General features: G+C 43.7%; 1 protein-coding gene across 2 annotated transcripts; it reads left to right on the forward strand.

The window, feature by feature from the left end:
- The first annotated feature begins 1,051 nt into the window (after positions 1–1,051).
- On the forward strand, positions 1,052–47,145 carry PUS7 (pseudouridine synthase 7). 2 transcript variants are annotated; one of them, XM_070505401.1, is made up of 17 exons: positions 1,052–1,294; positions 9,829–10,261; positions 11,391–11,475; positions 11,609–11,710; positions 14,453–14,597; positions 19,940–19,957; positions 21,390–21,501; positions 23,151–23,228; positions 32,874–33,002; positions 33,635–33,760; positions 38,580–38,641; positions 39,186–39,346; positions 40,363–40,489; positions 41,679–41,780; positions 44,288–44,417; positions 45,369–45,460; positions 46,074–47,145. In XM_070505401.1, exons 1-17 carry the CDS (start codon positions 1,165–1,167, stop codon positions 46,208–46,210), a joined length of 2,169 nt encoding a protein of 722 aa, XP_070361502.1. In that variant the 5' UTR covers positions 1,052–1,164; the 3' UTR covers positions 46,211–47,145. The 2 variants fall into 2 exon arrangements, with proteins under 2 accessions (XP_070361502.1, XP_044625659.2); XM_044769724.2 differs by lacking the exon at positions 19,940–19,957.
- The last annotated feature ends 24,536 nt before the right edge of the window (positions 47,146–71,681 follow it).

Here is a 71,681-nt window from a genome sequence, read left to right on the forward strand (position 1 = left end):
GAAAAGCAAGATCCGAATATTATACATGTTTGGCTGTAATTTTTTAAAGTCAAGTAGAACGTTAAACTGTTAAATGTTTATTAGAGGGAGTTGGTATGGGGGAGAGGCTCTGAACACATTTTAACTATACAAACCAATAAAGGGCTGCCATTTTGGAAAACTGAAAATGCATGTTTCACTCGGACCTTGTCTAAGGCGGTTTGGGCTGAAATGCAAAAAGGGTAAGTTTTAACCGTGGACCCAGCTAATGGCCAAAGACATGTGAACATTCCTTCCTCCATGCACGTTTATGAGAAGTTGGGCCACAATCTCAGAGAAGATACTCTTTAAAGTATACAAAAGTTAAAAGATTAGGATTGAATTTTTACTGAGTGGCTGCGGTAAAAATATTTGCAGTTGATGTCATTGGGACATTAACCAATGAATTAACCACAGCCCAAGGACGTGTGATTGTACATGCATTAGGGACAGAAAACTATCCAAGGTACTTAACTGAAGTGAATAATTTCAGAGTATAGAACACTGCAAGTCTATACTCAGTTAACCAGATCCCCACATGTAAACCCAGATTTTAAAATAAGTCTATAGCTGCTGTGGAAAATGGTATGGGGTTGCTCAAAAAATTAAAAATGGAATTACCATATGATACAGCAATTCCACTTCTGGGTATATACCCAAAAAAATTGAAAGCGAGGTATCAAAGAGATATTGGTACACCCATATTCATAGCAGCATTATTCACAGTAGCCAAAAGATGGAAGCAACCCAAGTGATAATGGATAAACAAAATGTGGATAAACAAAATGTGGACTCTTTGGGGCATGATAAAGTCACTTTTGCTCTAGCCAAAGCCCAGCTGCGACCGCCTGGGGACTCCCTGAGTGAACGGACCCCCGACAGCTCTCCACCCCACAGCAGGAAAAGCCAGTAAGGGCGAGCGCGTGGCGGCCCCCCACCGCACTGAGGCGGGTGGGCGGGGCCTCCCCTTCCGCGCGGGCGGCGGGGGCGGGGCCTACGACGGGGGCGGGGCCGGCGGCGCAGGGCGAGCTCCGCCCCGGGGGTGGGGCCGGCGGTGGCGGCGCGACGCTGCGCCGCACGTGTGCGAGCCCGGGCGCCCGCAGGGCCTCTGAGAGCTCCCGGCCTCGGGCGCGGGCGGCGCTGTCTATGCCCGGCCGCCCTCGCGGCTGGCTATTCCGAGCGGCCCTCGCCGCCGCCGCCGCCCTCCTGCGCCCGGAGTCGCGCGCCTGCCTCCTCGCCGCCCGGCCCGCGCCGCGCCCGCGCTCCCAGGCCCCGGGTAAGTGCGCGGCCTCTGCGGCCACCCTCAGCCCGGCCCCGCGGCCTCAAGGCCCCGCCCGGAGGGGCCAGGCGGGGCGGGAAGGCGTCCCGGCGGGGGTCTGAGGCCCCCACGGTGGCTCGCGCCCGCGGGAGCCCGCCCGGAGCCCGTCGGGTCCTGCGCTGGCGGGCCCGGCCCCGCCCCCTCCCGCGGATCGCGTCCCCGCGCCTCTCGTTCTTTGCCCCCGACTCTTCTCCCTCGCGGAAGAGACCCCAGCCTTTATCCCGAAGCCGGTGGCGGCTCCACACCTCGCGGGGCCCGTCTGCTCCAGGGTCCCGCCCACGTGCCGCGGCCCTCGTGGTCCCCCAGCGCTGCCTGCTGCGCTCGTTTTGTGCACGTTTCCCAGAGCAGGAGCGTCTCCTCCAGCGCTCTGCCCGGTGCGTGTTTGGTGATTGCGTGGAGGCGGTGCTGCTGTGCGTGTTGAAACTCATCCACGCGGAGTCCTTCCCGCCAGCTCTGCCCTGAGAGGTCCGTCCTCATTGCCGGGGCTTGGCGCCTGCCAAGAAGTAGCGTTTGGAGACAGTTTAGGTTTTAAAATATTTGGTCCCGTTGTCAGACCGCTTTTTTTTTTTTTCATTCCGAAAATAGAGGATTACTACGGGCTTTTGTTTCAAGTCAGTGGTCATCTGTGAAACAGGCATGCCCCATTGGCCTGGGAGGCCTTGACAATTGAGGGATCTGTCAAAAATCAGGCTGTACACTCATACTGAAAAGGGGATGGATGAGCAGTGATTTTGTTCCGTCTTTTGGCAAGTAGCCAACAGTCCGAATTTATTAATTTAACAACTCCTTTTGAACATATCTTTTGATAGAGACTGGGTGATACGAGTATTAATAAAACAAAGCTTTTGTCCCCAAGTAGGAGAGAGAAATTACAGTCCAGCTGGTCTGTTGACTAGGTTTGCTCCTGCCTCAGGCCCTTTACACGTGCTGTTCCCGCTGCCTGGAACTCTCCCCACACATCTTTTCGTATCTGGTTCTTCCTTCAAATCTGCTCAAAAAGCATCTCCCCAGGGAGGCTGCCCTGAACAGTACCCCTTGCTCTCATTCCCCTTACTCTGCTTTATCTGTGGCCCCTATGCTTGCATGTTCTGAGATTGTTTTTTATTTTATTCTCTGATGTATCCTTAAATAAATGTAAGTTCAATGAGGGCAGGAAATTTTCCCTTTTTCCCCATTGTGTAGAACAGTGCCATCAACATAAGAGGTGCTCAGTAAATATTTGTGGAATGAACAAATGTCAGGGACTTAACTTTGCATATGAGAGTATAGAGCGTGCTCTGCCCTGAAAAAAAAAGTGCTCTTTATCTTGAGGGCTCCTGGGATTCCTGACAGTTTGCAGAGGATGGAGCATAGGTGCATTTAAAGAGTGGAAGGTGTGGAGGGTTTTGAAATATAGACAGGATTAAGGCTAATACGGCTCTTGTTTAAGATGTTTGTTTTGCAGGAAATAATGTTCAGGGACTGTCGTCAATGTTATATTAAAATTTTGAAAATGCAGAACTTTATTGTGAGTGCAGAGGAAGCTTATTGGTGAGTCTAATATCTTAAGGAAACAGATTTTAAAATACTGTTACAGTTGTAATATTCCTAACCTTATTTGGCCCATTTGGAGCGTAGAGGAAACAAAAAAGCATTATTTTAGTATTCCCTCCAAAGAATTGTGTAGATTTTAAGTTCATGGGAAAATATCAGTGGGTTTCATTGTCTGCCCCATCGTCTGCCCGAAGCTTCTGATCTGTAGATTTTACTGGACATTTGAGGTGCTGTCATTGCTATCGTGGATGGTCTATTTGTGCTGCATAACATTTCTTTAAAAAGAACTTTGTTTTTAATACTGTTAAAAAAAAAAACAGCTCATAAAGCTGCTCCCTCCCTTTTTTTTTAAGCTGGTCACTTTTTAGAGCTTTGAGGTATGATGCTTAAGTATGTATATTTGGATTTTCCTGAATGCAAAACTCATTTCCTTAGGAAAATCACATGGGGGCACTCAGGGTCATTTTATCTTTGTGACTGAATTCCTCTTGGCTCTTCCGTGTTCACAGGGTCCTCTCTCTCATTTAAAAATTATATTGCATTTCAGTCTTTCCTTTTATATAGTTCCTGCTTAGGAAAATGACACTTATTTGAGTTCTGCCTCTCCTAGTCCAGAAGTTTGCACAGCTGGTCTAGGAAATGTGTTCTCAGCTTCTAGGCCCACAGACAGAACTGAACAAAATACATATGAAGAGATTTATAATCATTGGTGCTATATTTACTTTAATAATTGTCTGCGATAGGACCCTCAGCCTAAAACAAATGAAAATTATAATTTCATTTGAAATACAAAAGAGAGATTAGTTAATGAGTTTGTCTTTGCAAGTAAATACAACAAGAAAAAGAGATGAGGCAAGTGTTTACAAGTTTCAAGAAAAAGACTGCCAGAAAATCACTAAAGGCCTGTTTGTTTGGTGCTCTTGGCAGTGCTTTGACGGTCTCTTAAAATTAAATGGTGTTTGAAGGAGAAAACCATGTTTCATCATTAGCCCGGAGAACAAAAGAAGCATAAGATGCTGTTTTTTCTCCAGACTCAGCAATACAGTGCTGCCACGTAAACCATCCTTAATAAAAATTAATGGCAGCAGGTGAGTAGGAGCAGCTATTTCAAACCTTTAACCAAGTCATCCTTTTTCAGCTTTACAGAGAAAGAAACTGAGGCTGAGAGAGGTACATGACCCGCTTAGTAAATAGCAAAACCTAGATCAACTCCGAGTGGTACCCCACAGACCGCAGTTCGCTGAGTAAGGGCTGAGAGCGGCGCTCGATGCTCCACCCTTGTGCGGGGCCGGGCTGGTCTGGTCAGCGTTCCAGCCTCAGTGGCAGTGCTGCGGAAGCAAGTGTGAGTGGTTGAGACTTCAGATCTGTCATCTGCCAATGTCCTCATTCCAGGGATGTTAGGTGCCACACTGCTGGCCTAAACCTTCTAGAATTTCGTTCACCAAGTCTCTGATGTAGGCGCAGGGCAATGTGAGGGCTTGGGATGAGGCCACGTTCTGACTTAGGTGACCGGTAGGCGGTTTGTGATGACACTCCCTGAGGTAACAGGTGCAGTTTCAAAGCAGTGCGTTTGGGGTGGGAAATGGTGAGATCAGTTTCGGGCGTGTTGAATTTGAACCTCTGATGTCCCTCTGGCTGGCTGTGTCAACTCCGAGCGAGGCGCTTCGTCTCTGGGCCTCCGGGTTTCAGAGCTGAGAGGGGCTGAGTGGCCGAGTCGGGGCAAGGTTCGGGTGAGCTCACTGCACGCTCTATGGTTGTCCTGCTGTCCTTAGATCGCCTTGGTCCCCTTGGCCCCCGAGCAACCTGGGGAGCTGGGGATGGCGGAGTCCCTGCTGGAAGACTTGGGAGCGAGAAGGGAGCAGGGTTGGAGAAGGCACCCAGGGAAGCCCAGAGTTGCCTGGCAGACAGAGAAGGAGAGGAAAGGAGCTCCTCCTGGAGAGGCGGGGAGAGAGGAGAGTGGGACCTTGTGCTGCTGGGAGGAGATGTCAGGTAGGGCCAGGATTGCCTGCTGTGCGTTTGGCAAGGAGTCCCACGCTGGCGGGGCGATTATTCGGTTCACTGCGGTGTCGTGTCACGGTCCTGGGGTGGCGTCTGGCAGGGGGTGCCTGGTGAGTGCAGCAAGGGAGTGCACTCCGCAGTGCTGAGGAGCGAGTGAGGGTTAAAGTGAGTGTGGGGGTCCCTTAGGAGGGTTGCCCTGTTGTGGGGATGGTCATAATAAGCGATCTTGTGAATATGCTAAGGACGTGTGTCTGCCAGAGGTCCCTATCTTCTTTGTGAACAGCAGCTAAGACTTGGGGAAGACCGCATGACCAGCGATGGGCAGGGGGCGTGGAGGGCTGTCATGAGAGAGGAGCGCCCTGACCCGGTGAGGTTTTCTCCAGCAGCACCAGGAGCACAGACGTCATCGACAGCAGAGTTGGTCCTTGGTTGAGGTTTCGCAGGGATCCTGGAGGAGAAGGGCTAGTGAGCGAGAGTGTTGAGCGGCAGCTAGGAGTGGTTGAGGTCTGGGGTGCTAGACGAAGGGAAGATGGAAGAGGCCGTGTCTTGGGACTGGATGTCTCGATGTGTTTGCAGACAGGCGATGGCAGAGGGAGCAGAACTGAAAAGACGGGCGGTGTGCTCAGGGTAGCATAGTTTATGTATCTTTTTGTACTTTGAGCTTTTATTTTTATGATAAAAAATTTCAGACATGCAAAGTAGAGAGAGTGATGTGATGTGATCTCCCCTTATCCCCATCACCCAGTTTCAGCAGTGACCAACGGACGGCCAGCCTTGTCTTACATCTGCACCTAATCCACTTCCATTCACTGCTGGTAAGGTATTTTGAAGCAAATTCCAGACTATCTTTTCAACTGTAAATATTTTGGTTTGTGTCTCTAAAACATAAGGATTCTATTTCTAAATGTAACCACAATAGTATTATTGCATCTTAAAAAGTTGACAGTGTACCTTAATGTCATCAGATGTCCCCACAGTTTTAGTACGCCTGATTGCCTCATAAGCACTTTTTTTCTTTTTCTTTCTTTCTTTCTTTTTTTGGTGAGGAAGATTGGCCCTGAGCTAACATCCATGCCAGTCTTCCTCTGTTTTTTGTATGTGGGATGCCACCAGAGCATGGTGATAAAGAGGTGTGTAGATCCACACCCAGGATCTGAAATGACAAACCCCTGGGCTGCTGAAGTAGAGCACGCAAACTTAACCACTATGCCACCAGGCCAGCCCCCATAAGTGCCCTTTTTTTTAATTTTTTTTTTTTTGGAGAAAGATTAGCCCTGAGCTAGCATCTGCTGCTAATCCTCCTCTTTTTGCTGAGGAAGACTGGCGCTGAGCTAACATCCATGCCCATCTTCCTCTATTTTATATGTGGGGCACCTACCACAGCATGGCTTGACAAGCGGTGCCATGTCCACACCCGGGATCCAAACAGGTGAACCCTGGGCCGCAGAAGCAGAACGTGTGCACTTAACTGTTGTGCCAGTAAGTGCTTTTTTTAACCGTTGATTTCTTTGAATCAGGATCCACCCATTGCCTTTCTTTGTAGGTTTATGTGTAACTTCCCCCTTCCTTTGTGCCCTTGCTGTTTATTAGTTGGAGGAACGGTGTCCTTGTCCTTGCAGAGTTTCCCATGGTCAGGATTTTGCTGATTGCTTCCTTGCGGTGATGAACATCTTCTGTCCCTGGGTGCCACCTACGCTAGTAGTTAGGCACAGAGTTTCCGTCAGTAAGAGTACTTCGTAAATAACAGCGTGTACTTTCAGGAGCACGCAGTGTGTGGTGGTCTCTTTTTTGCATGTTAGTGACCGTTGGTGGTCCTTGTCCAGGTCCAGCGTTTCCTTAGGGCTTTGCTACTTACTGTGTGTTTGATCTCTGTAAACGGGGAACGACTTCAGCACCTTCTTCCAGAAGTCTACAGAATGTCTGTTGCCACCTGTTCCACCACCCTGGATTCTCTGGCGTGCACGTGATATCCTCGGGGTCTGCAGCCTTCTTGAGAGAGGAACGGGCACTGGCGTCTGCTTGGCTCCTGCTATGGGTCGCGGCTCTGTGTTCAGTGTCACGTTTCATCTTCACAGCATCCTGCGAAGCACGTATCATTCCTGGTTTACAACCGAAGAACGGGGGCTTGGGGACATTAGTGGTTTCCTGGGACCAGTTACACAGCTAGAAGGTGGTGGGGAGAAGCGCGGTACTCAGCTACCCACATGGGAGGCCAAGCGGGAAGAGCGGGAGTTAACAGAGGGAGGCACGGGAGTTGGGCTCGTGGCCTGCGGAGGAGTCTTGAAGGTGACCTGCGGTGCGTGTGCAGGGCCTGCCATCAGAGAGCGCGTGGGCAGGCAGTCTGGGAATGGGCCCCGGCCTGGGCTGGGCCTGAGTGGTTGGAGGCGTGTGGAAGATAATGGTACGTGGTGCTGGATGATGGACAGTGCCAGAGCAGGATGAAGCCGACATTTCTGCGAAGGAAACGATCGGTGTTTCCACGAAGGCCTGTGGCTGTGAGGTTGTTAGGAGGAGCCTGCTGAGTTCTCGGCACTCTGGGCAGGAGAGGGGCGTCCCGCCGACCAGGAAGCCCTGAGCCCAGGGCCGAAGCGGCTGTTCCTGGCCGTGCTTCCCTGACGCTGAGAGTCCAGGCTCTGAAGGGCAGCAGGGTCTCCTGGAGGCTCCTGTGGTGCCAGCTGGGAACGTCATATCGGCATTGGGGAGCCCTTGTGGGTTTTAGGTGACAGTGTGTGTGACACAGTGTAGTGACTGGATGCAGGATGTGCCCCGGGCACTTACAGCACCACAGGCCTATAAGTGGGCTTGTCTTCTCCCACCATCGTCTCCTCTTCCTGGGGTCCCCAAGGCAGAAAACCTGAGTCATCCTGGAGTGTTTCCCCTTTCCTCCCCCGTTTGTCACCCAGTCCTGTCCCCACCACTCCTAAATGTCCCTGACTCCTCCCCTCCTTTCTGCTGCCCTTGCCTCCGCCTGGATGAGATTGCACTGATTTCCTGCCTCAACGACAGCAGTCCCCCTGCCCCGTCTTCCAGCCTGACCTCCATTGCTCTTCAGAGGGCTGCCACAAAATCTGACTCACCAATCAAGCGGTGTTTGGTTTTGAGGATGTAATTCGCTCCATCTCGCCTGGTGTGGCCTCCGCCCACGCCCTAGCTTTAACTCCCGGCTCTCTCCTTGTGTGTTTTACCCTCCACAATACGTGCTGAGTCCTTGGGGTTCTTCCAGCACTCTGTGCGCTCCCATCCTCCGTGTCTTTGCACAGGTTGGTCCACCGCCCCCAAACAGCCACCTCCCCTTTTTCCACGACCTTATTCTTATTCATTCCTCAAAACTCGGCTCCGGTGTTCATTTCTAGTCTTCATAGGAAGGATGTCTTCTGACACCCTCGCCACCAACGCCCTGTGAGGTCTCCTTTTGTTCCTGTATCCCCAGGTGAGCCCGGGGTCCTTTCTGTCTGCCTCACTGGTGTGTAGGCTCCGAGAGGGCAGCTTTCTTGATGTCAAGAGAAAATGAAGTAGCATCGGCATTGCATAAAGCAGCATTCTTTTTTACTGTTCCTCGCTTAGAACAAATAAAGAATAAATGCTTTCCTATTTGAATTGGAGATAATTTTATGTAACTAGTTGTGTGTTTCTGTTTCAGTTTCTTGGTTTCTTCTATTCTCTTTATTTAATTTTTTGTCTTTCAAAGGAAATTGTTTTTACTGACATTTTTCTGTACCTTTTCCCTGTTTTTTTTGTAGCTATCATGATCCTTTTTTCTTTCGCTTTTTGCATGTATTTGTCTTTTTCTTTGCTTTCCATTCTTGATTTTTGACTATGAGGCAGGATCAAATATGGATTCTCAAAATTTAGTTCATCATTATTATTCTTCTGCGATAGATGCTTCTGTAGGTGGGTTTCTTGTTATCCAAGCTTTGGAGAACTAGAATATTAACTCTCTGCTCATTGATGTTCTTTATGAATATGTTTACTAAGTACATTAGTACGTTAATTTTAGCATCTCCCCATATAATTATTATGGAAAAATTTTTATCCTTATTTCACCAAGAGCCTCAAATAAGATGAAATTAGGCACTCTTGGTCTCAGATAAATGTATTGATCTTGATTGTCACCTGTTGCCCTCTGTCAGGCTGCTGTGTACTGGGAGGTATGTGTGCCTTCTGAGACTAGCTCAGTACCTTGTGTATGGGCCAGTTAAATTATAATCTGTGTTTGTTAAGTTGTGGCAAAATACACATAGTGTATAACATCTTAACCATTTATAAGTGTCCAGTCCAGGAGTGTCGAGTTCATTCACAGCTTCGTGGAGCCCATCTCCAGGGTTCTTTCACCTTGCAGAACTGAGACTCTTCCCCCGTTGAACAGCTCCCCCCTCCCCTTGCTGTTTTTTTCTTAGTATGGTATGATATGAGTATGCTTTCATGTCAGTAAATGTATTTATACACTATTTTTATTTAATCACTTTTTCAGAAGGATAATAATGTATGTGAAACAAAGTTCAGGTGATACAACTGTGGTGTTCGGTAAAAACAGCACATCTCCCAGCCACCTCCATCCTGCCTTAGAAGTAACCACCTTTCCCAGATTTAATTCACATTGTTTCTACATACTGTGTGGTTTATGGACCCAGGCGTCATTGTTCTTAATTTTTTCTAATCTAAAGCCCAGAGGTGTAAGTATCATTACAGCTAAAACGTTAAGCTCTTTCGTAATTGTTTTCTTAAGATCCTCCCTGAAGGTTGTGTTTCTGAGTCAGAGGAAATACATATTTTAAGGGTTTTGATGCACACTGTCGAGTTCCACACAGAAGTGTTGTGCTGTTGCTCTGTCCCACCAAGCTACACACCAACAGCAGGAAGAATTATTTTAATGAATGATTTTCAGGCCCCTAGGAACGAAGTTAGCTCTGTTTGCTGAAACAAGCCATTGTCACTTCCTACTCTCTCTTCCTTCCCAAAAGGTTCTCTTAAATGTTTTCTTGGAGCCTTAAAAATGGAGATGACAGAAATGACTGGTGTGTCACTGAAGCGTGGGTCCCTGGCTGTCGAAGACAATGACAGTGTGGCGCCAGCTGAGGAGGCAAAAAGACAGAAGGTGTCGGAATGCTGTCTGACCACAGGCCGAGCCGGGCTGGAGAATGCCTCTCCCCGCAGCGGTGAGAATGTGCTCGGGCCACCTGGTGCTGTAAGTGCGGGAGAGGGTACAGAGAATTCTGATGCTCGGTTGGAAGAGGAGGAGGAGGAGGAGGAAGATGGCCTTTCAGAGGAGGGGGATGAGGAGGAGGAAGCGGAGAGCTTTGCAGACATGATGAAGCATGGACTGACCGAACTTGATGTAGGCATCACCAAGTTTGTAAGTTCCCACCAAGGATTCTCGGGGATCTTAAAAGAAAGGTAGGTTTAGTTTATGTATAAATTTATTTTAGTTATATTAGTTCTTTTCTTTAGAAAGAAATCAGCAATGTATTCCATTTAGCTCCCTATCCCCAAGGATTGTTTGCACTGATGGTCAAAAATGAATAGGAGGAAAGAGAGCTGCTGAAATGGGTAAATGAGACCATTTAAAGATAAAAGGAGTAAATAAAAATAATTTTCCAGTGGTATGCATTGTTAATATGTGAATGGGTGCTGTTCATTCCTTTCAAATAAACCATTTTAAATGGTTTCAGATTTTTTATGAATTGGTCTTAAAATCTTAAACTCTTTCACCTGAATGTGCCACATCTACAGGAGGAAGGAGGTGGTCCTTGGAGCCTGATGGATCTGGGTGTGAATCCAGTTCAGCCACTTTATAGTTACTTGACTCCTCTGAGCCTCAGTATCCTCATCCCAAAAATGGGTCCTAATACCACCTTGGGGTTGTTGAGAGGATTTTAAATAATGCATATAGAGTATTTATCATAAAGGTAAGTTTCAGGGTGGTTCATAGTAGATTTACTGGGCTGTGACTTCATTAACCATTTACAGTATTTTATGATTCGCTGTACTATGGACTGTCTGTATAATCATCGGGTAACATCAGTAAGCTTTGATTTATGTGTTTCTCTGGAAGAGTAATTAGGAGGGTCTTTTCTTTACATTCTGATACAAAGCCCAGGGTGCGGCTCAGAATTCATTAAGAAACCAAAAACATAACTATATATTTTTTTTTGAGGAAGATTAGCCCTGAGCTAACTACTGCCAGTCCTCCTCTTTTCACTGAGGAAGACTGGCCTTGAGCTAACATCCCTGCCCATCTTCCTTTACTTTATACGTGGGACACCTACCATAGCATGGCCTGCCAAGCAGAGCCATGTCCGCACCTGGGATCCAAACCAGTGAACCCCGGGCCAACGAGAAGCGGAACGTGCGAACTTAACCGCTGTGCCACCAGGCCGGCCCCCATAACCACACTTCTGTATGAAAATTTTTTAAAAATCCATGTCTTGTACAACAGTAAATCTTACTGTTAATCAACTTTCTCCTAAAATTAATAGGAAACCAAATGCTGATGCTCTGAAGTTGTGTGTTTTCTTTTCATCAGGTACTCCGACTTCGTTGTTCATGAAATAGGGAAAGATGGGCGTGTCAGCCATTTGGATGACTTGTCTGTCCCAGTGGATGAAGAGGTAGGAGCAGCTTTCCAGCAGAAGTCACCTTCTGTATACAAATAGCATTTCCTAGAGGTCGTAGCAATATAGAGCTGTAAACAGCCTTGCATTCTGTGTGAGACTCACCAGGCTTCTCGTGGGTATTTTAAAGGCTCCTTCGGAAGATATGTTGACGGTTTTGACAGCCGAAGAAAAGCAGCGTTTAGAAGAGCTCCAGCTTTTTAAAAATAAGGAAACCAGTGTTGCCATCGAGGTAAATAGTAGTAAAAAAACATGTGAAAAGGTTTTCTAGAGTGTGACTGCTTCTTTTTGGGTGAATGTTAATACGTGTCTATTGGAAAAATTACAGCAGTTAACAAAAGGGTGACTTTTCTCTGTTTGATCTAAAAGAGCATTATACTAAAAATGTTTCTATCGGTGGCGGATAACCAGTATGCAGATAAACTGGCACAAAAAAATTATGTTTTGTTTTAAAAAATTTTTATATGACCACAGATCAGCAAAGAAATCTGTTGTTTGGAACCACAGAATGACAGTTATATCACATGGTATCTACTGCTAAGGGCTAGACCTCCTGGCAGTCGGCTGCGTGGCCCTGATAGGGAGGCCCCGGCTCTGTCTCCAGCAGCCTCTCCATCTCCAGTGGGGCTCTGGGAGGGGGAGGGACCGGGGGGAGGAGGTAAGGGAGCGTTTCCTTGCTCCACTTGAGTCCACTCGTGCTATTCAGAAAAAGGAGGACTCAGCTACTAAGTAGAAGAGTAAATGCCTTTTACAAATCTTTCTGGCATGAAAATTTTATTCTTCTCAATTAGTGCTGTCCAACAGAATTATAGTCTGAGCCAATTTTTTTCATTTTAAATCTTCTAAAAATTTAAAAATAAAGAGAAGCAGATGAAATTGATTTTTAACAATATGTTTTAGTTTCCCTAATACATTCAAAATATCATTTCACTGTGTAATCAGTATTTTAAAAATTACTAATGAAATCTTTTACATTCTTTTTTTTTTTCCTCCTGAGTTTTCAGAATCTGGTGTTACTTTACGCTAATAGCACATCTCAGTTCAGACTAGCCACATGCCCACTGTTAGTGGCTCCCGTATGCGACAGAGCGGCTCTAGGTGATGTCTACAGCAAAGCAAATGTGTTACAAGATTTTAAGAATCTTGTAGCACAGGATTTTTAGCATTTTAAGTTTGTGTTAAATTAATTTTGTACCATCTTTTAACAACCTACTGAATTTGGGGTTGTCTGAAATTCCCCCTTCCATTGCTCCCAGTTAATAGGAGTTTACTGTAACTTTTCAGAATTCGTTATCTGCCTCCAATCCTCATCTCCTCTTCCACCACCAAACTTCCCAGAAGTGGGTAATGTTACAATTCTAGGAATCCTCAATTACTGAATTTACCCATAGACAAAGTTTTCAGCTATGCCAAGGAGGAAATTCCTGAGAATTGGTTTTGAGAGCAGTCCAGGAGAGTGGTCCAGGTTTCCCTTGCTTGTGCAGTATGGCGGTATATCTTAGCCCCATAATTTATATTAAAACTACATAGATGGCAGGACTTGCTATCATCTTAAAGACTGTAGTTATGCCATCGATTGAAAGTTTTTACTTTTCAAAGCCTAAACCATGGGCAAGTTTCCTCGTCTGTAAAATAAGCACCACAGACTTTCTGAATTTGTGAGGTCCAAATCTGCATTCACTCATGCACAAACTGTGGTTCCAACTCAGTGGTCTCAGTAAATTCCAGATCTAGACTTACCCTTTGATATGAAAATGTCACTTATCTATAATGATAATGTACTTTGTTTTCATTTACATTTTTTATTTTGCTAAAATAGTGTTAGGTTTCGTTAGTGGTAGTTGTAGTATATCAGCGTTTTTCAGCTTGCAGGTTGCAGCCCATCAGTGGGTCATGAAATCAATTTAGTGGATCTTTTTTTTTTTTTTTGAGGAAGATTAGCCCTGAGCTAGCATCTGCTACCAATCCTCCTCTTTTTGCTGAGGAAGACTGGCCCTGAGGTAACATCCGTGCCCATCTTCCTCTACTTTATACGTGGGACGCCTGCCACAGTATGGCTTGCCAAGTGGTGCCATGTCCACACCTGGGATCCGAACCAGCATACCTCAGGCCATCAAAGTGGAACGTGCAAACTTAACCACTGAGCCACCAGGCTGGCCCCTAGTGGATCTTAACTAATATTTTTTTAGTGTAATAAAATAAAATAGAAAATAACAACGCATTGCACATAGAAAAGATAAGTACTGTTTGTAAATTTTTTTTAGACTTTTAATTAGGCATGTTCACATACATGTTTCTGGCTATTAAATCCAGATGTGAAATGTATTTCTTAGTGTAAGACCAATTCAGAATTGGAAAAACAGTCACGTAATAAGTTTACGTTTTCTTGATGTTGATTTTTCTATAATGTCACTGAAATAATTCCGTATAGACTAGGATTCGTTATGAGGCTGTTGTAGATTAGACTGCTGGGGGGAGCAGAGTCTCTGACATCCCAGAGGGCCCGGCTTGCCTGCATTTCCGTCTTTGAGTCCTGAGGTGTTTGTCCGGCAGAGTCCCTGAGAGGGAGCATGTGGGATGAGTGGCTCTGGAGCCCGACAGCCTGGGTTTCAGATCTGGCTCTGCCTCCATCCGGCTACCTTAGACCTTAGACCCGTTCCTTAGCTTCTCTCAGCCTCATTTTCCTCATTTCTAAGTAGGCACGCCAGTGGCGTGAGAGGGAGAGGATGGGGATTAAATAAGACGACGGCTGTGAGGTGCTCGGTATGGTGCCCGGCAGCTGGACGTGCTCCGTAAGCAGGCTCTTAGGAGTCACAGTATTGGGAAGCTCTCAAAGATTTCGGAAGTCGTACCCGTGTATTTATGTTACTTTGCATAGTTAAGAAGATGAGTAGTGTTTTTACTAACTTGTTGGTATTATCGCCCTATTTAATGTTTTTTAAATTAGTAGTATCATTATCTGTGTTTTTATTAGGTTATTGAGGACACCAAAGAGAAAAGAACCATCATCCATCAAGCAATTAAATCTCTGTTTCCAGGATTAGAGACAAAAACAGAGGACAGAGAGGGGAAGAAGTATATCGTAGCCTACCACGCAGCTGGAAGGAAGGCTCTGGCAAGTAAGTGTGGGAGGACTGGCCTCTCTGCTCAGGGGTCACACGGCACATCCCGCTCCCATCTCCTGCCCGGTCACGTTCAAGGGCTGTGTTGCTGTTGTTCAGACAAGGATATTGATCATGTCAGTCCTTCAAGGAGGGAAATCATATCATTTCAGATGTCACAGCAATCCTGTAGCCCGTCTGTCTGGCACGGGGGCGTTAGGCCTTTTATGTGAGTAAAGATTTGCTGAGATTATGGTGATGCCTGAAAGAGTCTTAGGAATTCGATACGTTCCCTGAAGAGCAGAGCCGGCTGAGTGGCAATTGAGGGAGGAAATGGAAGGATATTGCTCATTCTCGGTTCTTAATGGAGGACAGAAAGCTTTCAGATGAACAAGAAATGCTCGTCAGCCATCCCAGTGGCATATTTTCTGCAAAGTCTCTATACTGAAAGAGCTGCTGTTTCCAGCTGTGAGTATCTTCTTCACTCACGCCTGAAACACGGAATATAAAGCAGCGCCCCTTCGCCAAGTGCATCCTTCCTTCGTTGTGTATCATTCATTTGAAATGGGTGTGTTGTCAGTGAATCTCTCTGCTGTTTATGTTCTAATATGTTTTCTACAGCCATGAAAATTTGGATTTGCATATAACCTTAAGAAAAATTGGGTGATTTTTCTCCTTTTACCTGTCAAATCAGCAGATAAAATTTTAATGAAAATTGTAGTCAGAAAAAGTTATTTCCCCATCCTCCTCCCCTGCCAGTGATGGCCCCTGTTGGTGAGGAGTTATTTCTAGATCTATTTCTTAGAGCAAAACTCCAAGACTGAATAACAAAAGACCATTGAAATCATTGGTGCTTGGTCAGAATTCTCTTACGTCAGGGCTGTGAGCGGAAGAAGCCTTAGTTGTGTATAACTGTGCTTCTGGCGACATGAGAGGGTAGAAGAAAAATGGGAGTAGAAAGAAGATTGAGCTGTGCTGAGAAAATAATGTAGTCAAATAAAGAAGCCTGGATAGGGGCCGGCCCGGTGGTGCAGCAGTTAAGTTCACACATTCCGCTTCGGCAGCCCGGGGTTTGCCGGTTCGGATCCTGGGTGCGACATGGCACCGCTTGGCAAGCCATGCTGTGGCAGGCATCCCGCATATTAAAAAAAGGTAGAGGAAGATGGGCATGGATGTTAGCTCAGGGCCAGTCTTCCTCAGCAAAAAGAGGAGGATTGGCAGCAGGTGTTAGCTCAGGGCTAATCTTCCTCAAAAAAAAAAAAAAAATGAAATCTGGATAGTGACACGGAAATGAGAAACCTTGAGCAGAGGAGGAGAAGGTGGAGAGGAAGGCCACTTCTCGGTGGATGCCAGATGGAAAGGTGGGATAATGTACTTTGGAACTACTTGAGGGTGGTTCTCAATCCACAGACTAATGGCGTGGTTACTACGTGTTTCTTTGATGTCGGAGCCACAGTGTGAAATATTGCCTTCCCAGCCTGCCTTTGGCTGGGGTTGTTCCAGGAAGTTAAGCCCAGTGGAAAGTGATTCAGGTGCCTGTTTTCCCCGTTCTCCCTGGATTGGCACGCAGCTAGTAGCTGTCATAGATGTGGAGGAGAGCAGGTAACCCGCCACCTAGCACAGGTGCCTGTGCGCACTCAGTCCCAACTCTCGAGGAACCCAGGGTGAGATAGGCTGCCGGGGACATTCCTTGTAGAGGGGCAGTCCACGTGGGTCAGCTGCCCGCTTGCAAAGGCGAGAGGAGGAGGCAGGGTTGTGATCTGCTGAGTGTGGTCATGAGGTTGCAGGCTGGAAGAGGCAGAACCTCTCTTTCTTTGTCTGGTTGCTTCCGGTTAACGGTGCTGCTTTCTCAGAGGAGGCCAGATTCTGTGACCTCTGGGGAGGGGCCTTAGGGCATTGCCAGGCAGGGGGGCCATCGCGCGGCCTCCCACCCCTTCCCCTCAAGTGAGTGGCGCCAGGTCTCTCGTATTCTGCCTTTATCCACATTTTCTGTGCTTGTGCCACACCCACCTTTCTTTTTTTCCAAATAAAAAATTTCCTTAAGATTTTCCAAGTGGGATGCTGGCTCTGTGTGACGTGAACCACCCCTCTCCGTTTCCCTTTACACGTCTTCAGTAATTAGGAATTTCTCACTTTAAAAAGAAGCAGGCAGGCAGGTCAGATTGGATCAACACTTGCACAGAGGTCTGACCCTCAGGGGCTTGAGCTGTTGTGGCGATTACTCAGGTGGACTAGAGGTCTGCCATCTGAGCTGCTCCGTCCCCCTCACGGACCCAGAGCCTGCGTCCATCTGCAGATCTCGCTCCCCACCCGCCAGCTGAGAGTGGCTTAAAGCAAACAGCACTGGAAAAGTAGGGAAGGCTGGTACCCAGAGACGGTTGTTCGTGCCCCCGTGAGGAGAACCCAGTACCAATGACAGCTGGTCCTCCTCGGCCACCTTGCCTAGCACCTGAATGAATTCGCTTTTTTTTTTTTTTTAAAGATTTTATTTTTTTCCTTTTTCTCCCCAAAGCCCCCCGGTACATAGTTGTATATTCTTTGTTGTGGGTCCTTCTAGTTGAGGCATGTGGGACGCTGCCTCAGCGTGGTTTGATGAGCAGTGCCATGTCCGCGCCCAGGATTCGAACCAACGAAACACTGGGCCGCCTGCAGTGGAGTGCGCGAACTTAACCACTCGGCCATGGGGCCAGCCCCAGAATGAATTCGCTTTTAAAGCTTCATTGCAAAGCCAAGTCTGTGATGTTTTTAGAGCTCCTTTACTACCAAGCTCTGATAGAAATTGTTACTGGTGGCTCATGCATTATCCAGCAATTTTGCAATGTTCTTAAGCTAAACTTTTCTCCAGTAGAGCCATCCGTCCTAAAACGTAGGCACGGTGGATTCTAAATCATGGTGCCCACACACCACAAGGTACCGGCTGTCTCAGTGCGGATGTTGTGTTGTGTGTTGATCCGGTCTGATGGACAGGCCACGTTGATTTACCTCAAAGCATACATAGGGTATTTTTCTGAAAATGTCACGTGGTTATTATAAACTGTTTAATCAGGTAAATTAACTTACCATTTTGAAATAGATAGTGTACATTCCAAATGCCTCTAAGAACTTCTTTTTAGAGACTTAAGTACAAAATCATTCTGCCATGTGATATGTAGACGACGTCCATACTTTTTGGCATGAGCGGTTCCCAGGGGCATACCTGGATGTAGGAGTCCACAGAGACTCAGGAGGAGGAGCCAGGCGCGTCCAAAGGAAACTCCGGGAGAGCCCAGTGTTACGGAATCCACAGGGAGAGAGACTGCCAATAATCAGAGTGGTTAGCAGGGGAAGACATTACAGATGGGTCAGCAAGATAAGGACGCTGAAACACGTCGGTCGATTTTTAGCGACATGGGCGTCGCTGGTGTCTTTGCCAGAGCAGTTTTACTGGAGCAGAGGGAGAAACCGGTTTACACAGTAGGTTGAGACGGCAGGCAGTAAATACAGGCTGCTTTTTCAGCTAAGCTGTAAAGAGGGGAAGAAGGGAGAGGAACCAGGTTGAGGAGAGGGAGACACAGGTTTGACTTTAAAATGGAAGCGCCCTGAGCAGGTTGGTAGACCGAAGGGAAAGAGCCTGGGGCGAGGGAGGGTGGAAATTCCGGGAGAGCGATAATGGGTGGAGCAGGATCCTGAGGAAGCCGAAGGGCAGTGTGCAGGGGTGCAGCGCTGGAAATGGCCTTGAATAGGAAGGAAAGAATGTTCTGCATGCTACGCCATCCTGTCATCTTTCTCGAGTCACAAACATTTTTCCTTCCTTATTCATGAGGACCTCTGTGCTCCATACATGGGTCTCCTGAACGTGATTCCTCCTTTTGTCTGGTTTCTATTGCTCCTGGAGTGGAGCTGCCACATCAGACCATCGGAAGGTTGCTTCCTGTTACCTCAGCCTGAGAAGTCTTGGCGTTCGCACTTTAAATCAGTGTCTCAAAATGTCTGAAAGTTATTTTAAATTCATTTAAATTGTAAAGCTATGTGTATGCTACTTATTAGCATTCTAAGGATTTAGAGTTTTATAAAGTCAAACAAATTGCCCAAAATAAGTTGAGACCCGTTGATTTTCCGTTGTTCAGAGTATTCCCAGGTGATCCATGCGTATGCTCACTATTTTGTGTAGCAAGTGTACATAGGAAAGAACCCTCGTATCTGGCCTTTGCAAAGGAGAGAACTGTGTGCATGCTCAGTGCTTGGACTTGCTGATCAAAGATGCATGCTCGTGAGCCAAGACATTCTCGGTTGTCATGGTTTCTCTCAAAGTATACAGCATTTGGTTTCTCAGTCTTGTGGCTTCATTTATTTCTTGCCTTTATAGTTATTTGTGAGTTTAGTGAAGAGATAGTTAAGGAAAAATATAGCTACACTTCATCAACTTTATCACAGGTATTTTTTTTTTGACTTTTCCTTATGGACATGTTCAGACGTGGACACCAATGAGGAAAATCATACATTGAGTCCTGGGGCACCTGTCAATCATCTTCGAGATGTTTAACATTCTGTTGTTTTTGTTTGGTCTCTTCCTCCCACTTTTTTTTCTTGTTGGAGTATTTTAAAGAAAATTCTATGTAGCACTTCATTTTACTCGTAAATACTTGAGTATGTGTCTGACAGATAAAGACTAAAACCTGAAACTATTAGCACATCCAACAGAATCAGTCCTAATTTCTTTCTAATGCCCAGTGCATACTCACTTTCCCGGAGTGTCTTTTACGTACAGTGCCTTGTTCACATGATGGTACAGGCAAGGCCAGAAGATTGCGTTCAATGGATAAGTCTCTTAAATCTCTTTTAGTCTATCAGTTTGAGAACTGTTTTTCCTAATAATTTTTCACCTTTTTTCAAATAAAAAGTCTTTATAACTCAGTGCAGGAAACTCGTAAAACACAGAAAAGCACAAAGTAAAACAGTCATTACTTGCAATCTCACCACCAAAAGATAATCACAAATAGCATTTTGGTATGTGTCCTCCCATATTTAAGAAAACAAATATCTGGATAAGGGAGCATTTTGCATCCGGTCTGAACCTTTCGCTCCATGCCCTGGGGACACAGGGTGCAGCTTTGAGGGTGCACTGACGAGCTGCTGGGCAGGGATGGGACAGGGAGGCTGTGCCTGTAGGTGAGTCTTTTTCCTAGTCTCCGTTCGCCTCTGCGACATTCCACTGTCCGTGTCTCCATGGCTGTGCACCCACCACGAGTCTGCCAGGCGCTGTGGAAGCCCCCGGCAAAAACTCGCCATGCCACCATTTGCATGTTCCCCTCGAAAGCACTTTACTGTTACTGTAATTAAACGTTGCTCTCTTGTGCTCTTTATGCTGTGCATTTGGACAGAGGTCAGCACTGCAGCAGGTAAGAGCGGTTGGCGTCTCATGCAGATCGAATGAAATGCCAATGATTTTTGTCACGAGTGCTGAGTGCAGACGGTGTTGCTTAACTCTGGTGAGCTGGGAGGAAACCAGAGATAATATTCCTGTTCCGTTTCCTGAGGATGAGTTGTGAGGAATTCAGAAGGAGCCAGAGAAGTACTTGTAGTGCTTTTCTCTCCAAGACGGAAAAGACTCCCGTTCACGTTTATCAGGAAGGAAAGCGATTCGCTAAGCGTGCACGCTGTGGCCGTTTCCCGGGTGGTTTCTCGACTTGTCTGTTTTCCATTGTAGCTTAAATCAGTGCGTCAAGCTGTAGGGACACCTTGACCAAGCTGGGTGTCCAGGTAGCTTGAGGATGGGAAGTTTCTTCTATCTCCGATGATGAAGGATTCATGAGTTCATGCAGAGGGATTATTGTAGGGCCAAAGGAACATTTTGAGAAGAAGACTCTTTTCTAGGGTTCGTATGACATATTTTTTCACAGCCTTTCTTTCGTGGAGTTCCAGAAATCGAGTGGATGCGATAACAAGTAGCCGCTGCAGCTGTGTCCTACAAGAGTCACGGGTATCCCTGGGCAGCGTCTGTCAAGTGCAGTTGTGGCTTATTTTTTGTCAAAATGTTTGATTTTTTTTCAAAACACCTTTTCAGGCCACTTAAATCTAAATCTTAATATTTTTTAAATATATGTTTCTAGATTATAGCATAATTAAAATGTTCATTTAAAAGAACAATTTTAAAAACCAGCTTCTCCAAAGTCTTGAAATATTTGTCAGTTTGCCACAAGTTGAGCGATGGAAGTAACAGCTCGGAAGTTAACATTTAACCCGGCTTAACTTTTCCAGTTTCCTTTTCCCCAAGAATGACAGTCAGGTCTCGAATGCCAGCTGCTTTCTCTGTCGGGTAGATGTCTGTAAAGCATCTGGTACTGGCTGCACCTTTGTGATGAAAGTGGCCTTTGGAAATTCTCAAAGTGTCGCTGAGGCAGCTCATCACCAGCGTCGCCCCCTCCCGCGGAGGCATCCAGCTGGTGCGCACGGATGCCTGACGGGGACACGAGGCAGGGCCGGTGGATTCCCACGTGACTGCTGTTTCCCTCTAGCCATCAGCCCACCTGTTGGACGCGCCTAAAGTAACGCCACTGGGTTGTGGTGGACCCTCTGTGTTTCTCTGTGTGGGGATTGCTGGTTAGTCTTAGTCGTTTGTCAGATCACCTGCATTTCAGCTTTTGATTTGAAGTATGGACGGGCCTGTAGTCCACACAGCTCTAACCACTTAACCTGTATTTCTTATCAGACCAGATTCGATTCCTCACTCAGAGGTTCTCTAGCAAAAAGTGAGCTTGTAGGTTTTCATAAGAAAAAACTCAGATGACTTGTATTATGGTATATATAATGTTTAATTTTTTTGTTTTTAAGATCCAAGAAAACATTCTTGGCCAAAATCTAGGGGAAGTTACTGCCACTTTGTACTGTACAAGGAAAACAAAGACACGATGGATGCTATTAATGTTCTGTCCAAATATTTAAGGTTAGTACCTTGTTCTTGTGCCTATGCAAAATCAAAACGCGGAAACTTATTTTCCTCTTTCTCTGCTGGTGAAGAAGGAGTAGAAGAGGCAAGCAGATAGCACCTGTGCCTCCCAGTTAGAATTTTCTTAGACAAAAGGTGAATTCGATTTTTTTAACCCCCTTGCATATTGCCAGGATTCAAGATGAAAATTCTCTAAATAAGTAGTTTACATAGTTGAGAGTTACGAGTCCGTCTGGCTTCTTCCCTGAAAGCCTGCACTTTGATGTCGTCGCAGAGGTTTGCTGTAGTAAACTGTGAGCTCATAATTCCTGGAGATTGACTGGACCGAAAACCCAAACCCGGTCAGGTTTGTTCTAGGAACGCAGTTACAGCAGAGACGGGGGCTCTGAGGATGGGCCAGGTGCCAGAGAATTTCTCTTTCAGAAATGAGCACTGGCGCCACAGCAAATCTGCATGCAGTGGAAATTTGCTTTTTAACATATATTTGACCCAGTTTCAACACGGCACGCAGTGTGCTCGTTTGCTAGGGCTGCTGTAACAAGATACCACAGACTGGGCGGCTTAAGTAACAGAAGTTCGTTTTCTCACGGTTCTGGAGGCTGGAAGTGCGAGATCAGGTGGGCAAGTTTGGTTTCTTCAGAGGCCCTTTCTTGGCTTGCACATGGCCACCTTCTCTCCGTGTCCTCCCGCGGCCTGTCCTCTGTGCGTGTGTGCCCCTGGAGTCTCGCTGTGTCCGCATTCTCTCTTATTTAGGTCACCAGTCCGATTGGAAGGGGCCCACCCTAATGACCTCATTTTAACTCAGTCACCTCTTTAAAGGCCCCATCTCCAGCAGGCACATTCTGAGGTACTGGGGGTCGGGGCGTCCACAGAGGAATTTGGGGGGAACACAGTTCAGCCGATGGGGCACAGGATCCTATTAAGTAACGTTCTGTTTTACTCTACTTGCTGGCTCGCTGGGAGAGTCGGCACTGCCCTGCCTGCACCTGAGTTGGAGAATAAACCTTTCCTGACAGGAGCACAGACAGCTGGGGAGGGACTCCTCTGAGGTCTGGAGTTGGCCGTTGCTCAGAATGGAGGAAATCCGTCCTGCTTTTCTCCCATTCACGTGGAGCAACTTTTATGAAATACTTCTTAGTTAACCAGCTTCCGTCTGTCTTCATATCAAGGCTGTTCAGATCCCTGTTTAGCATTTGGCTTTTTATGCAAAGAAATAGCCTGTATCTGTGGAAAATTCACATTATTAGTAACTTTTAAAATTGAAGATAGGAAATTTTCAAAGGGGTACGTTATCTGTCTAAGATGAGTTTTCCTTCACCTTCGCAGTTACGCAGTGTGATGAAGTGCATGTGACCGATAGGAAGCGCATTATTTCCCTTTTGGTCACTGGCTGGCCAGGCCTTTGAGCAGGATGCTGTTCACTAGTAGCCACAGACGTGCTGAGTGAAGCCCTTCTGAGGAGGACGTTGTTCAGGCAGCATCTCCTTTCTTAGCTTGCATACTAATGTGTGTTTTCCTGGGTACATTTTTAAATAAAGTTTCTCTCATTCGGTTGTTTAAGTATCTTTATTTTTAATCTTAAATCATGAGAAATATGATTTCTGAATGGTATGTGACTTCAGTTGGTTCTGTTTTTGTCTTACCAGAGTCAAGCCAAACATTTTCTCCTACATGGGAACCAAAGATAAAAGGGCCATCACTGTCCAGGAGATCGCTGTTCTCAAGTAAGTGGGGGGCGCAGACGGGGTCTCGCGCTGCAGAATCCTCGCCGCCTCTCAGAGTTCGCGGTTTGCTTCGTGGGTTTACCTCTTCCATCTTTAGATGCCACTGGCAATTCAAAAAATTATGTTTCTATTTGTGTTTTTCTTCTTGCTTATCTGTATTTCCTAGTGTCTTCCCAGCAAACAGGCATTATTTGTGTAATTTTTAAAGGATTTTTGTGGTGGAGCCAAGAGAAGAATTGCTTTCTCTCTTGTCTCTCTTTTGTTTATTCATTATTAAATATAAGTTACTTAAAATTTAATGACAAAACAGTGAAGAGCTCTTTTGTTACGCACTGGAGATATTCAGATGAAAAAGATGGTCTCTGCTTTTGAAGCAGTTACAATCTAATGGAGAAGACAGACAAGTGAGTCGGAACTCACCATGCAGTGAGATAAATGCTAGGGTAGAGGCGTATTCGGAGTGTCGGGGTAGACCTGACAGCACAGCGTAGGCTCATCGTGGGGGCAGGCCAGGGAAGGCTTCACGGAAAACAGGGTGCTCGGGTTTCCGTCTGGGTGAGGGCTTCTCAGCCTCTTTGCTGTTGGCGTTTTGGGTGGGTAGTTCTGTGTTGTGGGGCCGTCCTGTGCACTGTAGGACATTCGGCTGAAGCCCTGGTCACTACTCACTAGATGTCAGTAGCACTTCCCCCCGCCCCCAAGTTGTGACAGACAAAAATGTCTCCAGACATTGCCACACGCCCCTTGAAGGGCAAAATCGCCCCTGGTTGAGAACCACTGATGTAGGTTCTGGAAGGTGACTTGGAGTTTCCTGGGCCTGGGGAGGGTCCGGGGTTGTTTGTTCCAAACCAAGAAAACAGCTCATGAAAAGACACTGGAGAGGAATCGGGGAGCATGGCTCACTTGATGCCTGGCAGGGCCCTTGGTTCTGTGGGAGTGTGGCAAGAAGTAAGGCTTGAGGGGTAGGCAGGATCCAGACCCTGCAGGACCCTGTGGGTCATGTCGAGGAGCCTGGGTGGCCGTCATCTACACAGGGCAGCATCAGGGAGTGTGGGTGGTGCACACTGGATGAAACCAGAGCTGGGGCTGTTGCCATATTCTGGGAAGGAGAACATGGGTCTGAACCCATCAGTTCCGTGAAGGTGAAAGGGAAGGGATGAATTCACAGCTAGGCGAAGTCAGACAAACTCAGGCCTTCGTCTTAGTGCGCCCACTGAGGTAGAGAGTGGTGGGAGGGAGAAACTTTTGGAGGAGGTGCCTGTGTTTATTATCTTTAGTGTGGTGGTGGTTTCACGGGCTAGTTCACGTGTTAAAACTTGTACATTTTGAATATGTACAGTTTACCGTATGTTAATTGTACTGTAATTAAAAATAAAGTCATCTGTGCTTGCTGTCCCCACTTAAAATAAATACAGATATTTAGTTGTAATTTCCCTATCTTTTCTTAAAGAATTTGAAGTGGCATCTCCTCTTTATCCCACAATTCCCTACAATCTGGCTTCTTGCCCATCACTTTTCTGATTCACTGGAAATAATGTTGGGATTGAGCCGCTGGTTGCACCCTGATGAATTTTCCAGTCCTTTTCTTCCTTGACCGTGGGACAGTGCGTGATGTAGCAGTAAAAGCAGACTGAGAACATCTTCTCTCCGTGACCTGACTAGTGAGTGCAGACGTTATGTGTTTGAAAGAGGGCGGGAGGAGACACCTGAAGGTGATGGTGTTCCTATGTGGCGCCCTCTTCTGTTTTTCTTCCTGGGACGCATGGAACGTGGAGTCATCTGCTGAGAGTGAAGGGCGCAGGAGGGGAAGGGACCCTGAAGAGCGTGAAGATTCGAAACAGCTTCTTTGGGTGGTGGGCCAGCAGGCTGGCCAGAATAGGGGTGTGACAGTGGCTGAGGGTGCAGACTTTCCCAACCTCTGTGGGTATGGGACACAGAAGGTTCTCGTCTTCTCTTTGGTGTCTAAGCTGTCAGTGTCGTCAAGTCCTGTGCTTTCTAGCTGGCTCTGTGAATGTTTCCAACGAAATTAAAAATAAGTTGGGGGGGCCGGCCCAATGGCACTGTGGTTAAGTGCGCACATTCCGCTTCGGTGGCCCGGGATTCACCATTTCAGATCCCGGGTGCGGACCTGTGTACCTCTTGTCAAGCCATGCTGTGGTAGGCATCCCACATATAAAGTTAGGGAAGATGGGCATGGATATTAGCTCAGGGCCAGTCTTCCTCAGCACAAGAGGAGGATTGGCAGCAGATGTTAGCTCAGGGCTAATCTGCAAAAAAAAAAAAGAAAAACAGAAGGAATGTGAAATTCTAGGTATTAGGTTTTTCATGGCAAAGCCCACTGACCCTGTAGAAAGGTGGTACCAATTTATCACCTTTATTCTCCATCCCTGGAATTCTCCCTAACGTGTGTTATGATTTTTTAAAAAAATCATTTGCTAATTTGAGGGTCAAAAAATGGCATATCATTATTTTCTTTCTTTCTTTCTTTTTTTTTTGAGGAAGATTAACCCTGAGCTAACTGCTGGCAGTCCTCCTCTTTTTGCTGAGGAAGACTGGCCCTGAGCTAACATCCGTGCTCATCTTCCTAGACTTTATATGTGGGACACCTACCACAGCATGGCTTGCCAAGTGGTGCCATGTCCGCACGCAGGATCTGAACCAGTGAACCCTGGGCCGCCGAAGCAGAATGTGGGAACTTAACCGCTGTGCCACCGGGCCAGCCCCTCATTATTTTCTATTGTATTATATGATGTGAAATCTGACTATTTGAAGAGTGAAGATATTTATTCCTCTTCTTGGTCAGCCACCAGATGTCCTACTTGATCACGGGGCTGCCCTGTCTTCGCAGACCTCTGCTGCCTCCATCCTTTTCCTGTTGGCTTAGTAAGAACGCCTAATGCTGGCCGTTGGAAGGCACATAGCATTTATCTCGCGGATGCAGGCGACACCCCTGGTTTGCTTAATGGATCTGAGGGGCCGGACAGATTGACCTTTCCCATGAGAACTGGTGAATAGGATAAACCCGCTCTGCCCCCCCCCCCCCCCAGGGTTTTAATTATTGCTGATGATCAATCCTAGGCATAAGCAGCGTTTCTTGTCAGCTTCAGGGAACGCTCCAAAGTCACCTGGGAATGCAGCAGGCTCTCAGGCAGGAACAGCCCCATTCAGAATGGTTTGTTTCTTTTCCTGCCTCTTCCCGCCAGTCTGCTTTCTGAGCCCAGGCCAGGATTTCCCTGGCTTTGTTAATAAAGGCTTTTTGTGCAGCGAGCTGGTTTGGTTGGCTCCTTAGGTTTAAAAGTGAGATTTTGGTACTCCCGAGTTATTCACAGAACGTGCTCTGAATTTACAATCAAAGAGCTTGATCCAGGATCGTCAGAATTAAAACTGTGAAGGATACTGTGAAGATATTGTCAACTCCATTCCGTCTGTTCTTGGGGAGTGCCCGCACCAACAGGAGCTGAGTATCGCTCTTGCTCTCCGCTGTGCCGGTGGCATTCAGGAACACGTGTCAGTTGTGTGTTCAGGAATCGGCAGTAGAACATGATTCAGCCATGAAAAGGAATGAAGTACTGGTGCTCCTGCAGCGTGGATGGCCTCAGAAAGGCCACGCTAAGGCTGGAAGTCAGTCACAGAGGGCCGTGTGTTCTCTTCACACGAAGTCTCCGAAACGGGGACATCTGTAGACACAGGTGGTGGGTCAGCGGTTGACAGGGGCTGTAGGGGGCGAGTGGGGCTGCTCGATACCGGGCTGCTTTGGGGATCCTGGGAATGTTCTGGAATTAGGTAGTGCCGACTGTTGCACAGCGTTGGGAATGCACTAAAACCACTGAAGTGTAGACTTTCTAGTGGTTAAAGTGATAAACTTCATGTTAATTTTATCTCAGTTAAAAGAAAAAGAGCTGCCACACACTTCCCTGGCCGTCAGGGAGCAGTCTCCAGAATTTCCCTCTGGAGCTGCCAAGTTGCCTGTCTGATTCCTTTTCCCCCCGTGACTCTTAAATATTCCGTCCATTTCTACAGCAGGAGTTGCCGACAAAGAGGAGTTCTGCTCTCGTTCCCCTTTCTGTCCCCCTGATCCTCTGCTTTCTGGATTCTTTGGAACATAATTCCTGCGTTAATTTATGCCCTGTGGTTGCACCATTGTGCCCAGGTGTCTGAGGTCGAGGACTTGGTGCCCTTTTTCTCCTGCACCTGCTGCCTCTGAGCCACCGGCCCGGGGCTGGACCAGACCTGCTTCACGCCTGTGTGGTCCTCGGGTTGGACAGGACTGGGGGCGGGAGGGAGGGTGATGGAGTATGAGCTTCGCCCATTTCCCACCTTCTCTGGCTAGCTTCCTACATTTTATATTGGGGAGTGACATTTTTTTACTCAAGAAATTTGGTCAGGCTCCTTCTGCACCTCCTGGACCAGGAAATAGGCAAGCTGACTGATAATGCATCAAGGGACTGATGGAGTGTCTTCAGGGAGCGTGGGGAGTTTTCAGCAAAGAAACAAGAATTCTGGGAGAGGAAATGGCAAGCTGGGGCTATATAGGTGAATTTTTTTTTTTTTTTTTTGAGGAAGATTAGCCCTGAGCTAACATATGCTGCCAATCCTCCTCTTTTTGCTGAGGAAGACTGGCCCTGAGCTGGCATACGTGCCCATCTTTCTCTACTTTATATTTGGGATGCCACTATGGCATGGCTTGACAAACAGTGCATAGGTCCGCACCAGGGATCCGAACCATCAAACCCTGGGCCCCCAAAGCAGAATGTGCAAACTTAACTGCTGCACCACCAGGCCAGCCACCTATATAGGTGACTTTTAAACAGTGTGTTTAACTCAATAACAATATTTGTAACCAAGGAGTAGGATCCACTTTCCTCAGTAACTCCGCACGTCATGTCGGGACGTCAGAGGCTGCAGAGCAGGGCACACCCATGGGGCTGCTGCCATGGTGGCTTCTTTGGGTCTACAGGCCAGGCACTCGGGGGCAGAAGGCGGCCTTTCACACAGGCCCAGTGCCCAGTCCATGTCCCGCGCCTGCCGACTCCTGTACTCGCAGGCAGAGCTGGAGCATGGCTTCTGAGAGCAGGGCCAGCGGGATGAGGGCAGGGACCAGCGCCGAAGCACCGAGAGTCTGGGGTTCTGAAGAGGGAGGTGTGTCCTCCAGCAAAGGGGAGCACAGACACCTTTGTTGTAGGAGTTCTCAGAGGAGATGGCTTTGCAGAGAAAATCCAAATTCAGAAAAAACTAAAACTGTTTCCTCATGCATGGTGCTGTACTATGTGGCATTATTTATAATTTTAAAAAATTGTAAGCAACCCCGTGACCCAAATTGGAGAATCTTAAATAAAATGAATGGTTAAATAAATAAGTAAATTCCAATTGGTGGATTATTTTTTTTTTAAGATACCTAATTTAATTATGTTGGTTATTTTTTTATTTTTGTTTTTTTAAAAGATTTTATTTTTCCTTTTTTTTTGTCCCAAAGCCCCCCGGTACATAGTTGTGTATTTTTAGTTGTGGGTCCTTCTAGTTGTGGCATGTGGGACGCCACCTCAGCATGACTCGATGAGCGGTGCCATGTCCGCGCCCAGGATCTGAACCAATGAAACACTGGGCCGCCTGCAGCAGAGCGCTCGAACTTAACCACTTGGCCACAGGGCCGGCCCCAATGGATTATTTTGACTGTATTAGATTATTTCCAATTTAAAGAAAAAAAACCTCTTTACTAAAGTAGAGAGAGATGAATATTCTCATAACAAAATATAAAAATATTTTAACATGACAAAATATGAAAATTTCAAATGAAAAGCCAGTGTCTTATTTAATGGGGAAATACTGGACACAGTTCATTTAGGCCAGGAACAAAATAAATAAAGATGACCACATATGACGGCTGTTTATCATTGTTTGGAATATGCTATAATGCAGACAGACAAAATTAAGAAATAAGTGGTGTAAAAACTAGAAGGGAGGTGGCGAAATTGCAATTTTTGTCAATGATGTGTTTGTTTCTACTGAACGAGTTGACTGAAAGTTAGATAAGAAAGATTGACGTACAAAAATGAATATGCAGACAATAGCCAGTTAGAAATCATCATGAAAGAAAGAAGTCTTTCACACAGGAAAAGGTAAAAAGAGAAGATACCTAAAAACAAAGAAGTTTTAAAAATATAAGATCTCTGTGAAGAAGACTTCTAAATGCTAGTAAGAGAGGTAGGAGACTTGAATAACTGAATAATGTAATGTGTTCTTGGGTACATAGAAATGCCTTTTCTAATTGAATAAATGTATACATTTATGCTGATACTAATGAAAATGCCAGTAGAGTCTTCTTTTTAATTAATCAAGCTGATCATCAAGTTAATGTGGGAAAGTTAAGATGCAAAACTAGCCATGAAAATTCTGGAAAAAGTAACAAATATATGGGGATTAGCCTCAGTATATATTAAAGCAGATTACGAAATAGAGCAGTTCAGGCAATTTGACTCAGTCGAGTCCCTGGAAAGACAGTGTCCAGGGTGCTGTATTTTTTGCCACAACCAGTGTAAACTAGTAACAGACTTGCAGTGAAGATGAGTGTATTAGTGCACAGGGCCCCACCCTGCTCCGCATGAGACACATGGAAAGCACAGCGCTGCTCTGAGCCTAAAGGAAACCACATTCCAAGTATTCTTTCCACTGGAGAAAAACCCAAGCTGTAAAAGCACTCTGCTTACTCTTGAGATACCTTTTAAAAAAATAATCTCTGACGAGGGACACCCTTTCTAAGGATGACTTAAGTCCCAGAGCCATTTAAAAAAGAAATCATGAGTTTAACTAAAATTTTACTGTATAGTCCTTATTTAGGAGAGGAATGCCAACTAATCCAGGAGGAGTGGTAGATAGAGAGAAGCACTCTTTCACAGGCAACACAGTAATATTTTCTTCCAGCAACAATTACCCTTGGTACCTCAACAGTTGGAGGAAAGACTGGGGGGGAACAGGATAGTCACACAGTTTTAAAAATACCACCCCACAGATTACAAATGAAAAACAAGGGGAGAGAAAGGTACCCTTACAGTGGAAAACCTGGAGGGAATGCCCTCTTAACCCAGTGATCACATTTATCACCATCAGTGATGGGGACGTTGACTCATTCGTTGCCTTTGGCTGGGATACACTGAGAAGGCCACACCTCAGTCACCTTCCTACGGAAAAGTACCTGAGTCTGATTACGAGGCACAGAGAGATCCAGGTGGAAGGGCATTGTGTAAAGCAGCCAGGCCGGCTTCTAAAAGTCAGGTGTCAACACAAAACAAAAGGCTGGACAGGTCCAGATGTCAGCTCAGTGGAGATTAAATAGACCTCAAACTTCAGTGCGTGGTCCTTCGTTAGATCTTGGATTTGGGGAGCTGAAGGAAAATCTAACCGCTGTTATTGGGGTGCTGGGGTGGGGTTGGCTGTGGACTGCGTATTGGTGTTGGACTCACGTGAGGCTGCCTGCATGTGACCACTGGTGAGGCAGGAGACTCTGCTTGTTGTTAGGAGGCGCACACAGTCTCTAGGGGAAAGGTCCCCATGTCCACAGCCAACTCTCAGAGGGTCCAGTAAACGTGTAGATTCTACGTGCGTGTGTGTGACGTGTGGGTGTTCATGTATCGAGAGAGAGAGTAAGTCTGGGAACATGTTAGCCGTTGGTAAAACTAGGTGAAAGATACAAGGTTGCTCATTATGGTGTTGCCAGTTTTCTCCAGTTCTGATTTTTTTTTAACATAAAGTTGGGAAATCTAAAGTGTAAAATATTATAAATTAAATTCACAGAATCGGAGAGAATATTTGCAAACTATATAGTAAAGGGTAGATTTCCATAATATATGAAGACAATATTAGCAATCAGTTAGCAATGAAACAGAAAAATAGGTAATAGGATGAACAGGCAATTCACAGTCGATGTATGAAGAAATGTTTAACCTCACCCACAATAAGAAGCATGCAAATAAAACCAAAATAAAATACCATTTAAAATGCCTATCAGAGATCTGTGTTATGCATGCAGTAACTTATCAGACTGGCAGAGCTCAAAAAGGTTTCTAGTCTGCCATGTGAGAGGCACAGGCGTGAGGCAGTGGGTGCTGACATATTAATGGTGTGAGCGTAAATCGGTATAACCTTTTTGGAGGGTAATAGGAGTTAAAAATTAAAATCCACGCCTTCCACTTCTAGAGCTTTATCCCAAACAAACACCTATTTTGATGCACAAAGAAGTAGGTATGAGGATGTTGGCTGTAGAATTGTTTGTAAAGGCAGAAGATAGGCCACCCTCTGAACGTCCATCAGAGGGGCTGGTCAGATCCAGGGCTGGATGTCCGTGCAGTGCAGCAGCGCCCTGCGAGGCTGCCCAGTGAGGCAGCCTGAAAGTTACTGCATGCATAACACAGATCTCTGATAGGCATTTTTAAGTGACGAAAGCAAGATGCTGAGCAATTTAAAATATAGCAGAATGGAGGAGGATCTGGGTGCCAATACATGGTTATAGTCACTTGGTGAACATTCATTAAGCAGATCGCTTAGGATTTTTGTGCTTTTCTGTATATATAACATAGATACTAAAAGCTCACCAAAAACATCCAAAAAGGGGAGGAGGCAGTACACATATGTGTACATATACAGAAGCGTTTCTGGATGGACATGCAAGAACTGTGAACGCTGGCCACCAGTGGGGAGAGGCACTGGGGGCTAGAGAGGGGACAGAGACTTTTCAGGGCTGTATTGGTTTTCTACATATATTATTATTAAAGAAGTTAAGGAATTTCTTTGAAGATTTTATGATACCATTTAAATGGTCACAGTAAGGTACAGATTTGTGGCAGGGTCTGACCATCTGCATATCTTTATCTAATGTGTTCAGGGAGAAAAGAATGGAAGGAAATTCAAGGTTAGATGTTAACAGTTTTTTTTCAGGTGATGAAACTAAATTGTTTTTCTTTTCTCTGTACTTTTCTGCATGTTTCCAAGTTTTCTGTAGTGAGATTACAATGTTTTTCTGATAGATGAAAATATGAGTCATACTTAATAACATCTTTTAAATGCTTAATAACAGTCTTGACTGTCGTGTGGGATTTCTCTCTGCCCTTCTCCCCTTTCTCACCCCTCGCCCCTCACAGACAGTAGAAAATTCCACAGATATTGTTGTTCTGTTACTCATCAGTATTTAAATAATATGAGGCTTTAAGAATATAAAAGTGGGGGCTGGCGCCTGGCCTGGTGGTTAAGTTCAGTGTGCTCCACTTCGGTGGCCCAGGTTTGTTCCTGGGCACAGACCTACACTGCTCTTCCCCAGCCATGTTGTGGTGGCGACCCACATACAAAATAGAGGAAGCTTGGCCTAGAAGTTAGCTCAGGGCCAATCTTCCTCAGCAAAGAAAAAAAAGAAAAAGAAAAAATATAAAGTGGCTCAGGTTACATTATTCTGAGAGGGACAGGTATTGTTACGCTGGAGGAAAGATCCGGAGAGAAAGGGAACGCATGCCCAGCCCATCTGCCCTGGTGCCTCTCTTCCCCGTTGTCCTAGCTGGGCGTAGTCTTGTTTCAGGCTGCCGTCTTCTGTAGTGAAGTGTCCTGGATGGTTGCAGTCAGGCAGTATTCATGATCTCGGCTGTCTTTTTATTTTATGTCTTTTAGAATAACTGCACAGAGACTCGCCCACTTGAACAAGTGCTTAATGAACTTCAAGCTGGGGAATTTCAGCTATCAGAAAAACCCTCTGAAGCTGGGGGAGCTTCAAGGCAATCAGTTCACCGTCGTTCTCAGGTAAAGCACTGCAGTCGGGAATGCAGACTGGAGGGCCTTGCCAGGTCACCTCGGGCCTGTTGGGAACAGGTGTTAATCCAGGTGAGCTGGCACCACCAGGCACGGTAGCAAGGGAGAGTGGGGCGGGCCCATGGGGCTGGGAGAACAAACTGTGCTGTGTGTCTCTACCCCCCGCCCTTGGCACCACCTTTGGAGGAAGCCGTCTCTGTCAAATACTGTGTTGAAAGACAAAGAGCCTGTGATTCCACTGACGCGTGGTACCTGGAACAGGCAAATGCAAGGACACAGAAAGCAGAACGGCGGTTCCCCGGGGGGCTGGGGCTTGGAGAGTTAGCATTTAGTGGGTGCAGAGTTTCAGTTTTGCAAGAGGAAGACGTTCTGGAAGTAGATAGTGATGAAGGTTGCACAACATTGTGAGCGTACTTAATGCCACTGTATTGTGTACTTAAAACTGGCCCACATGGTAAATTTAGTTATGTATATTTTACCACAATTTAAAAATCCTTAGGAGGTAAAGAGGAAGCTGCAGGGGACAGGGTGAGGCAGGGAAGCCAAGCCGTTCTCAGCAGATGATGCACATCCCCGAATGTTTGACTGAGGACTTTTTCTCTGGGTAATTTGGGCCCCTGCAGAAACATAACCGGAACTGACGCCCAAGTCCAGCAGGCCATGAACTCTCTGAAGGAGATCGGCTTCATTAACTACTATGGAATGCAAAGATTTGGGACGACGGCCGTGCCCACGTATCAAGTCGGAAGGTTTGTGTTTAGTCTCTTAACTTTGATCTGAGAGAGCACTCATAAAAAAGAAGCAGGGATTTTTGTTGGTGTTTCTAGTTATTTCTAAATTTTCTTGCGTCTGGGCCAGATGAACCAGTGCGTCTCATCTTTGGGTGACCAGCTGATCCACAGCCGCCTCCTGATTTCTGTTCTAAGATAACACATGCACAAGGTAAAAAAAAAATCAGTCCAAAAAGATATAACCTGAAGGTTTTTCCTCCCGCCCCTGGTAGCCCATCCAGGGGCTGTGTTTTTATTTTCTTTTAAAGTAATTATTCACGTGGGAGTTAGAATTGTGGAAGTTACGGATTGGAGGTGAACTGAGAGACTGTTGAGTTCATGTTCCTCCTTGTGTTTCAGACCCTTCGTGTTGGCAGTGGTGAACTCCAGGCTCTGGGAGCTCTGCCGAGCTCCCTTGGTCAGCTGTACTCCCGGGAATAGAGCAGTTTTCTAGACTTCCAGTCCCTGGTTTTAGCAGCTGACTCCGTGAAGTTGCATTTGTACGTGCGTTTTTAAAAGCACAAGATGATGAAAGTCTAGGATGTATTATTTCGTCTCCCTCTTTGAGGCGGTGTCCTAGAAGTTAGAAGCTCAGGCAGTGAAGTCAGGCTGCAGTTCTGAGCCTCAGATTGCTCACCTGGGAAAGGGAGATGATGATGCCAACCTCACAGGATGGGGAAAATGAAGCGGGACGATGGTTATGCAGCAGCTGTTCCTATGCCTAGAATATAGTCAGTGCTCAGTAAATGGAAAGTAATGTTTTAAAATTAAAGCATACCAACCAAAGAAAAAAATTCTGCCAAGAAGAAAACTACAGTAACTAATAATCACTGTGGTTAGATAATAAAACATAATATTTTCAGTCTTGCTAACGGTCAGAGGACATTGATAAAGACAGTGAAGATGCTAATTGTATCATGGACAGAATAATTAAGGGAAGGCTGTATCAGCCTTTGAATTTGTAATTAATTTGGCAGAAGAACATCCTGTAAATTTTCCACTCCAAAGATAATATAGAATAGCTAATGAAAATGAGATCAGTTTTATCCAGGAACAAAAATTGCATAGCGTCCCCTAAATCTACAGTCAGTTTACAGTCCATTCACAATTCCAGACCAACAATTCCACAACGTGAGAATATTTCCCAGCTTCAAAGCAGCCCGCTTTTACCACCATAGGACCTCCTAAGGAAAAAAACAAACGCTCAGTTTATAGTTTAAAGATGGAAGGATGGCTGGTATCCGGAATATTTAAAGAACTCTTACAAATCAAAAACAAAAGACAAATAGCCCAATCTCAAAATGGGCGAAGGATCTAAACAGACATTTCTCCAAAGAACGTAGACTGACGGCCAATAAGCACACAAAAAGATGCTCCACCTCATTAGGTAATCATTAATCATTAGAGAAAAGCAATTCAAAACCACAGTGACATGCCACTTCATACCCACTATGATGGCTAAAATCAAAAAGACAGTAACAAGTGTTGTTGAGGATTTGAAGAAATTGGAACCTTCATGCACTTTTGGGGAAATGTAAAATGGTACAGCCATTTTGAAAATAGTCTGACTGTTCCCCAAAAAGTTAGTTATAGAGTTACCATATGACCCAGCTATTACATTCCTAAGTATATATTCAGAAGAATGGAAACCTTATGTCCACACAAAAATTTACACCAATGTTCATAGCAGACAAAAAAATGGAAACAGCCCAGATGTCCATCAACTGATAAATGGTGAAACAAAATGTGGTATATCCATACAATGGAATGTTATATTAAAGGGAATGAAGTACTGGCACATGTGACATGGATAAACCTTGAAAACATTGTGCTAAGTGAAATAAGCCTGTCACAAAGGCAACATACGGTATGATTCATTTATATGAAATGTCCAGAATAGGCAAATCCATAGAGACAGAAAGTTGATTAGTTGTTGCCTAGGGCTGTGGCAGAGGTAGTAGAGAATGACTGCTGGTGGCTATAATGTTTCTTGTTTGGGGTGATAAAAATGACCTACAATTGATAGTGTGATGCTGCGCACTCCTGTGAGTATACTAAAAGCCATTGAATTGTGCACTTAAATGAGTGAATTATATCGTGTACAAATTATACCTTAATAAAGCTGTTTAAAGAAAGAAGGTGGAATAAATCGTCACACATATGGTCAAATGATTTTCAACAAGAGTGAGAAGACCATTCATTGGGGAAAGGACAGTCTTTTCAACAAATAGTATTGGGAAAACTGGATATAGACATGCAAAAAAATGAAGATGGACCCTTACCTTACACCAATCCACAAAAATTAACTCAAAATGGATCAAAGACCCAAATTAAGAGCTTAGCCATAAAATTGGAAGAAAAAATGGCTGGGGGGAGTTCATAACGTTTGATTTGCCAGTGGTTTGTTAAATATAACACCAAAAGCACAGGCGACAAGTTGAAAAAGCAGGTAAGTTGGACTTCATGAAAATTAAAAATATTTGTGCACAAAGGACACTATCAACAGAATGAAAAAACAACCCACAGAATGAGAAAATATTTGTAAATGATATATCTGATAAGGGATTAATATCTAAAACATAAAGAACTCCTACAGCTCCACAACAACAAAAAACAATTAAAAAATGGGCAAAGAACTTGAATACACCTTTCTCAGAAGAAGATACGCAAATGACTGTTAAGCACGTGAAAAGATGCTCGACATTACTAACCGTTAGGGAAATACAAATCTAAAACCACAATGAGATCCTACTTTATACCCATTAGCATAGCCGTTATCAAAAGAACTAAGTGTTGGTGAGGATTTGGAGAAATTGGAACCACTGTGCATTGCTGGTAGAAATATAAAATGGCACAGCTACTGTGTAAAATAGGACGATTCCTCAAAAAATTACACATGGAATTACCATATGATCTAGCAATTCCATTTCTTGGTATATTCAAAAGAAGTGAAAGCAAGCGCCGGGCAGATATTTATACACTCATATTTGTAAGAGCATTATTCACGATAGCCAGAAGGTGGAAGCAACCAAGTGTCTGTGAACTGATGACTGGGTCAACAAAATGTGGCACATAGATACAACAGAGTATCATTCAGCCCTAAAAAGGAAGGAAATTTTGACAATGTTACAACATGAATAAATCTTGAAGACTTTTATGCTAAGTGGAAAAAGCCAGTTGCAAATGGACAAATTCCTCTTATTTGTGGTTGCTAGAGTAGTCAAATTCATAGACGAAGTAGCATGGTGGCTACCAGGAGCTGGGGGAGGGGAAACGGGAGTCACTGTTGAGTGTGTACAGAGTTTCAGTTGCAGAAGATTGAAAAGTTCTGGAGGCGGATGGTCCTGATGGTTACACAACAATGTGAACGTACTTCATGCCACAAAACTATACACTTGAAAATGGGTAAAATGATAAATATTGTTAGGGATAGTTTACATAATTTAAAAAAAGGTGGAAGAAGAAAAGATAAGGTAGAAAAGTAGAAAACGTCTTACATGTAGTGGGCCTGCTGTAAACCAAATACATCCATATTTAATGTGGCCGAGTACACTGAAACTTGCGTAGGTGGTGGCATCTTCAAGGTGTTGAGAAGTCCTGTAGTTGAGAAACTTTTACTGTATTTCACCAGGTGGTGGCAGACTTTCTGATAGTAAATGTTGTAGGGTTTGGGGGCCGCAGTGTCTGCAGCTCCTCAGCTCTGCCGTGACAGTGGGAAGGCTGCCCAGCCAGTATGGGAATGAATGAGCTCAGCTGAGTCCAGTAAAACTATTCCACAATCGAGTGGCCGGCGAGTAACAAAGGTTTCTGAGCGCAGAAGTCTTTTTCCATGATAGCTGGCAGACTGGTGCCTAGTCCTGAGCTAGGACTGTGCTCTCTGTGGAGTGTTGCTGAAGGCCTAGCCAGCTGAATGATGGGTCACCAGGAGTACATTTAAAGACTGCTGTAGTGTGGCTTGCTTCAGGACCGCGAAGGTGGCCCGCCCTAGGAAACCTGTGTGTGGAATTCATTGCGTGAGTAGATTAAACACCCGTATGATCTCATCAATTGATACCAAACCACATTGTATACAATTTAATACACAAAGATATCCCATATAGGTTGACTTAGATGTGGAAAATAAAAACCCTAACTAGAAAAACACTAAAATTAGTAGAAGGAATATGTGTATTCATGTGGTAGGGAAAGCCTTTCTGAACATGACTCCAAACCAGAAATCTGACTAGACAGAAATTTTAGGTACGACACACAAAAGAGAACTTCTGTATGGCAAAAGAAAATATAATAAAAGTTAAAGGAAAAATTCCGTACACTTATAGATGCATCAAAAAAGTCCTGAAAAACACACTCTAAAGTGGTAACACTGTGTTTAATTTCTTAGAGGTTAGATAACAGGTAACCTTTCTTCTGCACTGTTTAAGAAGTCTATATAACTAATAATCAGCAAAAATAGAGATACTTCTCTTTTGGCAAGAATAAGAGAGAACGATAAATTGTATTCTATTTGCCTAGGTAAGAAGGTATTCAACATGGGGGAGAAATTTTTTGAGAAGTTTCAGTAAGTTTTGGTGCATAAAGACTTAACTTTGATTTACATGTTATGATCTTAATTTTCTTCTTTCTCGTCGGTTTTTTTGGCATTTACATTTGAAATCTATGTCGTTATATTAGTTTTTCAGCTTACTGTTAAGTATAATAAAATATATAAAGTTAATATGATTTGTTGACTCCACAGATTTAGGCATGTAAAATTCACTGTAATGCAAAATTAAGTAAAATAAATGCTGTTTAATCTTAGAGCCATACTGCAGAATTCCTGGGCTGAAGTCATGGATTTGATATTGAAACCCCGTTCTGGAGGTGAGAATAAAATTCGTGTTAAAAAAAATAGGGGGCTGGCCCCGTGGCCCAGTGGTTAAGTTCGTGCGCTCTGCTTTGGCGGCCCAGGGTTTCACTGGTTTGGATCCTGGGCACGGACATGGCGCTGCTCATCAGGCCATGCTGAGGCAGCATCCCACATGCCACAACTAGAAGGACCCACAACTCAAGGTGTACAACTGTGCACCGGGTGGCTGTGGGGAGAAAAAGGAAAAATAAAATCTTTAAAAGAGAAGGAAGAAGGACGGCCAGGTTTTGTCTTATGTTGAATCAGCTGTGATAATGAACCATAGGTGGCTTTGAATCCTGGGAGGGTAGCATGTTGACAAAACCATCTCGTTCCGTGAACTTTCTGAATTTGCCATCTTTTCACTTTCTGATGGTTCTCCTCAGGTAGTAGAAGCTTTTCAGAGTACCTATATTGCAAAGAGCGTTTTCTAGTTCTGTGTTTTCAATGAAGCATTTTAAGTTAGGGAAATCTGTCACTTGGATAAATGTTTGATCACTGCTTTTTTCTGCCCCGCAGCCGAGAAGGGCTACTTGGTTAAATGCAGGGAGGAGTGGGCGAGGACCAGAGACCCGGCTGCTGCCCTCCGAAAGCTGCCTGTCAGAAGGTGTGTAGAAGGGCAGCTGCTTCGAGGACTCTCCAAGTATGGAATGAAGAATATGGTCTCTGCGTTCGGCATAGTGAGTGCAATTTGGGAAGTCAGGCAATGACCCAAGGTGGTTCAGTGCTTTTTAAATTTTGTCTTTAAATGTTTGAGTAAACTTTGAAAGAGAGAAGGTGAATAAAGGTGCTTTGGTGATCTCTGAGAGGTTCTGTTCAGACCCTGAATGTTGATGGGGTGGCCAGTGGGTACGGGCAGTGTTGGCAGGAATTACCAACATTGAGGGCTGGAGAAAAGCGTTAATGGGGAAAACATTATCGACAATGAAAATGTGATTTAAATTCAGTATCTTGCTATCTGAGAAATTCAGAGTCCATCAAAGAGGTCATCTCTTGATCATCCTCCAGCATCAGCACCGTGACCTGCCTCACTGAGAGGGCTGCACAGTTGGCCATCTAAGCGATTGCGTTCTGATTTGGTTTCTTCCTGGTGGTTCAGGAGTGGGTACCATCTTGGCCAGTGGAGCCTAAACTAGTATTTGTATAATGCGCAATAGACTAAAGTTTAACTCTTAAATTACGTGTATCTTATTTACTCTTCCCCCGATAGACAAAAAAAGCAGAATTCTTGCTGCAAGAAATTAGTTGTCAGTTCAGTCATTTAGGTTTTCTCCTTCCGTCGAATTATGGGAGAGAAAGCACTGTCGGCTGCACAATTGATGTGTAAATTCCTTGAGTTTGAGTGAAGTCTATGTCGTTGACTTAGGGAATAAAATTTATAGCATTTGCTTTATTTGTGTGAATGTCCACGCTGTGGATACAGAACGGGGAGCGCCACAGCTCTGCTCATGGGGGCGGCCCTTCGTCTGAGGGGCGGCCCTTCATCTGAGGGGCGGCCCTTCGTCTGAGGGCGCCCGCCTCTGAAATTGGTTTCTGCAGATCAGTCACTCTTTCTCTAGACTGTTAGGAAAATGAGAGGTTTAAGGTATGAGTGATTTGCTAGGGTCACCACTAAGCAAGCAAGATGTCTTGGAAAGTTCGGCACTTCTAATATTCAGAATGTTTTTTTTCCTTGTCTATTTTTTCCTCCCCTCAGATACCGAGAAATAATCGCTTAATGTATATTCATAGCTATCAGAGCTATGTGTGGAATAACATGGTCAGCAAGCGGATAGAAGAGTATGGACTGAAACCTGTGCCAGGGGACCTGGTTCTCAGAGGAGGTAAACAGGCAGATACCGTCGTCGTCCACCAAACTAGGGTTCAGTTGTTTGACACGAGTGCTTACTGTGCAGCGTGGCTGCTGATTAAGAGAGAGCGATGTCTGGGATGTTTGGAGTGGAAGGACCTTGTAAGTTGGGACAGACTGGTCTAGCTTAAAGCTCACGGGATGACCGGGAAGTTTTCTCTCTGTTCTTCAGATGAGGTTCAGTCACCCACCCGGCTGGCTGAAAAGCGGAAAGGCTGGGATTCAGAGTCCTGCCTGTCTGTTTCCAGAGTCCGTGTTCTCCTGGCACACCCGCTGCCCCCACTAGCTGCAGACCAGCTGCAGGGTGCCCAATAGACACACTGAGATTTGTCGTTTGTTCAGAAATTTCAGTTACTTATTTTCCTGATTTAGTATTTTTTCTCATCCAGTATTGATCATATCCAGTGTATTTTAATGTCCCATGTGCCACCACATCTCATCCTCTAAATAAAGACTGGTTTTTTTGGTTTATTCTCTTAGCTAAATGCATTCATTTGTGATAGCTTTCCAAATGGTATTTTTTAATACTATATATTTTACAAATATATTTGTTATATTTATGTATATGTGTGTTCCTACTATCTATTTTTTTAGTGTTTTTTAGTAAGGAAAAAGGATCTGATTTTTATAGAACATTTTTTTTTAAGATTTTATTTATTTATTTATTTATTTATTCCCCCAAAGCACCCCGGTACATAGTTGTATATTCTTCGTTGTGGGTCCTTCTAGTTGTGGCATGTGGGACGCTGCCTCACTCAGCGTGGTTTGATGAGCAGTGCCATGTCTGCGCCCAGGATTCGAACCAACGAAACACTGGGCCGCCTGCAGCGGGGCGTGCGAACTTAACCACTCGGCCATGGGGCTAACCCCAAAAAGGATCTGATTTTTTAAAGCAAACATTCCCAAAAATGAGGGTGCAGCCGAGAAGTAAATGTTTTTTAACTTTCTACTCCTAAATCCATGATTTTTATTCCTTGTTAGAACAGAAAAGACAGAAAGGTGTATGTATATTCCCTCTTAGTTTTTCAAGCTTAGTAGGCCACCAAACCTGCCCCCACTTGCACTTCTGACTACTTAGATGTGTGTAAGTTTAGAAGGTGGAGCTCATGAAAAGAGTGCCTGTTTTCTTCATTTTTCTTAATTTATTCATTTGTGATTTGCAGCCACAGCGACATATATTGAGGAAGAAGATGTTGATAATTACTCCATCCATGATGTGGTAATGCCCTTGCCTGGTTTTGATGTCATCTACCCAAAGCATAAAAGTAAGTTCCCTGTGTGGGGAAAATAGTTAAAACAAAGACTGACACAAATAAGCCACTGGCAGCCAAGAATAGAGAGGGGGGGAAAAGTTAGTACTTTAAATATGATTTTAGAACTTTGATTTCCATTAGATTTGAAAAAATGTTTAGATTTCAAGCATATATAAACCATGTTTACTTATAGAAGTCTTCCAGAAAGGGAGGCATTCAGATGGATAATTTAAAGTAAGAAACAAGATGGTGGAGATGGTGGTGGCAGTGGTGGTATTGGTCGTCTTATTATTTAAATTTGTGAAATTCACTAATTCTTATTAAGGATGGGAAGGGTTTGGAAAGTGAATGATAATTCTACTTTAACATTGCTTTTTTTAATCTTTTTTTTAAACCATATAAGTACTATCTGCTCATTGTGTTTTAAGTCAACAAGCACAAGGGCCAGCCTGGTGGCACAGCGGTTAAGTGTGCACGTTCTGCTTCGGTGGCCCAGGGTTCGCTGGTTTGGATCCTGGGTGTGGACATGGCACCCTTGTCAAGCCATTCTGTGGTAGGCATCCCACGTATAAAGTAGAAGAAGATGGCATGGATGTTAGCTTAGGGCCAGTCTTCCTCAACGAAAAGAGGATTGGCAGCAGATGTTAGCTCAGGGCTCATCTTCCTCAAAAAAAAAAGTCAGCAAGCACAGAAGTTTATAAAGTGAAAAATCAGAATTATATCCCATACCCCAGAGGCTGTTAAGAATTACTGCTGATACCTTCATGGATGCCATTTTTGGGGGAGGAAATTGGAACTTCTAATATTCACGGATTCGGAAATTGAAGAAAGAAAGCAGCTCTGAGCCTGGCACCCACCTTGTGGATTACTCCTGGCCAGGGCTGGTCTGTGGGAGGTGTTTTCCTGTTAAAACATCTTTCCTCTCAAGAGGCTGGAATTATTTTACTTATCAATGTCATGTTCCTTGAAATTTTACAAATCAAAGAATGATTAGGGTTAACACCCTTCTTTGATAATGCAGATACTTATAAAAGAGTTAAATAGTAATCTGCCACTTCCAGTTGATTCATTTAGTCCAATTGCTGCGCTCTCATACTTCAGCGAGGTTGACTTCACTGGGAGAAAAGGAGTAGAGAAGAGGAGAATGAGTAAGAGAAGCAGATAGGGAGGGGTGTGGTCGGCCTGTCCTGGGCAGATGGCGCAGTGAGGAACCAAGGAGACGAGTAGCAGGAACTAGTGAGAATGAAGGTACCAAGATGCTCAGAGCCACACTTGCCCTCTTTCCAGGAAAGAAAAGGAAAACATTCTTTTTTTCTTTCTTATGCCTCTGAGGATCAGAAACTTGGGCCAGTACCAATTAAAACATAAATTCAGCACAGCCTTAGACAAAGCCTTATGGCCAGACAGGGCCTCACTGGCTGATAGGTGGTAGTTTAGGCATGTGGATTCGAAACATACACACACTTGTGTCCACTGATGCTCAATTTAGGGATCCCTGTTGTCCTTATAACTGTGTCATGAGGGAGTCTTTCCTTGATCCTGGTATACCTGGCATTTTTATGAATAACTTGAATAAAGAAATCTGTTTATCGTATTTGCAAATAGTGTGACCCAAAATAGTTAATATTAATTACATGAAAAATGAGTATTTAAAAAAACTACAGAGGCTTAATTTAATAGGGCTGAGTGTGAATTCTCACAGTTAATGCTCAAAGATCAAATGTATGGATGGAAAAGGCCCAGTTTGATAGTAGTCTACATAGAAAGTGTCTGGAGTTATTGCTGAACATAAGCCTGTCACCCGGAGGCAGATAAGCAGTTTGGTGGGGAATACAGAAATGTCAAAGGAGTGGCAGTTAAGGGAACAATTTTTTGGCCTAGAGAAGATATGGCTGAAAGGTCCACGACTTACAGGTACATGTGGAAGACAGTTAACCTGCTGTGCTCCAAAGCAGCCAACAGCAGTTACAAGAAGACAGATTTCAGCTTGGAATAGAAAGAACTTTCTAATAGTCACAGGCCTCACAAAGAAGTCGTTCCCTGTAAATGACAGCAGTGTGTAAGCAAAGGCCGATGGCTGTCTCTCGGGTGTTACGGAAAGATTCCACATCAGCTGCGAGAGTGAGCCGGATGGCTTTCCCAGGTCTCTTATTTTCATGTTTGTTTATAACTACCTTCTTCCAGAAAGAGTTTGAGGCCTCTGTATATGGTCTCTTCCGACTCTGAGCGCATAGACATTTTAGTTTAGGGCCTTCTGAGGAAATGGCCTCTTGAAGCTAGCTTTGGAACCTTACAGCCCAGGTACTGTGGCTGGTTACAGAGACAGCTTTCACGTTGGCCAGACGTAAGCTGGAGACACCTAGTCCCAGTTTAGGTCAGTAGGTGTTGACTCCAGAGAACAGGCTGGCTCGTCAGCCAGGGTGACTGATTTCCCTGAACTTCCACGGCGCTCTGTGTAGTCGGGTTCGAGGCAGCTCGCTGACGTGCGCACTCTGACTCGCTCCTGTGTTTTATATCAGTTAGCGAAGCCTACAGGGAAATGCTCACCGCGGACAATCTTGACATTGACAACATGAGACACAAAATTCGGGACTACTCCTTGTCAGGGGCCTACCGAAAGGTCGTCATTCGTCCTCAGAATGTCAGCTGGTGAGTGACGGTCCGGGATGAAGTAGAGCTGAATGCCTGTGTGAGAGCTTGACCTGTTGCATCACTTACATATTTTTCTGTGCTCACAGCCTGGCGTCTAAGTGAGTTATTCTTGTTATTACTGTTATCATTACTGCTACTACTTGGTGTTTTTCAAATCATCAGGAGATAGATAAATGCAAATGTGTAGTGAAAGTGGCTTCGTTTACATTTGACTGACATTACTAAACTCTGGAGGAAATCTGTAGAGAGTGAACTTTGTCCCTATGACTGAAACACGGGTATTTGCTTACAGAGCTACTCCCGAGCAGGGCACTTCACTCACAATTAGCTGTGGGTTCCAGACACTGATCTGGTTGTTTTAATGTCATGTTTCTAGAGAGGAAAAGATACTTATATTAACCCATTTTAAAATACTTTAACACCTAGTATTATCTAAAGCTTTGTTTGATAACTTTTAAAATTAAATCCTGAACTAGTTGCCCATTGCCGGGAAATCCTCTCTCTTTCTCTCTGCCCTCCTCTTCTCTGGAACGTGGGAAGAGGGTGGCCGAGGTGGCCTGGGTCTCCCCACTTCAGAGAGCCGTTCCTCCTGGGTAGCGTGGTGTTCGTATTGGTAACCACTCTGGAGAAAATATAAGCGCTGTGATTAATTCACTCGCTTCTGTGCAAAGTGAAGTTTACTGCTTATCAACTACATATGAAAGGAATTTCCATCCTAGGGAAGTATTTTGTATCTTGTACATAGGCTGGCATCATCTGTCGTCTTGCGAATAATAATACAAAGGTCATACTTATGTATAAAATCTGGCTGTATTCCGTTATTGAATAGTTCCACCCAGAATTATTTACAACAGACCTGTGTGTTTTCGGTGCTAAACAAATGGTGATGAGTGTGGCACCTTTTATGGAAGTTCACATTCACACTCTCTTTGTTTCTGTGTTTTGAAGGGAAGTCGTTGCATATGACGATCCTAAAATTCCCCTCTTCAACACAGACGTGGACAACCTCGAAGGGAAACCACCCCCAGTTTTCGCTTCTGGTGAGTTTACTTGGCCGTCGGTTCTGTGTCGACTGTGAAACGTTTTCTCGTACAAAAACATGGATTTAAAAAAACTCTCAGAATCACCATCCCCTCCCACCCTCTCTGATTTCTGTTTTGCGTTTCGTTGTGATTTCATGATTGTGGCTGGAGGTCAGTGATTGAAACAGGAAATCCCACTGAAAACGAACGAGCGTTACAGAAGGTTGTGAGCATCAGCTGACTGAATCTTTCCTCCCCACCCCCAGAGATTTTCCACCGGGAAGAGAGTCCAAAACACTAAATTTGTGTTCTCGTTGGCAAATTTTCATTGCCATTCCCTTGTCTGTTTTCACTCTGAGCTCTAAAATTTTTTTTTTTTAATTTTTCATGCATTTCTCTCCTGTGCTCTTCTGTCACCTGCCCTTTTCATGAAGGTTGCAGGCAGAGTTACCGTAGACCGGCTGGGTCGCACACTTGCAGGTCTCTTCCTTCCCGTCCCTTCTCTGAGGCCCGTGGACATGGGCGCCTGGGGAGAGGAGCACAGTTCCTGTCCTTGTACAGAGGTGGCTTGGCCCGGTCTGTCTGCAGCCGGCTGACCTTCCTCACTCTTCTCTTCTCTCTCGCCCCGCAGAGGGCAAATACAGAGCTCTGAAGATGGATTTCGCTCTCCCTCCTTCCACCTACGCAACCATGGCCATTCGCGAAGTGCTGAAAATGGACACCAGCATCAAGAACCAGACCCAGCTGAACACCGCCTGGCTCCGCTGAGCCCTCGTGCCCAGATCGGAAGATGCTGGCTTCCTGCTCCTTCTGCTCTTCGTTCCAGCCCCTCTGGGGCTTTGGGATCTTTGTAGTAAAAGATTATTTGTATTTTTTCAAGTTTTTCTTAGCTTAATTTGCAATATTTGTACACATACACAAATCCTGAGGATCCTGACTCCAGCCCAGAGAGTGTAAATTAGTCAGAGGATGTTTCAGGTGCTTAAATCATGGTGAAAGTCGGCTTTACTGGCTTTATGATAATTGGGAAGGACTTTGGTTTAAAGTAGCAGTTTTAGGTTTTGCTGCCTTCTTGGAGGACCACAGGAATTTTTAACACCTCCATGACTGCAGTATACAACAGTACATTTGAAGAGAATCTGACTATGGATAAATAATTAGACCCCTCCCCACTTCTGAACATAAGTCAGTGTTCATGCTTATTTACATGATGATAAAACATCTACAGGTTTATAAACTCGAAATGATTGTCATTCTCTAGCTCAGGCACCATGTTCAAGCAGATGTTTCTAGATGTGTTAGTTGCGAGGGCTTTTGCGTTTGTATTACCGTTGCCTTGCGGGACGGTTGCACTGAAGGGGCCTGTTTCCTTGATGCAAACGTGTGCAGCTATTCTTATTAGTTCAGGTCTCATTTTCATTCTGGGTGCCTTTTATGTTCAGAACTCTTTCCACTGGACTGCTGTTTGTCCAGAAATAAAGAGAGAGCAGAGAAGACAACTTGAAACACTGACAAGGGCTCCTCGTATCAGCAGCGTTACCCTTTGTCACCGACGGCTTAGGTGTTTGCGTCTCTGGCATTGCGTAAAACTTCTCTGGTGGGAAAGGAGAAATATGCCTTTCCAAGGGTGTGTGGCCTAATTGTACCCAGTTTTATTTTCTATCATTTCTAGAACCAAATATAATAAATATTTTTAAAAACTCCTTTCTGCTGGTTGTGTTAAATCAATATCTAAAACTGGGTGCAAATGAGAATCTTGGCTCAGACTGAAGGCAAGGAGCTAAGTGAATGAGACCTTCAGAAAGGGTGTTGACACAAAGGTGTGTCGTGATGGGGTGTGAGACAGCATGAGGATAACACGGAGTTGCAGATTGTATGCCTGATGAATCAGGCTAGTGTGGATTCAGGTTGTTCTTGCAGTATCACCGCTCACTTGCCTTCCAGTGTACTTTCTGGAACGGAAAGGAAAGGGATGGAGGGGAGCTACCCTCCCGGGAACCTGACACCATGGGAGCGTGAGTGACGTTCATCTCGCATCTGGCAGTGGAGACAAGATGGAGGACTGTTTGTCAGCCCTCGTGTTTTAATGATGTCCGTAGCACTGAGGAGGTTAGAAAAGGATTAGAAATATCGTGGTGAAGTACTCTTTTAGCTGGCTGGTTTCTAAAGAATCTTTGGTCTTACAAAGGCCAGACTTACTAAATGTGTCTTGGTCAGTTTGTAGTTTCCATTACTAGAAGTTACTCTCCTTCATCAGGCGGATGAGTGAAAAAGTATTTATTAAGGGAACCTAACTGCCTGTTGGCAAGTGCATTCAGTAATTCTGCATTTATAAATTTACATTCCAAAAAAAAGGCCGAATTTACACACAGTTTCTTCATTGGGGAAATGCTGATGGTTCTCTGCGACGAGTTGGTCTTCCGGGCTGCGTTGGCTGACCACCAGTTCTTGCCTGTCTCTGCTTAAACATCAGTGGGGAAATAATGATTCAAGGCAGAGTCTTAGAGCCGTTTTGAGACCCAGGGACATAGCGTGCAACTCCAGGGACTTGGTCGACGTGGAATAAATCATTGCCTCAGTGCAGATGCTCAGACATGTTGTTGTTAACAAAGCGGAGAAATTCTTTTGAGGCAAACTTACAAAGCCTGAAAGCGCCGCATCCTCCACATGAAAGTATCTTGTGTCCCAGATTTTTGCCTGAAAGAAACAATGAAAGATCATTATTTTTTGTTATAATGTAAAACCAGCACTATTTACTAATGGAAGAGTTAGCTAAAAGAATAAAAAGTTTGTACTATTAACTGTTCTTATTCAAGATTCAATGTTGTAGATAATAACTAGACATTATACTAATAAACAAAATTGCCCTGGTCGATTCCTGCATCCACCGACAAATTGGTAGCAGCTGTGACGGTATGTCAGCACTTCCAGCTCCCCACTTGTTCCAGGCAGTACAAATTAGCAAACACTCGTGTCTGTGCCGCAATGCATCTTGCGGCCAATTTTGCACTAAAAAATAAAGGATGTGTATGTGCGTGATACCAAATAGAATACATGTATGAATGTTATATTAACTTCTAGTCTGTACTGATGTGTGTACATGTGGTATTTGAAACATAAGGACAGGCCAGGCCAGTGTCCCATGTCGTCACCACACAGGAAGGAAGGGAAGGACAGTGGAAGAAACACAGGGCTGCGGGTGGCGGGGCTCTGCCCTCGCAAATTGCAAGGAGTGGGCCTGCATAGCAGAGGAGAAGTTTAAGGTTTTTCTTGGTTCGATGAAATCTGCTTGCCCACTTTGTGGGGATTGGTTCCCGTAGGATATAACATCTCAGTTTGCGATCATGATCTCCTTGGAAAATCTGAGGGAAAAGTATGGACACTCCCCAGGAGAAGGAAAGGGTAAAAGTGTGCACACACGCATACACATACATACATACGCTAACTTTTCGTACAGTTTTCCGGGCTCCAGTGTATTCGGATAAGACCGCCTACTTTCAATAAGTGCTTTCCAAACTGTAATGTGCATAGAGTCACCTGGCAATCTTGTTACACCGCAGAACGTGTCTCAGGAAGTCCAGGTGGAATGAGAAACACTTCGCGTTTCTAAGAAGCCCCAGAGGATGGCTCTGCCTGGGTCTGCACACCACGCCTGGGAGCGAGGCTCTAGACCTGTGCTGGCCAGTGCAGCAGCCGCTAGCCACGTGTGGTTAATTTAAATTAAAGTTAAGTAAAGTCAAATTTAAACCTTAGCTCCTCAGTCGTGCTGGCCACAGTTGAGTTTGCTCCCCAGCCATATGTGTGGCTAGTGGCTGCTGTATTGGACAGCACTGCTCTAGATAACAGATCAGTCACCTGAGACGCGGCGGGGTCTGCATTTATCAGGTGTGACACCTAGTGATGCTGATGTTAAAGGCAGACAGTTCCCCTTGTGCAAGTGGGATTGCATTGCAGTTGGAGCTCGGGCTCACGTGGACAGTTTAAGAGTTCCCACTCGGAACAGATCACTCCAGGAGTCTTCCTTACACTCGCTTCCACACTTCTCGTTTTCTGGCCTCCTCCAGGATCACTTGTGATCCTTTTTGCTCTTTTCTGCCCTTGCTTTCATCTAGGTACTTTGTCCAGAGGTTCAGTCAAAATGGTCTGAAAGCTCTGTGGCCTTGTTGCTCCAAGTGGGAAAATTATCCAAAAAACCAGTCTTGACTGCAGTAATTAAAAACTGTCCTTCTTGGCTGGCCCACGCTGTAGCTTCTCAAGAAAGCGGCAGCTGCAAAAAGCAAGAATGGTTAGAGTCTGTGATTTTGTTTTCTTATAGGAGAATGGTGATGACTTCTCATGGCAGCTTTTCACCTGCGATAAAGACTCCTGGAAGGGGCCAGTACGTAAGAGAGACGGCAACAGGAACTCAGGGGAGAAGTTCCTCAAAGCCCTTGTCTTCTGATGCTTGCTTACTGTGCCCTCAGAAACTCTAGATGTTTCTCTAGAGCAGCTCTATCCAACAGAAATATAATGTGAGCCACGTAGTAATTTAAAATTTTCTAGTAGCCACAGTAAGTAGAAAGAAACAGGTGAGGTTAATTTTATTATGTATTGTATTTAAACCGGTATATCCAAAATATCGTTTCAACATGTGGTTAGTATAAAAAGCTAAGTATTTTTACACTGTCCTTTTGGTACTAAGCCTTTTAAAATCCAGTGTGTGTTTTACAGTTAACAGCACATCTCAATTTGGACTAGCCACATTTCCAGTGCTCAGTAGTCACATGGGGCTAATGGCTACCATATTGGACAGTGAAGTTCTGGAAAGATCACTTCTTTACTGCATGTCACTGGTTTAATGCTAAATTTGTCCTGAGTATTAAGATTTAATTTGTAAAATTGGCAATATTTAGTTTGGGAGTAAGGCTAGTTAAATGTGATTTTGAAATGCTTAATAGATTATTGTTTTATGGTGATTGGGAGTAAATATTTTTGCCATGGGGGCACATAGCAAATGGGATTGTTAATAGATTCTGAAAGATTTCAGGATGCTTGAAATTTTCCCTCAGCAGTTCCGATGACACCCTGCAATTTTCTCTCTTCTCTAAATAATGCAGAGTTAATCCTTCCTGCAGCCTCTGTGTAGATTTTAAATTCCAAATTCACGGATATGAGTTGAGGTTCCCGGGAAGAGAATGAGGACTGTGTGACTGGAGCGCGTAAAGCTGGGACAGCAGGCTGTGCCGGGTGGCGGGCGATGGAGGCAGAGCTCAGGTTGGTGTCTTGTTTGTTTTTGTTTTTATTCGCAGCCTTGTTGAGATATAATTCACACACTGTACAATTCACTCATTTCAGTGTACAGTTCAAAGGTTTTTAGTATGTTCAGAGTTGTGCAGCCATCACCATGATTAATTTTGCAACATCTTTATCACCCCAAAAGCAAAACCCCACCAGCAGTCCCTTCCCATCCCCAGCCCAGCCCAGCGCCTGGCAGCCATTACTTTCCTGGCAAGAACTACTTTCAGCCTCTATAGGTTTATCTGTTCTGCTCATTCATATAAATGAGAGTTTACAGTCTGTGGTCTCCTGTGTCTGGCTTCTTTCACTTAGCCTCCTGTTTTCCGGTTTCATCCGTGCTGTAGCATGTAGGAGCCCTTTGTCCATTCTTATTGCCACATAATATTCCATGTGCAAATATCCCACATTTTGTTCATCCATTCATCAGTTGATGGACATTTGGGTTGTTTTCACCTTTTGGCTAATGCTGCCAGCAACATTTATGTTCAAGTTTTTGTGTGGATATATGTTTCCATTTCTCTTCGGTGTAGAGCTAGGAGTGGAGTTGGTGAGTATGTGGTGACTCTGGGTTGAATGTTTTGGGGAACCACCAGACTTTTCCACAGCAGCTGCACCATTTTACGTTCCCCTCAGGAGTGGGAGGGTTCCAGTTTCTCCACCTCGTCACCAACGCTTACGTCTCCGGCTATGGCCATCCTGGTGCTTGTGAAGTCACATCTCATTGTGGTTTTGATTTGTTTTTCTCTCATGACTCTTTTTGTTGAACATTGTTTTGTGTGCTTAGTGGCCCTTTTTCTGTGTTTTCTGGAGAAATGTCTGTTCAGATCCTTGGCCCATTTTTAAACTGGGTTGTGTTTTTGTTGAGTTGTAAGAGTTCTCTGTATTTTCTACATACATTATCAGATATATGATTGGGGGATATTTTCTCCCATTCTGAGGGTTTTTTCACTTTCTTGGGAGCTGAATTTTAAAGGCTGCAGGAGATATCCTTTATTGAGATTTTATTTGTGAACTAAGAGTCCACAATAACCCCAAAATGGGTTTTCATGACCGTGAGAGCTCGAGGTTAAGTGCAAGAATTCCTCAACCTTAACTTTCCAGGATGAAAGGCGCTCAGGCGCACTGGGGATGGTCTCAACTCTGCCTGCAACTGATCAACTGAGAACTGTGTTCACACAAATAGCGCGTGAGTGACAACGCCCCGCTGCGCTCCTTAGACCTCCACCCAGCGCTGCTCTTTACTGGCCACGTTCATTCTGTTTCTGCATTTCTCTCTTGCTGTTCACAGTAATGATTTTCAACATATAAGATCTTATTAGCTGTTTTGACCAAGACAAAAATGTTTCGCTACCAAACACCTTGGTCTAGAGGACGCAGAGTCACCTCAGCTCACAAGGAAGCCACTTTCCATTAACTCAACCCTTTGGCAAGATGACAGTGTCTTTGCTGATCCCTTCAATCCTTAGTTGATTCTAATAATGTCTGTCAAAGTGGAGCTCAAGTCTATCTGTTCCTTGCCTGGGCCATCCTGGCGTCTCAGGGCTGGGCCCCTGTGCATTCACTAGAAGGGGATCATGATGTGGATAACTCCAAAAAGTGAAAATCCAAATTAGATGCAGTTTACTTTAAATACCACACAGCTTATTGATTTCTCTAATTAGCTCTTCTGTGGAAAAAACATGCGTCGTTCATTCCACAAGTGTTTGTTGCATTCCTGGAATATGGGACGTGCTGTGTTGGTCCCTGTAAGTAGACCTTGCCTTCAAGGAGCTCCTGAAGTAAGCTTGCCTGGTACTGCCTTACTGTGTGCACACCACCGGATGGCAGGAGGAGAGCAGTCCCAAAGCATGCTGGGAAACGGAAGCCCGGCAGCATAGTAACGCTGGAAAATAAATCAGAAAATGGAAAATTTGCTAAGTGGATAGTCAGAAGACTGGAGAGAGTTGTTTTTCACAAAACTTGAATGAAAAGATTCTAACACCTAAGACCTTAAGGATATAATTCTCCTTAGATGTGCAGTTTCCTAATTTTAGGCTCAGCAAAGGCAGATAATTATAAAGACCTAACTACGCTGACCAGCTGTACTTATAAAACCAGAGAATATCATTTACAGTCCAGTAAAATAGTAATGGCAAATTTAAATGTTAAAGCAAAAAACTGCAAATGATTTTCCCTTCCAGCTCATCTTACATTACTTTCTAAAGGATTTTCTGATATGTATTTCTAGCAAAAATCACCAAAGCTAATGTTTAAGAATTCACAATGTGGGGGCCATCCTGGTGGCGCAGCGGTTAAGTGCGCATGTTCCGCTTCTCGGTGGCCTGGAGTTCGCCAGTTCGGATCCCGGGTGTGGACATGGCACCGCTTGGCAAGCCATGCTGTGGTAGGCGTCCCACATATAAAGTAGAGGAAGATGGGCATGGATGTTAGCTCAGGGCCAGTCTTCCTCAGCAAAAAAGAGGAGGATTGGCAGCAGATGCTAGCTCAGGGCTAGTCTTCCTCAAAAAAAAAAGAAGTATTCACAACGTGTTTTATCATTTCAAAGAACCAGCTTTTGATTTCATTGCTTTTCTCACTTGTTTTCTTGTTTTTGATCTCACTGGTTTCCGCTCTAATTTTATTATTTCTTTTCTTTGCTTGCCTTAGGCATAAATTGCTCTTCTTTTTCTAGTTTCCTAAGGTGGAAACTTAAATTATTGATTTTAGATGTTTCTTCTTTTCTAAAATATCATTTGTTATAAATTTCCTGCTAAGCACCGATTTTGCTGCATCCCACAAATTTTGATAAGTTGTATTTTCACTTTCATTTAGTTCAAAGTATTTTGAAATATTTTTCTTGCAACTTCTTCTTCGACCAGTATGTTAGAGAGTCTTGTTTAATCTCCAGATATTTCGGGGTTTTCCAGCTATATTTCTGTTATTGATTTCTAGTTTAAATTCATTGTGGTTGGAGAACATACTTTTTTTTTTTTAAGATTGGCCCCTGAGCTGACATCTATTGCCAGTCTTTTTTTTTCCCATTGCTTTTTCTCCCCAAAGCCCCCCAGTACATAGTAGTAGATTCTAGTTGTAGGTCCTTCTTGTTGTGCTACGTGGGACACTGCCTCAGCATGGCCTGACGAGCAGTGCCATGTCCACGCCCAGGATCCGAACCGACAAAACCCCAGGCCACCAGAGCAGAGTGCACAAACTTTACCACTCAGCCAAGGGGCCAGCCCAGGACAACATACTTTTATATGACCTCTTTTTTTTAATTCCTTCAAGTGCATTTTATGCCCCGGAATATGGCTTATCTTGGTGAATGTTCCATGTGAGCTTGAGAAGAATGTGTATTCTGCTCTCATTGGATGAAGTATTGTGTAAGTGTCAATCAGGCTGAGTTGATGGATGGTGCTGTCCAGGTCTGCTGTATCCTTACTGGTTTCCTGCCTTCTGGATCTAGTGATTTCTGAAAGAGGAGTGTTGAAGTCTCCAGCAATGGCAGTGAATTTGTCTGCTTCTCCTTGCATTTCTGTCAGGTTTTGCCTCACATGTTTTGACGCACTGTTGTTAGGTGCATAGATGTTTAAGACTGTTACGTCTTCTTGAAGAATTGGTGCCTTTATCATTGCATAACGCCCCTCTTTATCTCTGGTCATTTTCCTTCCTCTGAAGTCTGCTGGTCTGACATTAATGTAGCTCCTCCAGGTTTCTTTTCATTGGTGTTAGCGTGGTTTATCTTTCTCCATCACTTTACTTTTAACCTATAGCTTCATATTTAAAGTGGGCTTCTTTTAGACAACATACAGGTCTTGGTTTTTTGATCCACTCTGACAATATCTGTTTTGTTTTGTTTTCTTTGTTTTTGTGAGGAAGACTGGCCCTGAGCTAACATCTGTTGGCAGTCTTCCTCTGCTTTATGTGGGATGCCACCACAGCATGGCTTGACAGGCGGAGCTAGATGCACACCTGGGATCCAGACCTGCGAACCGTGGGCCCCCAAAGCAGAGTGCTCAAACTTAACCACTATGCCACTGGTTGGCTCCAATATCTGTTTTTTAATTGGTATATTTAAATCATTCACATTTAAATTGATTATTGATACCATGGGATTAATATCTATTTGTTTTCTATTTGTTGCACTTGTTCTCTGTTCCTTTTTTCTCCCCTCTCTTTCGGCCTTTTCTGATTTTAAGTGAGCATTGTGTATGATTTCATTTTCTCTACTCTCTTAGAATATCAGTTTTTTACTTCTTTTTAAAATTTTTTTAGTGATTATCCCAAAATTTACAATGTACATTAATAACTAATCTAAGTCCACTTTCAAATAACACTGTACTGCTTCATGGATGGTACAGGTACTTTATGGGTGGAACAGGTACTTCATGGATAGTACAGATACTTCATGGATAGTGCAGGTACTTCATGGATAGAACAGGTACTGCATGGATAGCACAGGTACTTCATGGATAGTACAGATACTTCATGGATAGTGCAGGTACTTCATGGGTAGTACAGGTATTTCATGGATGGTACAGGTACTTCATGGGTAGTACAGGTACTTCATGGGTGGTACAGGTACTTCATGGATGGTACAGGTACTTCATGGGTAGTACAGGTACTTCATGGATGGTACAGGTACTTCATGGGTAGTACACATTCTTCATATATAGTACAGATACTTCATGATGGTACAGGTACTTCATGGGTAGTACAGGTACTTCATGGGTAGTACAGATACTTCATGGATAGTACAGATACTTCATGGATGATACAGTTACTTCATGGGGAGTACAGGTACTTCATGGATAGAACAGGTACTTCATGGATAGAACAGGTACTTCATGGATGGTACAGGTACTTCACGGGTAGTACAGGTACTTCATGGTTAGAACAGGTACTTCATGGGTAGAACAGGTACTTCGTGGGTAGAACAGATACTTCATGGATAGTACAGGTACTTCATGGATAGAACAGGTACTTCATGCATAGTACAGATACTTCATGGATAGTACAGGTACTTCATGCATAGTACAGATACTTCATGGATAGTACAGGTACTTCATGGGTAGAACAGGTACTTCATGGATAGAACAGGTACTTCATGGGTAGTACAGGTACTTCATGGATAGAACAGGTACTTCATGGGTAGAACAGGTACTTCCTGGATGGTACAGGTACTTCATGGGTAGTACAGATAGTTCATGGGTAGAACAGGTACTTCATGGGTAGAACTGGTACTTCATGGATAGAACAGGTACTTCATGGATAGTACAGATACTTCATGGGTAGTACAGGTACTTCATGGATAGTACAGATACTTCATGGGTAGTACAGGTACTTCATGGATAGAACAGGTACTTCATGGGTAGAACAGGTACTGTGTAATAGACTATTCACAGTCCCTTTGTACGGTCCTTTATAATGTTGCTTTCACTCATTTTGCTTTACCATATGCTGTAATCACCCAATTCACTGTTACTATTATTACTTTGAACAAAGAGTTATCAATTAGATCAATTGAGAATAAGAAATGTAAAGGTTATATTTTACATTAGCTTATTCGTTTCCCAATGCTCTTCCTTTCTTTATGTGCATCTAAGTTCCTGACCTGTATAGTTTTTCTTCTTCCTGAGTAACTTCTTTTAACATTTTTCTAAGACAAGTCTGCTGGCAATAAGTTCTCTCAGTTTTTGTTTGTCAGAGAAAGTCTTTATTTCTCCTTCAGTTTTGCAGGATGATTTCACAAGATACAGAATTCTAAGTTGGTATTTTTTCCTTTCAATGCTTTAAATCTTTCACTCCACTCTCTTCGTGCTGTCTTGGAGTCTGATGAGAAGGCCAATGGAATTCTTATCCTTGTTTTTCTCCTCTGGCTTCTTTCATGATTTTCTCTTTGTCTTTGTTTTTCTGAAGTTTGACTATGATATGTTTAAGTGTAGTTTTTATGGCGTTTATCCTGCTTCTTGTTCTCTGAATTTCCTGCATCCGTGGTTTGGCATCTGTCATTAATTTTGGAAAATTCTTGGCCATAATTGCTGCAAGTATTTCTTCTGCTCTCTTCTCCCTTTCTTCTTCTGGTGTTCCAAGTATGTGGATATTACACCTTTTGAAATTGTCCCACAATTCTTGGATATTCTATTCTGGGAGTTTTTTTGTTTTGTTTTTTCATTATTTTTTCTCTTTGCCTTTCAGTTTGGGAAGTTTCCGTAAGATATCTTCAAGCTCACTGATTTTTCCCTTGATTGTATCCAGTCTGTTAATGAGCCCAGTAGAGACGTTCTTCATTTTTGTTACAGTGTGGGTTTTTTTATTTCTAGCATTCCTTTTTTATTATTTTGTGGTGTTTTCATCTCTCTGCTTACATCACCTGTCCTTCCATGTTATCTGCTTTTTCCATTAGAACCTTTAACAGTAGCCATGGTTATTTTAAATTCTAAAATCCGTGCCATATCTGAATCTAGTTCTAATGCTCGCTTTGCCTCTTCAGGCTGTATTTTTTCTCGCCTTTCAGCTTCGCATACCTTGTGAATTTTTTTTGAAAGCCAGACATCGTGTGTCAGGTAACAGGAAATAGGAGCAGAGATAAGTAGGTGTTCTGTGTGAGGTTCTGCGTTAATCTGGCTGGGAGCTGGACTGTGTTTCATATTTTCGTTAGCTGTGGGTGTCAGACACTTTCATTTCCTTGAGTGTCCTTGTTTGTGTCTCCCCTGTTGTCTCTGTGATTCCCTACAAACTGCTTCTTAAATAGAATCTGCACCTTGCAGCTCTTTCAGCTGTAATCCACTGTTGTTATACAGTACCTGTGTTGGGGCCATAAGATAATGGGGAGAGAGGAAATGTCCTATAGTCCTGTGCTTAAATCTCAGTCTTTTAGTGGGCCTGTGTCCCTGGGCTGTGACTTCCACAAGTGTTTCTCAGCATTTTCCCCCCTCAGGTGAGACAGGAAGTCTAGCCAGGGCTGGATTTGGGTAATTTCCCTTCTCCCTAGTCAGATAAGGCTCTGGCAAAGTCTCTCCCCTGCTGAAAAGGCCTTTGTTATGGAGGATGCTCTGGGCGGATTTCAGAGTGGTTACTTTTCCCCTCCCCTTGCCAGAAACGCAAGTGTTTCTTCTTGGCTCTTCATAATGAGAATTTAGTGAGGTTCCTGGAAGTACAACCTGCTAAAGTGTGGAGGCCTCTGTTAGACCACAGCCCCCAGGAGTTACTCTAACTCTAGTCCACACCCAGCCCCTGGCGGTTCGTCAGTTACCATTTTAGTCTTCCTCCCAGTTTATGGCTCCAGCAGCTTCTGTACCAGGTAAGCTGACCTCATCTGTGTTTTCCTGTCTCTCCATATTCTGAGATGACAGTTTGCCCTGCAACCTCAATTTGCTGGTGGCTCCAAGAAAAGTCATTAAAGTTATTGATTTTCAGTTTGTTCAGCTTTTTGCTTTTTGCTTTTTTTTTTTTTTGGAAGATTAGCCCTGAGCTAACGTCTGCCACCAATCCTCCTCTTTTTTCTGAGGAAGATGGGCCCTGAGCCATCTGTGCCCATCTTCCTCTACTCTATATGTGGGACACCTGCCATGGCCTGGCTTGACAAATGGTGCATAGGTCTGCACCCAGGATCGAACCAGAAACCCCAGGCTGCTGAAGCAGAACATGTGAACTTAACTGCTGTGCCACCAGGTTGATCCCTCAGCTTTTTTCTTATAAGGACATGAGTGACAACTTCCAAACCCTTCACATATCAGAACTGAAGATGGAAGTCCCAGGCCGGCCCCGTGGCCGAGTAGTTAAGTTCACGCGCTCCACTTCGGTGGCCCAGGGTTTCACCAGTTTGGATCCTGGGCGCAGACATGGCACTGCTCATCAGGCCACGCTGAGGCGGCGTCCCACATGCCACACCCAGAAGGACCCACAACTAAGAATATACAACTATGTACCAAGGGGTGTTGGGGAGAACAAGGAAAAATAAAATCTTTAAAAAAAAAGAAGAGATGGAAGTCCCCCAGTATGTATTATTTCAAATTAAACATATATGTAATTATATTAATTAGTCCCTCTTACTTGCAATAAATTTCGTGATGCTAGGGCTTCTCAGTCACCATTGTATTAATCCTAAACCTCCTAAAATAACTGTTGTTAACAATTTGCTGTGATTTGTAATTTTTTAAATAATAATTGTTTATATGTGTGTATATATCTGTATCTATGTGTGTACATACACACCTATATAGATATGCATACATTTTTAATGTGGGTATGATGTGTGTATAATACTATGTTGCAACTTTTTTCTATTTAATATTTTCCTTCCTTTTTCTTTAAAAGCTAAATTTATTTCAAATGAGGTTTATATTCAACTGACAAAACTATATTTTTCTTCAGAAGTCCTGAAATTTTATCTGTTATTTATAATCACTCATTTTCTTCAATAAAAATTTATTAAGTGGGGACTATATTCAAATTCTGTGATTCTATTAAAAACTTAGGCCAAGGGGCCGGCCTGGTAGTGTAGGGGTTAAGTTCGCACATTCCACTTTGGTGGCCCGGGGTTCAACGGTTCAGATCTCGGGTGCGGACATGGCACCGCTCGGCAAACCATGCTGTGGTAGGCAGGCGTCCCACATATAAAATAGAGGAAGATGGGCTCAGATGTTAGCTCAGGGCCTGTCTTCCTCAAAAAAAAAAACCTAGGCCAAAAATCTTTTAAGTCGTTTCCTACTAATTTTTGAGCAAGTATTCAATTAACTTATATCATTATTTTCCTAATTTCCAAATAAAATATCAATGTATAATAAATACAAAAATCTGTACTAATTTTTTCTACTTTCTGTCTCGTGAGGGTTGAACAAATGTTTTAAAGTAGTGTATAGTAAGTATAGAAAGTATAGGCAAGGAGCTATACTTTCCGATATATTTCGGTTTAATACGGCAGACTGAACACACACATCTGCTTTCCCTCCCGCGATCTCATTGAATTAAGGAACTGTAGGAGAGAGTGAGCAGGTGGCACCACAGCGATGGAGAAAAGAAGAGGAAATTGCACTTAGCCCAGCACGTCACGTGCAATGAAGGAAATCTTGGCAGTTGACAAGCTTGAGGTCAACAGATACCAAGAGCGGGTCTGGGCCAGGAAGCCCTCTTAGGGTAATTCATTACAGAAGCGTGCTTGGAAGTGGAGGGCCAGTTCCTTCTCTCTGCAGTCGTCTCCCATCGTTTATTCGTTCAACAAATGTTTCATGAGAACATTGTAAAGCACTCGGCCCTGTTCCCAGTGCCTTTGCCCTTGGGATAAAGCCAGTGAACAGTTCTCTGAAGAAAGTGGGCAGGTGGCCTCAGGAGGGCCCCCGGCGAGGGGCTTCAGCCTGGGAGGAGGAGAGCAGAGCCTGCACTGGCTTCCAATGCCGCAGCAGAGGTGGGCGGGAGCAGGGAGAGGCAGCTGCTCTAGGAGGCAGACACACTAAACCTGTGCCCTCCCCTTCCAACCCTCCTTAATTGGGCAATTGTGGGTTTCCCCGGCCTGCCTGCCGGCTCCTCACCCACACATCTTTCAGTGAGGCATGTTGGAAGGCAGGCTCCGCCACTTAGTCAGAAGCAGCTAGCTCTTCCCTGAGGGAGAGGCCAGCCCGAGAACAGAGAGCATCGCTACTGAAGAAGCCCACACGCACCGCGGCCTGGACTAACCAGCGGGGCCCTCGGCGCCTACATCTGGGTGAAGGTCAGGGCTCGCCACAGAGGAGGAAGGCAGTGCAGCAGCCTGGAAGGGAAGGACCAAGACGAACAAACTGGACAACGGACCACGAGACACATAGATAACTCTAGAAACAGAGGAGAATTTCAAATTGTCCTAATTAGTGTACTCAGAGGACAGTGCCTCCATCACACAAGAAGCATGCATTGAAAGGGGTTAATCAGACAACTGACAGAGTGATGCCAGAATAACGTGGGGTCAGAATTGTGATGAAGTGGGTTAGCTGAAGGCCGGTGGTTGGCAGGACAAAGGAGAGGCGGCCTCCCAGAACAGAGGTCAGGAGGACAGCAGATGGAGGCCGTGTCCGTGTGAAGAAGGAGAGAACAAAGGCAGACAGTGGGGAAGGGAGTAATAGAAAATTTCCTCTAACTGAAGAAAAACACAGCTCACCAGTGTCGAGCAGGCCCACTAGGAAGATCCACACCTTCTGATGACATTTCGGAAATCCAAAAACCTCCCAAGGTGGGGGTGAAAGCCCTGGTGCGTGCAGAGCGTCCGAATCTGACTGGTTTCAGATCTCTCACCGCCATGTGCTGGACGACATTGGAGCAGTGTCTCTAAGATCGAGGAGGACAGTGTCAGCACCTCAAATTCTATCCTTAGCTGAGGAATCAATCCATCTGAAGACACAAGAGAGGTATCTTCAGACAGAGAGATTTTCAAAAAGTCTATCTCCCGCATGAGAGAGTTTTTGAAGAGATTCTGCAGCAAAATCAAAACAAATCCGAAACAGGAAGCTGACATAGGAGGAGCAGTTAGAAATTAAAGTACAATACAGCTAAGGATATTGGAAATAAACGAGGATACATTAGACATTGATATTGGAGGGTTCTTCTTTGATTGCCAAAATGTTAATTACATAGGGTTATATTTTCCTTTTTTTAATTGGTTTCAACACACTAGTTGGTTCTATAATCATGATATTTGCATATTTACAGCTTTTATGACACCCCTCCTTTGGTTTTCCTCCTTTAGGATTTATTTATTCATTAATTCGACAAATGTTTCTTGAGCACCTATTAGCCAGGACCTGTTCTTGGCATCGGGAATATTCAGTGGACACAACAAAAGTTCCCACATGGACTTTCCTTCTAGTGGGGTGACACACAGTAAACACTCAAATATGTAATGTTAAACCGTGATGAACACTATAAAGAAAATTAAACAGAGTAAGAGAACAGAGAGGGGGTGGGGTGGAGGGGAAAGGTCGCTCTTTGACATAAGGCGGTGAGGGAAGGCCCCTCTGGGGAGGTGGCGTCAGAGCTGAGACCTGACCGAAGTGAGGGAGGGAGCCGTGAAGAGCGATGCAAGCTGCCCGAGGCAGGCACAGACGCACAGCTTGCTGACGAGGAAAGGGGATGTAGATCTGAGAGGACAAACCATATAAATATTGTCTTGACAAAGTAAGATAACACTATAACTAGCAAAAATTCAGAGGCGATAAAAAGAATAAATGCATTAATTTCTTGATTTTCAAAGAGGAAAATCAATAGATACAGTCCAACATTTATAATTTAAGAAATAGATGACTTCATATGATATCTAAAGACAAAAAGGTAGCCACAAGAAGAGTAAGTAAAAGCCAAGGAGAGCCAAGGGGGAGCAAATGGGGAGAATCAGAGGGCTGTGTTACAAGTGTAATGAACCCTTTATGAACCAGGAAGTAACAAAGACAGTCTAACGTTGATAAGTCAGGATGCAGAAGTGAGATGATTTTATTTAACGTTGTCTTGACAAGGACCTGAAGAATTAAACCCAGAAGCTATGAACAGTGGTTGTCTCTGTATGTGGACCCAGGAAGGAGGAGGAGAGCCCATTTTCCCTTCAGACCGACTTCTGTTCTTTCTCCCTTTTCTTTTTACTTTGTGTGCTTAAGTATGATTTCTGAGTAGCTTTAGAAGAATATAGAACCTGTGTTGTTCCAAAAAGCATTTAACGTAAGTTACAAAAAATGCAAACAACAACAATAATAATAATAATAATTAGGTACATGCAGGAAGGAGGGAAAATCATCATAGGAAGTTCAAAGGTAGGATAAGGTTAGTATTAAAAACTAAGATATATGTGACAGAGATTTTTCATGGGTTAGCCATTAAAACATTAATGATCTGCTGAATATTTCTCAAAATTTTATTTAACTCCAACAGACAAGTCCCTCTTTGAAGATAATGGTCCACTGGTGACATCTGAGGGAATGAGCCAGATAATTCCAGTCAGAAGTCCTTGACCAACACAATAGGTCAGTCTCATTTGAAACCTGACCTGCTTTTCTAAATTTAATTTAGGTGAGGAAAAGATGGAGCCTTTGTCGTGATACATATATTATAAAGGAACTGGAAAAAAGAAGGTGGTCATCGAGATTTGAGATACAGGCTGTCTACTTTTTTCAGTTGGTGAACATTTTCTGCATGGCTTATAAATTCTAGAAGATGACAGCTTCTGCGCTGAAAAGTTAAAAAATCTTTTGTTGACGTTTATGATGTGTTCACCAGCCAGCAGACGGAGACGGGCTGTACAGCTTTAGCAGCTGTGCTCTTTTGACTAGCAATAAGAAAGATGATATCAGGAAGCAAGGGGGCGGAGCAAAATGGTGGGGTGAGCTGACCGGGGATTCTCTCCCCTCCAAAATACAACAAAAGATTGGAAGAACTGAATTTCAGAGAATAAACATAATGCCAGCTCGTTAGAGACCTACAATACCAAGAAGGCGGAGATCATAAACCTTGCTTACACCCTCGGAGGCGCTGGAACGGTAGGAGAGAACATCGCTCCCTCCCCTAGAGTCTGCGATCACTGCGGTGCGGGTCAGGAAGGAGCGTGGGAGGGGCCGTGCCACCGGGGGATCATCCAGGACTCCTGCCGCTGATTCAGTGGAGACCCACTGACGGGGGGAAAGCTTCCGTCCACGGGGACCCCATAAATCAAGGGCCTTGGGAGACCAGAGAACAGAACTGATCTGAACCCAGACCCGCGCATGTGAGTAACAGCCCCTCCCCCCCAGCAAAGCCAGTGGGCGCAGCCATCTTGCCCCAAGGCGGAGAGCTAACACGCTGCTCTCGACCCCCATCTAGTGGCGACAGGCTGTAACTGCAACTGAATTCTACCACCATGCGAAAAAACCGCTCCTCTACCATCCAGCAATTTATAAAAGCCCCAGACCAGAAGGAAAACAATAAAAACACAGAATTAAGTCCTGAGGACTTGGAATTAGGTAAACTAAGTGATAATGAATTCAGAGCAGCTATAATCACAAAACTCAATGAGGTAGAGAGAAAGATAGAGAAATAAGCCGAGTTCTGGAGTTACTTCACAAAAGAGATTGAAATCATAAAGAAGAATCAAACAGAATTACTTGAGATGAAAAACACAATGGACCAGATAAAACAGAATACGGATTCCCTGAATGCCCGTGTAGACAACATAGAGGAGCAAATCAGCATAATCGAGGACAGACAGGCTGAATGGCGCCAGACAGAGGAAAAAAGAGAACTAAGAATTACAAAAAATGAGGAAAATCTCCGAGAGATAATGGATTCAATGAGGAGTAAGAACATAAGGATCACAGGAATTTCCAAGAATATGGAAAAGGAAAATGGAGCAGAAAGTGTGCTTAACGAAATTATTGAAGAGAACTTCCCAAATCTAGGGATCAACGGAGAAATGTGTGTAGAGGAGGGTTTTAGATCTCCTAGATTTGTCAATGTAAAAAGACCTGCAAGGCACATAGTAGTAAAGTTGGCAAATAGGAATGATAAGGAGAGAATACTCAGGGAAGTAAGGAAAAAAGAGAGAATAACCTATAAAGGAGCCCCTATCAGACTGTCAGCGGATTTCTCTACAGAAACCCTACAAGCTATGAGAGAATGGAGTGATATATTCAAAGCTTTAAAGGATAAAAACCTTCAGCCAAGAATACTCTATCCAGCAAGAATTTCCTTCAGATATGAGGGAGAAATTAAATCTTTTCCAGACAAACAAAAGTTAAGGGAATTTGTAACTAAAAGCCCTCCAGAAGGCTCTCATACTTGAAAAAAGAAAAAAGGGAGAAAGGGGACACAATCCACAGACTAGGGAGACCGATGGATAGAACCAGAACAGGATAGCAAATATTCAATTATAGCATTAGGGTAAAGGTAAGGAAACTACCAAAACAAGGACTATCTTAGCACTCTAACTACAAATTAATAAGACGAGTTGGAATAAAAAATGAAAATAATTATTTAGGAGGGGAAGAGCAAAGGGTCTAAATCAGTATTGGTCAGGTAGGTAAGAGGCCACTAGAGAATAGACTATATTATACACGAGATTCTAAATACAAACTTCAAGGTAGACACTAAAATAAAGTACAGAACAGAGTCACAAATCATAAATAAGGAAAAATCTAAGAAACCCAGCATAAGAAATTGCAGTATTAAATGGGTAGTCTAAAGCACACAGGAAAAGAAACACAGGAAGACAAGATAATGAGCGACAGATTAACAGCACTAAGTCCACATGCATCAATAATCACTCTCAATGTGAACGGATTGAACTCTCCAATAAAAAGACACAGAGTGGCAAAATGGATTAAAGAACACAATCCAACAATTCGTTGCCTCCAGGAAACACACCTCAGCCCCAAGGACAAACACAGACTCAGGGTGAAGGGGTGGAGGACAATACTTCAAGCAAATAGCAAGGAAAAAAAGGCAGGTGTTGCAATTCTCATATCAGACCAAGTGGACTTCAAAATAAGACAGGTAAAGAGAGACACAGAGGGACAATATATAATGATCAAAGGGACACTTCATCAAGAAGAAATAATGCTTATAAATATCTATGCACCCAACACAGGAGCACCAAGATTCATAAAGCAACTTTTAACAGACCTAAAGGAAGATGTTAAAAACAACACAATAATAGTAGGGGACCTCAACACCCCACTCACATCAATGGACAGATCATCCAGACAGAAAATCAACAAGGAAATAGTGGAGCTAAATGAAAAACTAAAACAATTGGACTTAATAGACATATATAGATCACTCCGCCCTGAAAGAGCTGAATACAAATTCTTCTCAAGTGCACATGGAAAATTCTCTAGGATAGACCATATGTTGGGAAACAAGGCAAGCCTCTACAAATTTAAAAAAATTGAAATAATAACGAGCATCTTCTCAGATCATAGTGCTATAAGGCTAGAAATTAATTACAAGACAAAAGCTGAGAAAGGCACAAAGATGTGGAGACTAAACAACACACTACTGAACAAGCAATGGATCATTGAAGAAATTAAAGAAGAAATAAAAAAATACCTGGAAACAAATGAAAATGATAGCATGCCATACCAACTCATATGGGATACAGCAAAAGCTGTACTAAGAGGAAAATTCATCGCAATACAGGCACATCTTAATAAACAAGAAAAATCCCAAATAAGCAACCTTAAAGCACACCTAACTGAACTAGAGAAAAAAGAACAAATGAAGCGCAAAGTCAGCAGAAGGAGAGAAATAATAAAAATCAGAGCAGAAATAAATACTATTGAAACGAAGAAGGCAGTAGAAAGGATCAATGAGACAAAGAGCCGGTCTTTTGAGAAGATAAATAAAATTGACAAACCACTAGCCAGACTTACAAAGAAAAAAAGGGAGAAAGCTCAAATAAACAAAATCAGAAATGAGCGAGGAGAAATAACAACAGACTCTGCAGAAATACAACAGATTATAAGAGAATAATACAAAAAACTATATGCCAACAGAATGGATAACCTAGAGGAAATGGATAAATTCTTGGACTCCTACAATCTCCCAATGCTCACTCAAGAAGAGGCAGACAATTTGAACAGACCAATCACAAGGAAAGAGATTGAAACAGCAATCAAAAACATCCCAAAGAATAAAACCCCAGGACCAGATGGCTTTCCTGGGGAATTCTACCAAACTTTCAGAGAGGATTTAATACCTATCCTTTTCAAGCTATTCCAAAAAATTAGGGAAGATGGAACACTTCCTAACACTTTCTATGAGGCCAACATCACGCTGATACCAAAACCTGACAAGGACACCATGAAAAAAGAGAAGTACAGGCCAATATCACTGATGAACATAGATGCAAAAATTCTAAACAAAATTTTGGCAACCAGAATTCAGCAATTCATCAAAAGAATCATACATCAGGATCAGGTGGGATTCATACCAGGGACACAGGGATGGTTCAACATCCGCAAATCAATCAACGTGATACACCACATCAACAATCTGAGGAATAAAAACCACATGATCATCTCAATAGATGCAGAGAAGGCATTTGACAAGATCCAACAGCCATTTATGATAAAAACTCTGAACAAAATGGGCATAGAAGGAAACTACCTCAACATAATAAAGGCCATATATGACAAACCCACAACCAACATCATTCTCAATGGGCAAAAACTGAACCCCTTCCCCCTGAAAACAGGAACGATACAAGGATGCCCTCTATCCCCACTCTTATTTAACATAGTACTGGAGGTCCTGGCCAGAGCAATCAGGCAAGAAAAAGGAATAAAAGGAATCCAAATAGGGAGGGAAGAAGTGAAACTCTCGCTGTTTGCAGACGACATGATCTTATATATATAGAAAACCCCAAAGAATCCATTGGAAAACTGTTAGAAGTAATCAACAACTACAGCAAAGTTGCAGGGTATAAAATCAGTTTCCATAAATCAGTAGCATTTCTATACTCCAGTAATGAACCAACAGAAAAAGAACTCAAGAATACAATACCATTCACAATCGCAACAAAAAGAATAAAATACCTTGGGGTAAATTTAACTAAGGAAGTGAAGGACCTATATAATGAAAATTACAAGGCCTTTCTGAGAGAATTGGATGACGACATAAGGAGATGGAAAGACATTCCATGTACATAGATTGGAAGAATAAACATAGTTAAAATGTCTGTTCTACCTAAAGCAATCTACAGATTCAACGCCATCCCAATCAGAATCCCAATGACATTCTTTACAGAATTAGAACAAAGAATCCTAAAATTCATATGGGGCAACAAAAGACCGCGAATTTCTAAAGCAATCCTGAGACAAAAGAACAGAACGGGAGGCATCACAATCCCTGACTTCAAAACATACTACAAAGCTACAGTAATCAAAACAGCATGGTACTGGTACAAAAACAGGTGCACAGATCAATGGAACAGAATTGAAAGCACAGAAGTAAAACCACACATCTATGGACAGCTTATCTTCGACAAAGGAGCTGAGGGCACACAATGGAGAAAAGAAAGTCTTTTCAACAGATGGTGCTGGGAAAACTGGAAAGCCACATGTAAAAGGATGAAAATTGACCATTCTTTTTCACCATTCACCAAAATAAACTCAAAATGGATTAAAGACCTAAAGGTGAGACCTGAAACCATAAGGCTTCTGGAAGAAAACGTAGGCAGTACACTCTTTGACATCAGTATTAAAAGGACCTTTTCGGACACCGTGCCTTCTCAGAGAAGGGAAACAATAGAAAGAATAAACAAATGGGACTTCATCAGATTAAAGAGCTTCTTCAAGGCAAATGAAAACAGGATTGAAACAAAAAAACAACCCACTAACTGGGAAAAAATATTTCAAGTCATATATCTGACAAAGGCTTAATATCCATAATATATAAAGAACTCTCGCAACTCAACAACAAAATATCAAATAACCCAATCAAAAAATGGGCTGGAGACATGAACAGACATTTCTCCAAAGAAGATATACTGATGGCCAATAAGCACATGAAAAGATCCTCATCATCGCTGATCATCAGGGAAATGCAAATCAAAACTACACTAAGATATCACCTTACACCCGTTAGAATGACAAAAATATATAAAACTAATAGCAACAAATGTTGGAGAGGTTTAGGAGAAAAAGGAACCCTCATACACTGCTGGTGGGAATGCAAACTGGTGCAGCCACTATGGAAAACAGTATGGAGATTCCTCAAAAAACTAAAAATAGAACTACCATACGATCCAGCCGTCCCACTACTGGGTATTTATCCAAAGAGCTTGAAGTCAGCAATCCCAAAAGTCCTATGCACCCCAATGTTTATTGCAGCACTGTTTACAATAGCCAAGACGTGGAAGCAACCTAAGTGTCCAGCAACAGACGAATGGATAAAGAAGATGTGGTACATATATACAGTGGAATACTACTCAGTTGCAAAACAGAACAAAATCATTCCATTTGCAATAACATGGATGGACCTTGAGAGAATTATGTTAAGTGAAATAAGCCAGCGAGAGAAAGATAATCTGTGTATGACTCCACTCATATGAGGAATTTAAAATTATGGACCAAGAACAGTTTAGTGGATACCAGGGGAAAGGTGGGGTGGGGGGTGGGCACAAAGGGTGAAGTGGTGCACCTACAACATGACTGACAAACATTAATGTACAATTGAAATTTCACAAGATTGTAACCTATCAATAACTCAACAAAAAAAAAATTAAAAAAAAAAAGAAAGATGCTATCAGTCTATGAAGAATCATTGCATAGATCTTCGAGATCATGCAGATCATTTTCAGAGGAGGACAATGAAACCCCGGGCCTGTGGGAAACTGACTTGGGCCAGTGTGAGCACCTCTGCCATCCCATCTCGGCTCCTACTTCAGTGCTCTTGCCTCTCCAGGTTCTCAAAGGGGACAGGACTGCCCTCTCAGCGCTTTGCAAATGTGTGAAGGCGTTGTCGATTGTCACAATGGTTGGGCGGCATTACTGATGCTTCAGTGCATCGGGACCCAAAACCCAAGACGTCTGCGACACGGGCACATTCACGCCTGATGACGTCTCATCCTTCACCCCGCACAGCTTTCAAATGTCCTGTCATATGTGGGTAGAAAATCTGTTCATAGTTATCTCAGCCTAGAAAAACTTCATTTTACAAATGAACACAAGTATTTTTTTACACGTTTTTAATATACCCTGAACTTTCCAAGAATACAATTATCATGTATATAAAAGGAAGATTTGACTGTGTTACGTTCTGAACTTTAGCAGGGTTTTTCCCCATTTCAGAAAACCGTATCCCCTATGTCAGTACGATGCAGAATATTGCACTCACAGAACAGCACGCGTGTATTACTCTGCGCTGGTGGTCATCATGTGTACCGTGACTCTACAGCAAGATGTATCTAAGTATTTCATTAAACCTCCTTCCATAGTAGTGTCTGGACATTTACATATTGAAACACCTATTTCCTTTATTTCTGCTTTATAGTTTAGTTGGAGCATTATGTTGATCCCTTGTGAAATTATATTTGAGGAGAAATTATATGATCAATGAATTTCATTTATGGATGGAATAATAAAGTAGGGTTTTTACTGGGGTTTGAGGTAGTGGAGGGGCAGCGTGTGCTGGTGTTCGAGAATTTCTTGGTTGTTTGTGTGGGAACCCCCCCCCCCACACACACACACACATATTGAAATTGGTCTCAGAACGTATATTTACCTCTCTATGCCTTATTTCTGCGTTTTGGACAATAATTTTTTAACAATTAGAACTAAAAATATGATGAATCAATTTACATCGCTTCCTCCTAACCACCGTATTTTTAAAAACCCTCATGCTGTGTTCTTTACGTAATTCCTCATATATTTCCTCATCTGAATCGTGCTGGTCTTCAGGCAGCTTCTCAGTTCAGAACTCGGTGTGGAATATCGTCCTGTTGCATCGTGGCTTGCCAAAGATCAAGGTGTGACTCACCTTTGATGAAATAATATTTTTGTAGCTGCAGTTGTTTTATAGTCACTGTAATTTTAAAATGTTCACAAGCTTTACCCCAAACTACCAGCTAGTAAAAAGCCTGCTAAATCCATTTTTACTGTTTGATTCATTCTCAAGGATTATTAGGGAATTCAGTTTGAGGTGTCAGGAGAAAATGTAATTTCGTCCCTTCCAAAATACCTCTCATTATGAATGTTTCCTTGGTTAAAGAAGAGCAGATGATTTTTAGGTGTTTTCTGTAATATTATCATTGTTAAAGTAGTCACACAGAGAGGCCCTTAGACTGAGGCGGCTCTCCTGTCTTGGGCGCCTTCCTCAGCAAACCTAAGCCAGAGTACATTCCTTTAGAGGCCTCACGGGTAAGAAATCGAAACCTGAGAGCCATCAGAGAGCCAACCAGGCTTCCCCAAGTAAGGAGCTTCATAGCCAATCAAATAATTTCCTGTCTTTGCGTCCACATCTGCTCCATAAAAGCCTTTCCCCTGGCTCCTGGCAACAAAGCGCTCCTGACAATGCTTGCTTTGGCACTCCCCAATCCAGTTGATGTTTGCTCACAGAAACTCTTCAAAATGTTAATGTCCTTCGGTTTATCTTTTAACATCATTCATTCAAATATTCTCAATTGCAGGTTTTTTCATGGGTGTAAATAATAAAGATCTCAAATTCATTCCTGGTCAAAACATTTTATGCCTCCAGGAATTATATGTGTATATATGTATTATTTATTATATATCCCTATGTGTACATATGTATTATATATTATAAAATGTATATGCCTCTAAGAATTACAAAACCTTCTATTTCAAACGACAGACCGCTATTCAGTATGTGAAAAATTCAAGAGATGATTTTTATATTCTTATATGTGTAATTATTATTTTAATAGAAGACAGTTCATATTTATTAATCTCAGCTTACTATTATTTCTTCCTTTGAGCTGGCTTTTCTTTTGTTTAAGTGTATAATTTTATAATTATTTCAGTGACAATATTAGAATGAGAAAAAATTTCTAACTTGAAAGTTTTCATTTCGGGATAAAACAGAGATGCTGCTTTACAAAGCAGGCACATTTATGGAGCTATAATGTTACTAGTAAGGATAATATAATGATTAGACTCTCATATAAATTTATGAAGAACTCAGGGAAATTAACTAATAGAAGATCCCGAACTTAAAATCTACAAATTTGGCTAACCTTTTGAGGTAAAGTCATAGCAAATGTTTTATGTAAAGTCTGTGATGTCACCATTAAGATAAATATCCCAGCTTGCCAAATGAGTCATTGTTCTCAACTTGTATGGCACTTTAAGAATTTCACATTTTGCCTAAAACTTTACTTCTTGTTGAATTATGACTGCTACTAGTAACTTCCTGTGGTTGACACTTACAATGTGCTAGGTGACTGTGACCTATTTTCTTTATTCTTTACAAAACCACAAAACCCTGAGGCAGATGTTGTCATACTCACGTTATAGAAGAGGAGACTGAGACCCTGAAA

The sequence above is a fragment of the Equus asinus genome, chromosome 1 (genome assembly GCF_041296235.1).
Source record: "Equus asinus isolate D_3611 breed Donkey chromosome 1, EquAss-T2T_v2, whole genome shotgun sequence".
Taxonomy (NCBI): Eukaryota; Metazoa; Chordata; class Mammalia; order Perissodactyla; family Equidae; genus Equus; species Equus asinus.

Bases quoted from the DNA above. Each gene is read 5' to 3' on its own strand.
- PUS7 (XM_070505401.1), top strand. From the start codon at position 1,165: ATGCCCGGCCGCCCTCGCGGCTGGCTATTCCGAGCGGCCCTCGCCGCC. The intron at 23,229-32,873 runs GTAAGTGGGGGG...TATGTCTTTTAG, and splicing joins CAGGAGATCGCTGTTCTCAA to AATAACTGCACAGAGACTCG. The intron at 38,642-39,185 runs GTGAGAATAAAA...TCTGCCCCGCAG, and splicing joins ATTGAAACCCCGTTCTGGAG to CCGAGAAGGGCTACTTGGTT.